The 60,948-nt window shown below is 55.0% G+C and overlaps 1 protein-coding gene across 1 annotated transcript; it reads left to right on the top strand.

The window, feature by feature from the left end:
• On the top strand, positions 24,691-58,271 carry TGFBI (transforming growth factor beta induced). Its single transcript, XM_021084784.1, is given in 18 exon segments — positions 24,691-24,894; positions 29,409-29,507; positions 39,263-39,297; positions 39,300-39,326; positions 40,689-40,849; positions 41,154-41,318; positions 41,537-41,683; positions 43,560-43,701; positions 46,701-46,913; positions 47,692-47,829; positions 48,413-48,558; positions 49,805-49,941; positions 50,683-50,813; positions 53,142-53,266; positions 55,084-55,186; positions 56,035-56,114; positions 57,157-57,181; positions 57,634-58,271. Coding segments are annotated over 18 exon segments (2,049 nt in total). The 5' UTR covers positions 24,691-24,760; the 3' UTR covers positions 57,675-58,271.

The raw sequence follows: 60,948 nt of genomic DNA on the forward strand, positions 1-60,948 counted from the left end.
AACTTTGATGGATAATGTGAGAAAAAGAATGCGTGTGTGTATATATAATTTTATGGGTGTGTGTGTGAGTGTGTGAGACTGGGTCACTTTGCTGTGTAGCAGAAATTGACAGAACAGTGAACATCAACTATAATAGAAAATATAAAAATCTTAAAAAACAAACTTTGAGGTTATAAACCTGATTGCCTTTTTTCAGATGTCCCATGATTCTTTTCTTTTGACTTAATTATTATTATTTTTTTAATCAATGCAGAAGTTCATGGCTTTTTGGTGCCGATTTTTTTTTCCACGGTTCTTTTCTAGTGGTTTTTCCCCCTGTGCGCCTCCTGCAGCTGTTGGAAGATCTCTCTAGATCCGTTCATTTCCAGTAGATGGGTTGTGGGGGCTCATGCTTGTTGCTGCCTTTGTTGTCAGGGGTTTCTGTTAAAAGCCCTGCTCAGCAGTTGAGTCATAGATTGTGGTGCAATTTTCTGGCCTTGTTCCTGGTGACCAGCAGGTTTTTATTTACTGAACATCTGGTAGCTGAAATCCTCCTTCTTCTACACCAGTGTGTAGCCACATGAAAGCAATGGAGAACGTAGAAAGAGCGGTGCCCCAGTGTGGCTGCCTGCAGGCTATGGTGCCACGTGTGTGAAGACCCCCCTCCTGGGCCACTGTGGAGCCAGGGTGTGAGGAGAGGGAACCCTTGGAGGCACAATGTTCTGGACAGCATCCTGGTGTTGTGGATTGCTGGCCTTCCCGTTCCTGCTTCTCGAGGCTGGCTCCTGACCTCATAATGGGCACTTTTCATCCAGTTTCTTGCCTGGCATTTAGCTGAATATTAATCTCAACTCACAGAATGAGATTTTTTTTTTACTTTTTTCATCGTTGTCTTAGTTACATTCATGCGAAGCTGTGAGCAGCTCAGTAGGGGGCTATTAACCAGGCATTGTCTCGAAAGGATAGTTTTAGGAACGTTCTAATTAAGGGACTGCCAGGGATCCCAAAGAATCAAGCACTCTAAGTACCCAGTGGAGATGAGAATCTCGCTAGGGAACTGGAACAGGTACTTGCCGACACTAATGCACAGTCTCAAGCAGTGTGTTACAGGGGGTGGACGGTAGCAAGCAGTGTATTATAGGGGGTGCGTGGTAATAGCAAGCAGAGTACCACAGCAGGAGCCCTGGGAGCCCATGTGTGGGAGTCAGAAGTTCTGGGTTCTGATTTCTGACTCCATTTGCCGTGTGGCCTCAGACAAGGCAAGACACCCTTCTGGAACTCTCTTGCCTTGTTTACAAATGCGGGGATTGGTCTGGAGAGTTTCCAACATGCCTCTCTCCCCACCATCCCTCAGCATCTTCGACTGGGAATTCGGTAGAAAGGCGGGACCTTCGGACCTTGGGCTGATCCGTCTCCTCCAGGGGCCAAAGAAACAGAAAATACAGATTCCTCCAGTGTCGGGAGGGTCCCTGTGTCCCACCAGGGGTGCCCAGCTCCAGCCTCTGCAGCTCATCTTTGTCTGCTAGATTTTTTTTAAGAAAGGATGGTCTATACAATGTATGAGTTTGCAGTTTTTGCAAAGGTCTTGTCTGTTTGACTCATCCAGCCTGTTTGTAGGTGTGTGTTTAATGTAGCAGAAAATGGATTTCAGGCTTTTTTTTTTTTTTTAAGTGAAAACTCCTTTCAGGACTGATTCATAATTTAACCAAAAGGAGTTGGACTATGCCTCATTTTGACTATGAGCCATGATCCTTTTGTTAGACCAAGTTTAGACAAGAGGTCTAAGCATCGGTGAATAACTTCTGCTCCATTAGGGTGTGCAAAGACCTAGCCTGGAGCCTCCTCTGCCCCAGGCGGATTTGTGTCTCATATTCAGAATTCCATATTCTGAGTGTCTGGGCAGAGGTGAGTCAGCGCCCATGGTGAGGAGCAGGGTGGCTTCCCGATGTCTGATGAGGCTGCCCTTGGCTGTGAACCCTCCTGGAGCAAGGGGCTAGAGACCTGGGACTTCAGGGACTCCTGGGCTTCTTCCTCCCTGCTAGCTGGCTTTCCTCCATAGGCACGAGGTCCTACTACCTCCTGTGACATCTCCGACCGCAAGCCAGGATCCCAAGCCAGGATAGGAGGGGAAGTTATCGAATCTCGAAGATTATAAAACACCGCCAAAACCGGATGTTCAGGTTAATGCAAAATCCACTTGGGAGGCATAAACAATCGAATTGGTGCTTGACATGCAAACAGATACATAATCCCAAGCTCTTTCAAGTGCATGGGGTTCCAGCTCTTCCCACTCTCAGGATGAACGGCTTATACTTGTGCCATATATGCGGATGTGGTACCTTACCTTAGGGAGAGAGATGCTGGGGAGAATTGCCTTTATAGTTCGTTCCCCTCTGTGAGGTGTTGCAAGAGGGGGACATGGATGCAGCCCAGAGGATCTTTCTCTGCGGCTGCCCCACCTTTGCTGCCTGGATGTCTTGTGCAGCAGAAAGATCGAGCCTCTTTCTGCTCTTCGTCTCCCGCAGGGGGTCACAGCATTTTCCACATTGTCTTAGGGTCTGTCTCTCCCACCTGCCTGCACTCCTGGAGGTTAAGAACCACATCCAGTCATCGCCTCAAGGAGCCTCTGCAGGAGGCACCCTTAGCAGTGACTTGTTAAGCCAAATGAATGTCAGCTCTCGACTTCGCCAAGGAACTGGAAGGATGGCATTCCCCAGAAGACAAGTGCGTCTGTCAACCAGAATAGCCTTGTGTATTTTGTTTATGTCATTGATCAATATTTATTAAGCACCTACTATGTACCAGGCATTCTTTTAGATACTGGGGATGGAACAGGGAACAAGACACAGAAGATTCCCCACCCACAATGATTTTAAAGGTCATGGAAAAACAGATAATAGACAACCCACAAATCAAGTAGCAGCACTTGTTAAGGGGACGCAGATATGACGATGGAGAGTAATCAAGGTCAGGGAAGACCTGTCTCCTTTCAAGTGAGATTGGAGACAAGAAGAAGTGAGAGGACAGAGCAGGGAAGAGACAGCTAGTGCAAAGGCTCCGAGGCAGAAATAAATGTGCCTCATTAAAGAAGAAATCTAGACTGGTTGAGGAGCAGCGAGTGGGAGTGGGGAGTGGATGGCATGAAACTGAAGAAGCAGCCAGGCTGGGGCCAGATCACACAGATGACTCCGAATGCATGGTGAGGCCCCGCAGGTGCTTTGCGCTGGTGGAGGTGACAGGGGCATGTCTGTTCCTGGAGGCATCTTGAGAAGCCCTCATCACGAAGGCAGGGTCTCATTCTTCTTTGGGACGACCCTTCATATGTTATGCTGTTTTCTAACCTCACTTTCGCTCTTAACCTCACTTTCGCTTCCATGTTGCTTGCTCAGCCCCTCTGGTGCATGTTCAGACCAGCAGAAGAGAGGGGTGGCCCTGGCCCTGGGACTGGGAGGAAGGGAATGGCTCTTGTGGGCATGGAAACCACAATGGCAGTCTTTTTGTCTTTTTAGGGCCGCACCCATGGCATATGGAGGTTCCTAGGTTAGGGGTCTAATCAGAGCTACAGCTGTCGGTCTACACCACAGCCACAGCAATGCCAGATCCGAGCTGCACCTGCAACCTACACCATAGCTCACAGCAACACTGGATCCTTAATCCACTGAGAGAGGCCAGGGCTCAAACCTGCAACCTCATGGCGGGATTTGTTTCCACTGCATCATCATGGGAACTCCATTTTTTTTTTTTTTTAAGGTCCACACCCACAGCACATGGAGGTTCCCAGGCTAGGGGTCGCATCAGAGCTATAGCTCCCGGCCTATACCACAGCCATAGCAATTCAAGATCCGAGCCACGCACAACTGCACAGCACTCAACACTCTGCATTGTCCGGCACTCCTTGAGTTGCAGTGACAGGGACACCTTGCAGCTGCTGAGGTCAGAGAGAGAATGCATTGGCTGCCAAAACTGGCCGAGGGCTTGAGCTGGCCTCCAGGGCTCACTGTCAGCAGGGCTGGGCCTGTCCTTTCGTTCCCCCCACTCTGTTTCTTTCTCTATATCAGCTTTATTCTCTCGTGCTCTAAAAAATCTTCCTCCCAAATGCTCTCACTTCTACACAGAGTAAGGTCTCTGGCTTGGGCCCCACACTTGGGAGTGACTTCCTTGAAGTAACTTCCTCACTAAGTCCCCTCCCATGCCTGGGGCCGGCTGGAGCCCCCGGTTCCGTCTGTATGAGCTCTGGGCCTCATCTCACCTGTTTAGCTCTTTCAGCCACCTGGGGTAGACCCCGTGCTCTCAGGAACTTTACGACTCCCATTCATGGCATTATCTTGGGGGCCCTGTGGTCAGGCCCCCGTTCCAGGACATGGTTTGGAGAACAGATCATTTCGCAGGGCAGCAGAGTGCTTTTGCATGGAAGGATCGGGCCCCCAGCCTGGTGATAACTTTAGAATTGAGGGTGACTTTTACTCCCATCAGACATGGAATGAGGTCAGCGCTCTGGGCTCTCCTGACTCTTGGGCCCCAACTGCATTTGAAGGCCTGGGTGTCAACCTCTCCTTCATGTCCTAAATGTGGTGCATTTTTTTGTCTACAGCACTCGCAAGCAGTGGGTTGGTGGCAGGCGTCTTTCATCTTATGTCCTGCTTCTGTACTCAGGGTGATCCCTCTAAACTACACCACACGGCAGGGTCTCTGCCACGTGGCCCTGGGATCTCCTCCCAGGGTTTCGAGCTCATTGCTCCATAGCACCACTGGGCTATTCCAGTGGATATCCTCTCTTGCATCTGCTTGATGTGCCAACTCTGTGCCCTCCTGGCTTGGTTGTGACCCATGGCAGATGCGGACAGGTGTGCAGATCAGATAATCCTGTAGCTCTGGCCTCTGCACACAACCACCAGTATCTTTCTCTTGCACATTTTCATTTCTCTCCTCTCTGTTCATGATTGAAGATATAGCCCTTGTAAAGCCAGGGCCAAACGGTCCAGTCTCAAGAAACACAGTCCATCTACCCAAATTAATTTCCCAATAACTCAAATATTTTATTTTTACACTTTGGAGAATCGGAAAGGGATCTCAGTGTTTGCTCCATGGCTATTCTCTACACTTCCCTGGCAGTTCACAACCGTTCGTGTCTCTCTTCAAAATTCTCGCCTTTGCCAAAACTCCTAAAGCCATAGGCTTCAGGGCTTTTCTTCTTTATTTTAATTTATTACCTTGATTTGTACTGTCTCTTATGATAGCCACTAAACATGTGAAGCTAGTAAGCATTTGAAAGGAAGCTGCTATGAAATGAGATGTGCTTTAAGTATAAAATCCACGCAGGACTTTGAAGACAAAAGATCAAGCTCTGTAAAATATCTGATTAATAATTTGTGTATTAGCTACATGTTGGAGTGATAATGTTTTTAAAATACCGCCTTATAAAATTTGAGATTTTGTTTCTTTTTCCTTTTTAACATGGCTGCTAGAAAAATTTAAATGCTATATTAATATGCCTAGTGCATATTTATAAATATAGCTCATGTTAGTGTTTCTTTTGGACAACAATGAGTCAGATCAGTGAAGGCTTCCTAGTTTTCTCCTTTTCCTCCTGCTTCTGTGATTCTTTTTTCCTCTCTCTGTTCTCTTGATTCAAAAGTTCCACTAAGTGGCCTGGCAGAAATGTAACGCTGCTCAGATGGGCAGGACAGGGAGCCAAGGGTCCCAGAGATACAGATAGATTGGTCATCTTTGTCTCATCACACCTATGTTATTAAATAGCATTTGGATCAATATAGACATTTTAGGAAATAACTGACTTCATTGTCGATTGAAATTGCCATCATAAAACTTTGCCCCACAGAAAACAGCATTGCATGGAAGAAAGACACTCGGTTTTTTCCCCTAAAACTCTTCCCCATCCACATTTTACTCTAGAGTTTAAATTATGTCATTAACATGAGAGCCTTCTTTTCTGACATTCTGTTCTTTCCAGGCTCTGCCACCATCCCATACTTCTTAGTTGACACAGCTCAGAGAAGACAATTGGCTCTTTTTCTTTAAAATTGGCAGGCCACATTTTCCTAGTTTGTTTTTCCTCCCTTGGATACAGGTCCAGTTCCCCATCCATCATCACCAGCCACTTCAGACTGCCATTTATTCTTCAGTCCAAGGAGACTGTCCAGAACCATGAAAGCAATGCTGCTGTGACTCACACTTTGCATAAAATATATCTGGGTGTTTGAGAAAACAGCCCAAAGGATGGTTTAATCTAACCCCGTGATAAGAGATACAAAGTCGTTGGGAAGACAGTAAGAGGATCTGCCCTGGGCTTTGAAATATTTTTCATTTGATAATCCTTTTAATCTTTTTCTTTTTAATTGAAAGCTTTGACGTATTTTTTATTTGATCATATTTTCATCGAAAAGCAGTGCAATGACAGTGACAGCTAATGGGAAACTTCCCGTGTCCGAGCGTTCACACATGCGTTAAAAAAAAATGAATGTGAACCGAATAGATGCCTTTGAAACGAAGCATGGCTGATGGGCATTCTCCCTAGGTTCAAAAAGGAGGGAATTACTCTGGGTGGTTGTAGCCACAGATTTAAAAGCTAACTATTGTTATTGGCCTGTGGTTTTGAAAATCAGAAACAAACTTGGAAAAGAGTTTCCTAGAATCTCCAAGAAACTCGGGGAAAGCAAGGGATTGCACCCTTCTTTAGTCTTTTCTTCTTAAAATGCCATACGCTTTTCTTTGCCCATAAAGAGCCCACATATATAATTTTAGGATCTATTAGTCAGCATTTGCTATGGTTTTGTATAGTTAATATGTCAGAGACAATTGCTTGCTCATGTTAGAGCTGAAGAAGAGGAAGTGGCATATTGTGTAATTAAACGGAATCTCGAGAATTAACGCTGATATTTGGTAAGCCATTTCCTCTTCTCACTCTAAGTGTCTAATTCATGCTTTTCCTGATAAACAGCAAAATTGCAGTTCTCATCAGAAACTTTGAACTCAAAATATAAATCTCTGAGGGCCTAGTTAACTCCGAAGTGGCATGTGCTTTAAAAAATTTTTTGGGGGGAAAACCAGGGGCAGTTCAGAACTTAGATTTTTGGTGATTGTGTTTTTCATGAAGAATTCAGTGTCCGGGCACACACACACACACAAACGTTTCTGTGTCTTGCCCAGAAAAAAAAACTCCCTTTTCCCTGCCGTGGGCTGAAGTTTTTGCATAGCGCGGGTGTTAGACAGAGGGCCGGGAACATTTGTGGAGAGACAGGCATTTAAGCAGAAGCTGGAGGACAGCGACTTCACCTGGTTCTGGACGAGGCCAGCAGCACAGGTCACAAGGTCCCAGGGGAGAGGCAGCCTTCAAAGGTCCCTTTCCCCGCCTCCGCTCTCTGTGCTCATCCTCAGCCAAGGGTAACAGGTGGCATGTATGTCCCCATAGATATGCTCGGGACACTGCCTATAGTTTCTGCCACCTGCTCCAAGCGTAACCCTCAGGAGACTCTTAAACATGTAATATAAATGCACCCTGCTCTAACCTGGGGCCCTGGGGCCCAGGGCCAGGGGTTGTGGGGGGCAGGGGTGCTGCCTTAACACCACATGTCTGGGTGAGATGCAGTGAGAGACTGGCTCATTTCAATCTCTGTCAAAATTCTTCCTCTTGAGTAATTGACAGTAGGGAAGCAACTGTTTCTAAAATATCTCTTGAGACCTATGGTTTGGTGCTGAGAAGCTAAGAATGCCAGAAATCGCTGGCTCTTTAGTAAATCCTACCGTAGAGTTGCAACCTTGTCTGTAAAAATTCTGATCGCAGAGAAAAAGGCAACTCTGAACGTGACCCACACTGATATGTCCCAGGACTGTGTCTGAAAAGGGGCCGACAGAACCAAAGGAAGAGTGGGGACCAAACCACTAACTCTGAAACATTATCTGCACCTCCATGTTCATTGCAGCATTATTTACAGTAGCCATGGCATGGAAACAACCTACGTGTCCTCTGATGGATGAAGGGATAAAGAAAAGGTGATAACATACGTTTATATTGTACAGTGGAATATTACTCAGCCATAAAAAAGAAGGATCCTGCCCTTTGTGGAAATGTGCATGGACCTCGAGGGCACTGTGCTAAGTGAAATACGTCAGACAGAGAAAGACAAATACTGTACAATCTTGCTTATGTGTTGAACCTTTAAAAAAAACCTCCTAGAAACAGAGGAGAGAGTGGTGGTTGCCAATCAAGGAGGGAGAGGGTGGAGGTGAAAAGGGTCAAAAGGTACAAACTTCTAGTTAGAAAATAACTACGTCCAGCAGGATGAGAATCGCTAACAATTCTGTGTTGCATATTTGCCAGTTCCCAAGAGAATAGATCTGAAAAGTTCTCATCACAAGAAAAAACATTGTAACTATGCAATGATGGATATTGACTAGACTTCTTGTGATCATTTGCCGATAAGTATCTACTGATGATGCAGCACACCTAAAATTTACACACTGTTATATGTCAATTATGGCTCAAAAAAAAAAAAAAAAAAAAAACAAACATGGAATGGGTGCCTCCGAGGGCCAGGAGGTGAGGGGAAGAAAGCCACCAACAGTAGAGGAGCAGCAGCTGGGATTCCAGATCCCTGGCGAGAAGGGCACTTGGCCAGCCCTGCTCAGAGACCCAGGATGGCAGTGAAGTGAGGTGAGTCCTCTCTGCTGCTGCTGCTAGACATTCAATACCTGGTTCCCTGCCTGAATTTTATAAGAGCAAATTACTAAATGATTCCCATGGCATGAAGGGAAAACAGAAGAGCGGTCCAAGCCCAGACGCTAGGGCAAGTTTCTGCATTGAAAGAGCATTTATTACGGGCTTGAAGTGAGGCCAGGCCCAGGCTGCCAGCATGAGCGGAGGGAGAGCGGGAGAATGTTGCCTTTGAAGGTTGGTAGGTGGTCAGGTTTCTGCTGGCTCTGCTAGTGACCCTATCTTGTCCCGCCAAGGACCGAGACTGGTATTTAGAAGAGAGGGGGCTCCTATTTGAAGTTCTGTATTAGCATTGCTGCAAATGATAGGACACTTATTTCTAGGTGACTGTTAGGTTCCAGGGACCGCAGTCAGTTGCCTCATGTGGGTTTTGCCCACTGCCCTCAGAGTAGTCATTTTAAAAGAGCTTGAATTTAGTGGAACACACTGACACGGCCAAAGAATCCCCAGCGGTAGTCTGCAGAGTTGGTGTGCAGAGTTGCAAGAGCTCTCGGGGCCTGCCTGAATGTTTCAGGCCCTGGCATTGTGCTGGGCCTGCCCTCTGCTTGGGGGAACGGGGCAGGGCGGAGGGTGCAGTTGTGTGTGAGTCGCTCTTGTGTGTCGAGCCGAGAGCCTGGGTGAACAGGCTCAGTCTGCCCTTGAGGCTTTCCGCCTAAGGGGCCGGGTTGGACAGGGCCAAGCTTTCCAGGGAGGGCCGGGAGAAAGGTACCACAGGATGGGAGGTCACCACCAGCCACAGGGGATCAGGTGGAGGAGGCATTTTCAGATGCGCCTCAAAGATGGGCAGGATTTGGGCCAGAGACAGAACGAAGGACGAATCAAAGGTGTGAGTGTCTGGGAACCTTTGGGGTGTTGCTTGGGGAAGAGCGAGTCCTCTGCTTTGGTTGGAAAGTGGGAAAGTATTTGAGCAAGGCCTGGAAAAAGGAGTCAGGCCCAGGTTGGGAGGGTCTGGCTTAGGGAAGGGGCTGGGGGTCCCCACGGTAGCCCCAGGAGAGGAGGTGAGTGGGCAGCTGTGAGGGGTGGTGAAGGCCTGCGCTGCTGCACACGTGCCTGTGACAGTAAGAAACTGGTGCTTGGACCTCAGGACTGGAGCCCTATTTTTTCATTTGTTTTGTTTTAGGGTCTCACCTGCGGCATATGGAGGTTCCCAGGCTAGGGGTTCAATCGGAGCTGTAGCCACCAGCCTATACCAGAGCCACAGCAACGCAGGATCCAAGCCATGTCTGCGACCTACACCACAGCTCACGGCAATGCCGGATCCTTAACCCACTGAGCAAGGCCGGGGATCGAACCTCTGTCCTCACGGATGCCAGTGAAGTTCATTAACCACTGAGCCATGACAGGAACTCCAGGAGCCCTGGTTTAACTGGTCTGAGCTATGGCCCCAGGTGGCAGGATTTGTGAAAAGCTCCCCCGATCAGTGATTCTAAGATGCTGCTCAGGTTAAGCACCTCTGGTTTGTGGCAGATTCTGATTCAGTGGGAGTGGGGCTGATCAGAATCTGAGTAGCAAGGGTGTGTGGGATTTGGCCATGCCACACCAGCAGAGCGCCTTCTGGGAGGAAAAGATGAGAAAACCTTGGGCGTCTTTCACCTGGTTTGCTCTGGGATGCTGGACCCCTGCTGAGGGAGGGCAGCAGCCTTGTTCACTAGGGCTCGCTGACCTTCGGGGCAAATGGGGACTTTAAACCCAAACGCACATACCCTCGAGGCCCCGGGAAGCCCTTTGGGGGATGTGTGGGCATGCAGAGCTTTAAGCAGAATCCTCTTTTTCACAGCAGAGCTGCCTGAGCGCCCTCATCCTCAACACTGTCCCACCGTGCCTCCTCCCCTCCCCCGTGGAAGCGTGTGTGCAAAATACAGTATTTCTGCCTCCCTGGCAGTTATTTAGACGTATGATAAAAGCTTGAAATATCAACTTTTAGATTTGGCTCGGTGACTGCAGTCTTGGCCCAATCCCACCCTTTCTAAGGTTCAGTGCTGCATGCAGCAGGGCTGTTGAAAGATCAAATGAGGGAGCCCAAGTGGCCTGGCCTGCAGCCAGCTCTGGGCGAATGGCGGATACTGTTCACGTGGTTGGCATCTGGAAAACTGTCTCGGCATGTGGTTAGAGCTCCCTGAACATGAACGCCCTCCCCCCTAATGAATGGTTCCCAGATTTTACTCCCAGGGAAGCTCAGACATCTTGTTGGGGGTGGGAACACCATGCAGCCAGCTTCTGTCCTTCCCCAAGAAATGAAGCCTCCTGACAGCGTTTCCCTTCTCCGATCATGGCGCTGGCTCACTCTAGATGCGCCATCAGTATGTCAATTTATCAGTGAACAAATGCTGGGAAAAGGGTCGTGAAGGAAGCAGGCACTCTCCCCTGCTCCCTCCAGACCCAGAGTCTAGATGTCACCAGACAGTTACAACACTGACGGATGCCACAGTTGGGGAAAAACATAGGGGCCTGAGCAAACCCAGAGAAAGGGCATCAAGTCAGGGAGGGCTTCCCGGAGGCAGTGTTGTCTAAACTAAAATCAAACCAGCGAGTGAAAGCCAGGCAGCAGGCTCATCTATGACCTGTGTGTTCATAGGCCTGGAGTAGGAAAGGACCCGCCGGTCTCGGGGGACAAGGAGAGCCTTAGTAGACATGGCTGTGGAGGTGAAGGCTTCCTGGTCTTAAATTTGATTTCATCCCTTCGTTGGCCCTCCTAGATGATGGTAGGCTTGCAAAACAAGGAATCTTCTACCTCTTTTATGTTTATCTCCGTATTTGCTCCACTGCTCCACTGTGCAGCACCCACTACTGACACTCGAGTAAATGCCCACTGAGCATGGAACTTACTAGAAAAGGAGGCCGCCTAGAACTTCTCTGAAGCCCCTGTCACACCTTCCTTGGTCTGGGCCGTGCTGCATGCCACACAGTCGAGTCAGGAGAAGGACTAGCAGAACCCTATCTGCTGGCCCCTGTGGCAGAGGCCATGCTCGGAGGCCCCAGGAAGCCATGCTCTGAGGAGCTTTCCATCTTTAAGGGGTGTGCACCCCCAGTGGCCCTGGGGCTGAAGCCAGGGGCCTGTGCGAGGGCTGAAATGTGTGCCTTGTGTCTGCCTGCCTCTCATACAAAGTATAAACCATCCCTAAAGAAAACCTAGCAGACAGACAGACCAGCTGCAGAGGCTGGAGGAGGGCAGGCCTGCCGGGACCCAGGGCACTTCATGGCACAGAGACCAGGGAAGGGCCGAGAGTCAGCGACAGCGACAGGAGAGCTGGGTGGTCCCTTTGCACTCTGCTCCCATCGCCAGCGGACAGACTCAGCCTGTCTTGTTCCCCCACGGTGGCTCTGGCCAGCCACGCGTCTGCCTCTTCTCCCCACCGCCCCCCACCCCGGGCCTGTCTGTTCAGGTCTGCAGAATTTACTTCTGCCTGTGACTCAGGGGAGCAAGCTCTGGTCACTGACAGTCCAAACCAACGGAGATCAGATCCGTCTCTGGAGGCACGAAAACAGGGATTTGCTGGGATCTTTCCGAGTCTCGGGATTTTCCTGGAAATCCCCAAGTAAGTGCTGCTTGTGGTCTGCAAAGCCAGGAAATTGCTTCTTACGGTTGGCTCCAGGGTGGTCAGGGACCACACAGGCCCGCTTGCGCCCTGTCCACTGAAGAAGGCCGCGTGTGTGTCCAACCAGTTTGTCTGTTTGCAGTTGTGAAAATTCAGAAGTGATTTTCCCTGGTCGGGATGAGCAGGTGGCCCGGCAAGTAACCATCAGCAGAAGGAGGAGACTCTCCCAAAAGGTGGAAGAAGACTGATGCCGAATGCCAGACCCCTGGCTCTGGCGGCCTGGCCCCATCGGCCTCTTGGAGCCTGACGGGTGCCTTGACCACGGTCTGAGGTCCAAGGTGAAGTGCCTGGGCATGGAGACGGGCCACTTGGACTGTGCCAGGACCTGTCATTTTCCAAGAGCACCTTATTCCGCTACTGAAAGCAGGCCCACCTGTCCTTCATGGGTCCTTTAATGTGCGTGCGTAATAGGATGGCCCAGGCGCTCCTGGCTTTGTTTCATGGATGTGTGCCCCCCTCCCCAGACTGTGAGCCCCCTGAAGTCAGGACAGGCCGCCTTCTTGCCTTTGCTCCGTGGCTGTAGAGGAAGCATTTCTTCAGTGCTAAGGGCAGGGTCCTGGGGTAACGACTTTGTGGGTACCGATTCCCTAGCGATGGGATGTTTGCTCCAAAGCCAGCCCCCATCTTTCCGCATCGTCCAGGACCACTGTCCTAAGGATGCCCTGCACTGAGGTTCTTAGGTTTGACTCTCATCAACCCCACGGCCTGTGCCTGCTAAACACGCCACACGGGCCATGCTTCCAGCAAAGCATGTCCTCTGAGATGAAAACACACCCACAGGCCCCTTTGCCGGGACCAGTAGCGGCCTGCTGTTAGCCGGGGAGGAAGGACTTGCATTCGTTGCTGTCACCAAGCTGACACTGTGCCAACCTCCGCATCTGGAAACGGTTATGAAGAAAGAAGAGGCCCGAAAGCCCAGGCCTCATGACCCTGCAGCCTTCCTTTCTGCTGCTCTGTTTATTAATTTACTGGTGTGGAGTGATCTGCTCAGGTCCCCAGTGTAAATTATAGGAACCAAAGTTAAAAAGAGGCCACGGCTGTCACAATAACTCTCTGAAAACAGGCCAAGGTCTTTTTATGGGGTCTTGGATGAACTTTGTGTCTTAAATAAACATGTTTTTTGAAGTTGCGTATTGGGTTGGACTTTAGTCGCCACGCCAAGCCTTTATAAGCTCTGCTCGAGCCCCGTGTCCCTCCCCAGCTCGGCAAAAGTCTGCCACATCTGCTGCAAGGGCTCCGCAGGATGTGCATGCGTGCATTTGGACACGTGCAGTCTGCTGTTTGCACATCACGCCGACACACCGAGGTGCACACTTCTCACCGCACCCCCTGTGCTTCCTTTAAACTGTAAGCATCTAGAGAGCTTGGGAGGAGCCTGAGAGTGTTTGTTTGTCACCAGCACCACGTGCAGCTAGCTGCTGATGGTGCCATGCAGACGAAACACAGCCGGGCAAGGCCGAGGGGCCCACCCGGGAGCTTGCTGGTTTTGGAATACGGAACGTGTTCACCTAGCTCGTTTGGGTCTGTTTTTGAGGAGGACCAAAAAGGAAGCATTAGGATATTTCGTAGATTTCCCAACGGTGGAGAACCCAAAAACCCAGCACAATCTTCAGTGGAATAATCAAGACGGCCTTTTCCTTGGCCCCTAAGCACGGACGCTCAGGAAAGCCGTCCCTTCAGGCTCTTGTGCTTTGAGAACCGTAAAGCCCTAACGAGAAGCAGAAACCCGGGCCCGCAAATATGTCTCTGGAATGAACCCTGTCTCTGGCTTCTGGCGTGATGTGTTGCAGTCTACCTTGCTGACTTGGCTTCCGTCTGTCCTCGACGACGATGATGAATCACCTCTTCTGGGAAACTGGGAAGAAACCCCACTCCCTGCGGCCCCCTCCCCCCCTCCGCTGCCCTCCCCATCCCCCACCGAGCTGTGTGGTCGGCAACTTCCCTTTGAAGGTCCTTTCCTAGCAAGCCGTGTATCAGGCACTTACTTCATTGTATGTGAGCCCGGCTCCCCAGATCCGACAGAGCGGCTCGTGTTTGGAGAAGGACTGACTCATCCGTGCTGGGCTTGCAGTATTGAGTTCAGGGAGTGTTTGTAGAATCCGTCCAGAACCACTCTGCAGAGCCAGCTGGTTGTCCATACATTACCAACAGGAGTGGTGTTTTTTGTTTTTTTTTTTAAATGATATAGACCAGTGGGACTAACTCAGACTCTAGTTCCACTGTGGCTTCCGAAATGTGCTAATTCAGGTAGGCAGATCTTTTCTATGGCCCCCGGGGGCCATTTTAATTCTTTCGTTGTCCTGAGATTTTCTTGTATTAAATGTTAATTAAAGGGACTGTGCCATTTGTTGGAAGACGTCTCAGGCACAGAGAGTTAATATTTGATCGGTAATTTAAAGAGGAATAAAGGAAAACTTTTTTTTTTTTAAACGTGCCTTGCTCCAGTGTTGTCACCTGTGGGTTTGTGCCAATTACCAAAGAGAATCAACTTTCACTTCTTGTTTTGCATACTTTGATGGTGCTTTAAGAGAAACAGTGACCGCTCGGCGGCGTAGCCCATCCTCCGTGTGAAATACATTAGGAAAGAAAATGGTCTGTCTTGCTGACCAAGGAGTCCGAAGGAAGTGGCTGTGGAGCACAGAAGGCTGAGAGGGTCTAGACCCTCGAGGCGGAATGGTGGCAACTGGCCGGCTTCTGCGGCCGTGCGTTTAAGGATCCCACGTGGGCTGAGACCATAGATTAGCGCCTGGAGCCCGGAGTAGAGCTGAAGGGACGTTGGGCGTGGCTGGGGGGACGGTCCCTATGGCAGGTCCCAGGGTCAGTGCCTCAGGCTCCCTTGGGTGTCCACCCGGACCCTGGGGAAAAGACAGGAAATAATAATAATAATAATTTCCCTCTTGCCCGCACTCGCTGAGGAGCATTTTTATTAGGCAAAAGTCTAGAGACTGCATGATATGGAGGAGCCGCAGCAAGCGTCAGCTGCCCGAGCAGCAGTGGTGTCCCCGCCCCCGTGCCTTGAAAGCCCTGGCTGCCTGGACCAGTGATGGAGCAGAGATACAGATCACTCTTTTTGCAGCCTGGGAGCCGCCTGGCCCCGGCAAGGTTGTTAAGGAGTGCTCAATGCTCTAAGAGCTGACCTGCTCCGAGGAGTATTGATTTCTGGTGAAAATAAATATCTCCGCTCACACCTCTGTTCCCCTGCCTGTCTGGGGTGGGAGGGGAGTGACTGCCCGCTGCTTTCCTCAGCAAGACCGCCCCATCTCCAGAGTGGCTCCAGGGGACTTGCCGGGGTTTGCTCCGTGGACATCCTGTGCAAGGGAGAGAAGGTTCCAGGGCTTTCTAGAAATGGGCAACTACACTACCTGGAGAGGGACCTAGAACCGGGACAGAGGCAGGGGAGCTGCTGGGAGCTGGGCTGTTTCCATTCAGATGCTGAGTCGTGCTTACTAGCTTCATCATTCTGCCGGTTGCTTTGCTTCTCCCAGCCCTGCCTCCCTGTCCGTAAAACAGGACGAATAACAATACCCATCCCATAGGATTATTTTTAGGATGGAACGACTCGATGCGTGGATATTACTTAGAATAGCCCTGCCATTGGGAGGCTAGAGAGTCCTTTACTGGGCTAGCATTGCGTGTGTGCGGGCCCGCACACATCCGCCCTCCTCCGTCGGGCCTCCCTGTGTCATTCTCTGCTCACAGCTTTTCCTAGACGCAGCCTCACCTGGGGGCACCCTGGGGGCTCCCGCCTGCTTCTGCTGTCTTCAGATGTAGCCATCCAGGCCCTTGAATGTGCCTGCTCTTCTCACAGCATTTACCCCACTCATGTCCGGTGAAATATCAGGAGCCCTCTGAATGAAAGAATGAGGAGGAAAATGCCAGAAGAGGCTGGGGCAGGGATGCGGCAGCCGATGCACACAGGGATGCCCTTGAACCTGTCCCGTTGGAGGGGCCCAGCGCCTGACTGCGGGGGGGAGGGGAAGGGGGTGCAGAGGAATTGGGGTGGGTTTCGTGAAGCCCTCGCTCGGGTTTAATTTTGTCCTTCCGTGCCGGGGTCAAGGAGAATGAGTTTGTTCCAACATGTTAAAACCAGCAGGCAAAATGGTGTGAGTCTTAACCCACACACTCTGCAGCCTGCGCCAATGGCCTTCTCCACCGTGGATCCCGACGTCCAGGGGTGCGGTGGGGGAGGCAGGGTAGTGTCAGGTTAAGAGCAGTTTCTTAGGCACTTTTTTTAAAAAAATAATAATGTTAGAGTTCCCTTCGTGGCTCAGTGGTTAAGGAATCTGACTAGGAACCATGAGGTTGCAGGTTCGATCCCTGACCTTGCTCAGTGGGTTAAGGATCCGGCCTTGCCGTGAGCTTTGGTGTGGGCTGCAGACGCGGCTCGGGTCCCGCGTTGCTGTGGCTCTGGTGTAGGCAGGCAGCTACAGCCCCGATTAGACCCATAGCCTGGGAAGCTCCATATGCCACAGGAGCAGCCCCAGAAAAAGACAAAAAAACAAAAAATAAATAAATGAAATAAGAATGTTTATTTTTTCCATTATAGCTGGTTTACAGTGTTCTGTCCATGTTCTCCTGTACAGCAAGCTGACCCAGTTACACATATGTGTATACATTCTTTTTTCTCACATTATCAGGCTCCATCGTAAGTGACCAGACATAGTTCCCAGGGCTACACAGCAGGATGTCATTGCTCCTCCACTCCAAATGCAGCAGTTTGCCTCTGTTGACCCCCGACTCCTGGGCCATCCCACTCCCTCCCCCTTCCCTTCCCCTTGGCAACCAGGAGTCTGTTCTCCAAGTCCAGGATTTTCTTCTCTGTGGACAGCTTCCTTTGTGCTGTATATTAACATGGATAGAACTAGAGACGCTCGTCCTAAGTGAAGTCAGTCAGAAAGAGAAAGACAAATGCCATGTGATAGCACTTATATCTGGAACCTAACACAGGGCACAAATGAACCTGCGGCAGTTTTAACGTGGTTCTCAGCATGGCTGCCGTAGAGCCAGCGGCTTCCCCTTTCATGTCTCTGGAGCTGAGGACGCGGAGGCTTTCTTTTCACCTAGCACGGGGTGGAGGGGGCAGTGGCGGGCAGGGGGGAACATTCTGGGGCTTGGGAGCACTGGTCCCAGAGACGCTGCCTACTTCCTGCTGGCCCTGAACACCTGGCTGGGGAAGGTGGGGAGGGATCTGCCTGACCCAGAGGGCCACACACGTCCGTCTAGCCCAGGGCGTGGGGTGGAGCAGCCACCCTAAGCAGTGCCAGTCTCTGTCCAGAAGCCACAGGAAGAGGTGTGAATCGTACCAGCAGGGGTCTAGGCTAGACCTTTCCAAACACAGCCAGCCAGTCAATTAATGAATCTGTAAATGTTAACTGGGCCCCTGCTGAGTTATTAGGAGAATATACAAGAAGCACAGGTGTAATATGTGAGCCAGCTGTGATGCCAGACCCAGGGGCTAAAGGCTAGAGCTGGTGGACATGGCAAAGGAGAGTCTCCGTGAAGGGGGAGTCTCCGTGGAAGGGAGACCAGCTGAAAGAACAGGCGCCCAGAAAGGTTAGGGAATTTGCCTGAGGACACACAGCTTCTCGGTAACAAAGCCGGCCTTGAGAGTATTGCAGGGGTACGTGGAGGCAGAGAGGAGCGCAGTGCTCTGCATAGAGGAGGCAAAAGCAGGGCTGGGGGGGCCAGGGCTGGGAGGGGGGCAGAAGCACATCCCCTGCAGGAGCCACAGCTGCCCCGGGACACGTGGGAGAGCAGGCTGGGTGGCGACAAAGAGGAGTGCTAAGGAGGACTTCGAGGCCCCACACATCAGAAGTGTTTTGCTGTAGGGCTCGTAGTGGATCATTTGTATGCTCTAATGTAGTCTTTTCAGGGTGTCCCAACCTTCTATAATGGGTGTGTATTTCTTTCTAAATTCAAGGGAGGAGGAGATGTGCATATAAAAACAAGAAAAAGAACAAAATAGGCAGCGAAGTCTGGATTGTCTTGCCTAAACAAGAGAAGTCGTTGGGAGCATCCTAGGAAAGCAGTGTTTGGGTACAAGTGGTATTTGGGGAAGATAAACAGGCAGTGTTGGGAGAGATGCAAGGCTGGGGGCGAGAGCTGGGGTGGGAGCTGACGCCAAGGAGACGGGCTGGGGGCTGCTGGGGGTCAGAGAGGAGGCTGTGGGGCTCTGGAGCATCTGAATGGGCAACGGGGGGGACGGAACACGCAGGAGCCATTTGGAAGGAACGCTTGTAGGGTCTTGGTGACCGAATGCATGCGGCAGGCTAAGGGGCGTGGGGAGAAGAGAGCTGGAGGCAAGCTTCCCAGCCTTGGGTGGTGCCACTGGCAGGGATTAAGAAATGAAGAGAAGATGGATGAAGGAGCTTGGGCATTACTGGACTGGGAGAGGCCTGGTTTCCAAGGCCTTTGCCTTCCCTGAAAGAAAACTTGAGGGGAGCAGAGGAGAAACACGGGTAAGCTTTGCTTCTCAGGCCAACAACCGTCTGGCCAGTGCCCTACTGTGGGCATCACACCACGAAAGTATTTGAGGTCAGGCAATGGCAGCAACCTCAAAAGCGTCTCTGGATGCTTCTCTTGTAAGCTATTTTATCTGAGCCAAATCAGTGCAGCTCTCTTGTGAGAAATCAGTTTCTCTGGAAAATAAAGCTGGGTTCTAGCCAACAGGTAGCATTTGGCAAGCCCTGATGAAGAAAGCCAGCGTTTAGAGAAGTTGTGAAAATAGCAAGTCATTGAGGAAAGCAAACACCGGGGACCTAATGCCATTTTAGGGCTGTGACAGCTGTTCTGTCTCCATCAGTGGTAGAGCCTGAAACTGCAGGTTTATCATACGGTCCTGCTGGTACAAACCCGTAGGCCACCCACGCCCCCTTTGCAGGCCTTGAAAGGTGAGCAGACTTGAAGGTGACCCAGGCTGAGCACAGCTGCCTTTCCCTTTCCCTCTGCAGTGTGTGGAAGCCACTGAATACCCGACAGCGAGGCCTTGACAAAAAGCCGCTTGTGAGTCAGCCAGGCAGCTTGACTGTCACTCACAGGTGCGCTGGGCTTTCCTGAGAGCAAAGGTTTCCCCTGTGGGCATTTCGTTGGTGTAAATTTTGAGGTGGACTTTCTTTTTTTTTTCTTTTTCCTCAATGGCTATATTTCTTGAAAAGTGGTACATAAATTGAATCCTATTTCAAAGCCATCTGAGCTTCAGCTATTTAACAGCAACCTAAAGGCCTGCGCTTCTCAAATTTCGAGGTGTACACAAGTGATCGGGCAGCCTCCAGGCTCCAGGTTACTGCTGCCGCTGTTGCTGTTTGCAGATCCCATTGTGGGGGGCAAGGTTGAGGAAAATCCTTGAAAAACCAAATCTCTACCCTTTAAATGGCACTCTAATCACCCCGTAGTTTTAGTAAATGGGGATGCTTCTTGCATTTGTGGATGGAATCAATTGCAGTGTGTAAGGTACCATTCTATTCTAAGGGCTGTGTGTGGTAGGAGGAATGGAAAATTTCCCCAACATTTGATTCATTTACTCTTAAAAATTGGGTATCTTGTGGCCAAACCCACCCTTCTTTCTCCCTGGCAGGTGAGAGGGACCTGGTCTGTAAGAGCTCTCGGATTTGCTGCAATGGGGGGAAGGTGAGAAAGGCTGAGTGCCCTCTGGAAATTATTTTGACCGTGTCCTCTTCCTCCGCTGAAGCCCGGCAGCACCCGGAGGTTTGGGGAGGGCAGCAAAAGGGAGGCCCGACGTCGGTCAGGCTGCACATGCCAGCTCTCCCGTCGACAGACCCAGAACCAGCTTCTCCCGTGGTTTCCTTTGCAGAGAACTTGTTGGGACTGCTCACTCATCGTGCTGTTTAAGCCCTGTTGTCAAGCACAACAGAGTTCTTTGCCAACACGACATTATTTTTGGTGATCTCGCCTGAGCCACGAAACGGGAAAGTAGTCATTTTTATGCCGTGTCTGAAAAAGCCTCGTAATTGCTGTTCCAAACAAGGCTGTCTTTCTCTTTAGCGGGTCTGACATGGAAAGGAAAAGGAAATGTTTCCAAATGAAAGCGAGCGATGCTTGGCGGCAGGACATTGCGGGTGGAGGACCCCCTGTTCTTTCTCCGGCAGCATCTTTGCTTGTGGACACCCCCCGCCCCCGCTCCCCAAGCAGCAGGCTCTGGTGGAATGTGTTTACATTCACGGCGTCCTGCAGTTTCTGCCTTTGGAGGGGGGTGAGCGGTGGGCCACGGAGGTGGAAATTTTTTTAACATCTCAGCAGTCAGTGAGGTATTACTGTAATCGCGCTCCTGAGCTCATGGAAAAACTCAAGTCATCGAATGTTCATTTTATAGACGAGGGAAGTCTTACAGCGAGATTACCTGACTTGCCCCAAAGCCTGTAAATCTTTCAAGAGGGAGAGTTGGGCTGGGAAGGCAGAGCTCCAGAGCCCTTACACACAAGGGGCATCTCCCCTAAACTGGGACGCAGCCGGTGCTCCAGCCGCAGGCAGACATCAAGCCTGAGCTTGAAAGTCTGAGCACTTCCCCGTGGGCTATGCCAAGCAGTCATGTTCAGACAGAGTCATGTTTTGCTTCCAATCAATTAAATGGTTATTTTCAGGTGAGGAGTTCTATTGTTGCTAAACTATCCCCTCTGTTCAGTGAGCTCTATTCTCTGGTGCAATTACCGGGGAAGAGGGAAAGTGACTGGAATCTGTTAAATTCTATCTTGCAATCTACCCTGGAGTCCAGTGAGGTAGGTTTTGCTATTAACACTAGGAGAAAAGCAGCGGTGGAGGCTCAGAGGGGTTGAACAACTTGCCCAAGGCCACACAGCTTGTCAGTAGCAGGACTGGGATTTGAACCCAGGTCCCCTGCCTCCAGAGGCGGTACTCAGCAGCTTTGTTTTACCAATGCCATCACTCGGGCAGGGCTGGCAACCTACTTGATGGATCCTGGCTTGGGGCCCCAAGCTTTAAACCTGAAGCCATCAAGCAAAATTGTCCAAGGCTGCCTCCTTCCCCTCTCAGCGGGTATCCTTCCCAGAAATTTCCTTTCATTCCTTACCCTACCCTTCTGGTCAGGACAACCTCGATCTTATAAAAAGGTTCTTTTACAGCAACTCTGACTAGACAGCCCATGGAGACTGCTGTGTTCTCAGACCTCAGCCCAGCTTCCCAGCTCATATTTTAGCAGCTGTCCCACCTTGACTCACTGAGCCGTCATTGCCAGAGACACCTCTGTCTGCACGATCCCTGTCTGAGCCCAGAGTCAGCAGGTAGGATTTTTTCAAAATAGGAAACCATCTCAAGAGTTCTTCCTATCCTCTGGATTTCCTTCCAGAGGCTCCAGGGGGAAAAAAAAAAAAGATATTAAACACCATAACGAGGAAAAGGGCTTACAGATAAAGAGGAGCTAAATTGCAGGCTCCTGGATGCAGAACTTAAGCTGCAGGAGAGGCATCTTCCTCTCCCAGACCGTTGTTTTCAGGAGAGTCCACTTGTTCCAGACTGAAGGATGTGCTCAACAGTTCTCACCAAGCAGCAGAATGAGCCCCATCTGAACAGAGACAGGCAAAGGACACATCTCCCCAAAAGTGGCAGAAGTGCCCGCCCTGGGATCGGCCCCACGGGTAGCCAGGGCAGGCAGTGTCCCAGCACCCCCTCCTGGGGAGAGGGAGGGGGGTGGAGGCAGGAAGGGCAACAGGGAAGGACCTAGCTCTCCCCAAGGTCAAAACCACCCCGGAACATCCCCTAGCCTCAACGAGGAAGATGCTAGCTGGGCTTAGAATGTTCCAGAAGACATTCCATAGTCTTGTGGTCTTTGGTATCCTGAGCGCCAGCCATGGTCCAGGGACCACTCAGTGGGAGGGTCCAGCTTGGACTCTCTGCCCACCTGGCAGTGATGGTGACTCTCTGAAATCGTCCTCTTCCGTGGCCTCTCAGCATCTCCCGGGGCCTCTTTGCTTGCAGGGTCGCTGCTCTGTTTCCCCTCAGCCTCCCAGAGGAGTGCTCCCGGGGCTCTGGCCTGCCACCTCCTCCTCCTCCTCTGCTCAGACACACGCGCACAGGGAGCCTGCCCGAGTCCAGGGCTTTGACCACCACCTGCCAGCGTGCTGACACTGCACTACACATCTCCCCTGAGCGCCAGACCTTCCAAGGCTGCTTCCTCCTGCACGTGTCCTCCCGGAAATGCAGGTGGCTTGTCACTTGCAATGTGAACATGCCTGGAGTCGCTCCTTGTTCCCCGCAGGCAGCGTCAGGTGCACCTTCACCAGTGTGCCCATCACGCATCCCGTCATCCCACCTGGAGGCCTCGCAGTTGTCCCTGACTCCCCGCCACCCCCGCCATGACCACGGAGTGTCCCAGTCTAGTCAGTGCTACCACTGCAATCTCCCTGAACCCTGTCCCCTCCTCTCCCTCCCCTCTGCCACTTCCCGAAGTCAGGCTGTCCGTAGCTCGTCCTCCCTGGGTGCTCTGCCCCACCACCTGCCCCAGACGGCTCTGCCCCACGCCTCTCCCTGCTTCCTTTGCCCTCCCTCCGATTATCCACCTTCTCCCATGGCCTTGACCGCCTCCTTCCGCCCTCCTTTCCATCAGCATCCCAGCGTGTCCAAGCCTCTGTGGACGGTGTCCCCCAGCTTCCACCCTGACTCTCCCCTTCCTTCCTCAGACAATCCTCTTGGAAGAATCATCCACACTCCCCACGGCCCCATCACTCCATCTACCCACCGTCACCTGGCTCCTGCCCTCTGCTCGGCACAGCCACAGCCACAGCCATGTCCCCAGTGCCTCTGTTTTCCCCACAGCCCCTCCTTCTGGGGCTCCCCGCGTCCTCCTGTGCTGTCAGCACTGCCTCACCTCCCTGCTGGCTGCTTTCCACCCCGTCTCCTCTCCATCACCCGTCAGCACCCACCTCTTGCTCCCCACCTGCCCACCCAGAGATTCCATGCACTCCCATGACCTCAGCTGCCGACAGCTCAGGATGACTCCCACGCCTGGGTCTCCACCCCAGGATCCTTGCTCGAGCCCCAGAACTCTGTGTCCAACGGCCCTCAAGACACCTGGATGAATCACAAGCACTTCAACCTCAGGGTGTCCAAAAGCCCTTCGTGTGTCCTGGCAAATCCGTACCTCCCTCCATATCCCTTACTCTCAGAATGGAACCACCATCCACCAGGATGCCCTCCACTAGCACCTCCGTCATCCCGATGTCCCACGCTCCCTAGGTGCCGTCTCCAAGTTCTGCGACGTCTCTTACCTGCTAGACACCCCTCCGTGTGCCACCCTTCTCTCTGTGCCCACCGCCGCTACCATTGAGCAAGCTCTCACCTGGTCTCCTCCTGGTCCCCGACCTTCCTGCCTCCAGTCTTGCCTTATTTTGCATTATCCTCTTCTAGCCTGCTGCTGACACTGACCTGCTTCTCCAGCACCTGCAGGCTTCTTAGCTTGGATCTGGGCCCCGTGGCATGCCTTCCCTTCTCTGTCGTCTACCTCCCCAGGCTTCGGCCAGCTGGACACCTTGAGATCCCACAAGGTCCCCATTTTGCCTGGCTAACTCCTTCTCACACTTCCAGCCCAGAGCAGGTGTCACCTGTCCGGGCCCAGTGCCTCCTGCAGGCTCCCAAGGCCCCAGCTGCCCCTCTCCATAGCACTTCGGTGACTGGCTTACAGGGAGGTCTCTGACGGTGCACTTTTTCAGAGAGAGCCTGGATCTCATTCATTCATCCACCTGGGTCTCCTCAGGCCAGTATTGCCAGGTAATTGGTGGGTGATTAATAGGTGCTCTGGTGGATACCTCCCTCCCTCTCTGGTGACTCTTTGTTTACTTGCCCTGAGATCCTCCAGGGCAGGAATCTTGCCTTTTCTACCTCTTGGTAGCATCTCTCCGGCATGCAGTGCTGCACAGGTGGTTACTGAAGGGAACAGTGAGTGTGTACCAAGATGATGACGGGACCCATCCTGGTTTCCAAGAATCGTTTGGAGCTTAACACAGCCTGCCCCACATGTGTTTGGTTTGGGGCTTGCGTCGATCATCAGAAGACGTGCTCCTTATCTATGGAAATGTTAGCACGCCCGAGGGAGGAGAGGGCGCGCTGCAATGCCGCGGCCAGTGCTGCGCTGGGGAGAGTGTTGTGGGACTCAGCCTAGGACCGGGGAGAGAGCTTCAGGCTCAGGACCCTGCAGACCTCCAGCTCGACGGTGGACGCCGGGAAGGAGGGGCGAAGGGCCGGCGGTGAAGGATCCCGCGGGAGGCGGGAGAGCGGGCGGCCGGGGGCGGGGGACGGGGTGGGGGGGGAGCGGGAGGGGCGGCCGGGAGGCGGGGGCGCGGGCAGCCCGCCCTCGGCCGCTTCCCCGTCCCGCCCCTCGGGCGGCTCCCTGCGCTCCGCGTACTTAACCTGCCGCGCGACGCCGGCGCTCGCACTGCCCCCGCCGCTCGCTCGCCCGCCGTGTCCGGTCCGCGCGGCTTCTCGCTCCATGGCGCTCCTCGGGCGGCTGCTGCCCCTCGCCTTGGCGCTGGCCCTGGGCCCCGCCGCCACCCACGCGGGCCCCGCCAAGTCGCCCTACCAGCTGGTGCTGCAGCACAGCCGCCTCCGGGGTCGGCAGCACGGGTAAGCGGGCGACCCGCCGGGGCGGCCAGGGGACCGTCGGGGCGGGCGGGCTGGCGGCGCCTGGGACAAAGCCCCAACCCAGAGCAGGCGGCGTGGGGCCCCGGGAGGGACCAGCCCTGCAGGAGGTGGAGGGAGGGAGGTGGGGGCGATGGAGGGCAAGTCCGCAGCCAGCACCGTGTAGAGGAAGCGCCTGGGAGAGCTGACCCGCGACCCCGACTCAGGCCAAGAGCGTGGGAGCGATCCCCGGCTTTCAGCCGCTCCCAGAACATGGGAGTGGGCAGCTCTCTGCTCAGAATCACCCTGGGTTGGTGGCCAGGGCAGAGGGGGAGCCCACCCAGGGTGCAGGGCACGTATTCCAGTCCAACCAGGTCCTTGTCCAGTGCCTGCGGATGTGACACTGGGGCCGCACAAGCAGGCAGCGTCCAAGGCCCCCAGGCTGCTGTCCACTTGGCGGGGCCCTGCACCCACCACCTGGGCCCAGACAGTGCTCTCCAAGCCCAGCCAGGGCAGTGCTGCATCTGTCATCCCCCTGTCCCCAGAGCAGGAGGAGGTGCTGGGCCTCAAGCATGTTATGCAAGTGGGGAAACTGAGTCCCTGCACTCCTGCAGAGTGTACTGGAGCTGGATCGGAACTTCTCTTAAAACACCAGCGGGTTTGTAAATTTGGGACATTATCATTGCAGATAATCCTTTGAGACACTGAAGGTGTGTTGGTTTTAGGGGGCAAACCCAGGTAGAAGGTCTGACCAGTAAAGGCCTTGGTCCAGACCAGGCAGACAGAGGTGGACTCTGTCACTACATCAAAAACTAGGCCATCCTGCTTCACACACAGCCAGGCTTTGCCTGGGCACCCAACCTGTATGGTGCACCAACTCCTTTTTTACAACCAGGTAAAACTATGTGTAGATAGTCATGGAGCAGCCCAGATGCCCCGGGGTCTGGCATTTGCACCCACGCGGTGCGCAGGTCACCATGTATGTAACTGAGCAGATGGGTACTCAGATCCAAACTCACCATTGGAAGTGATCAGAAGTCACCTCTGATTGACTAGGGCTTTGCAAAGCCTCGATTCCCCACTCCTTGTTGGGAGGAGTCATTTTTCTCCCCTCTGCCTGTGTGTGGCTTGATGGTCTTACTTGGCCTTTTGGGAGCCCAGGGCTGTGGGGGAGGAGAGGTCTGATGGGCACGAGGCTGGCTCCTCTGCAGAGTGAAAGCCATCCAGGTCACGCTGCTGTCGCAGCCCCTTGCAGGAGAGAGAGAGTGTGGGGCACGTCCCTGGGAATTTAGAGAAGTGAAGACTCGCCTTTGACTTAGGCTGTGCACAGAGGGTGAGGGGGCCAGGCGGAAAGATGAGGCCTCAAGTCAAAATGCGAGCAACTGGCATTTCCATCGTCTGCCCAGCTCACCCTTGTCCCTCCGCCTTTCGTACCAAGGAAGCATGGCATATTTGGCTGCTGCCATGCACCTGGGATGTTTCTGTTCCCTCTGTCTCTTGGCCGCTAAGGCAGGAGAAGGCCTTCAAACCATGCCCTGCAGCACTGTCACCCGTGCATGGCTCTGTGCACTCGCAGTGAGGCTCCCCCAAAGGTGTGACGGGGTTCCAGGAGGAACCATCTCTATGGCAAACCTCCATCCCTTTGAGCCCAGAAGAGTCACAGACCAGCTGAAAATAGGGTTTTTAAAAAACAAAAACCAAAACAAAAAAATGCAAAACTCCTTATTATAAACTTCGGGTGTTAGACACCTTCCTTTCTCCCTCCCCGCTCGATTAGCTGCTTGCAGTGCAGCTGGAAAGGCCTGCAGTGCTCTTGGAGTGGGGGATGGCCCCAGCCGTCCCAGGTGTGCACCCTCCCCCAGAAAAGGCTGGGCATAGGCAGGTGACCTGTGACCAACCCTTGCAGATGCAGTTATGTTGATTCCCATCCATCTGTCCCCGGAACCCTTGCAGGGCTGCCTGGCTTTGCCTATGGTGGTGGTGGGGGGGCACCCTGTGCAAAATGGGTAACGTGGTCGTGCAGACTCCAGCCCGTCCTTCAGAGCTGGTGGGAAGGGAAGTGAGAGCGCTCTGCCGTTTTGGGGAAGCGCAGCCTGTGTGCTCCACGAAGTGACGAGAAACATAACCAGTGGCCCTGCTCGCCCTTTACTGCCGTCACCGTCTTTGCTGTCATCTTCATCACAGCCCAGTGAGCTGTGTTGTGTGTCTTCCCGTGTTTCAGTTGCAGCCACTGCAGCTTGGTGAGGTGGAGGGACTCGGGCCAAACACAGAAAGCTGTTGGGGAAGCAGCGATCTGATGTGGTCTCTTGACTCCCGGCTGTGTCTGTGTTGCTATAGGGAAGGGAAAAAAAACAATGCGGAACGAGAAGTAAAAATGCAGTTACACGTCCAAATATCAACAACCAAAACTGGACTGAATTTTCTGAAGCAGTTGCTTTTCACGTCCAAGTTGAACAGCGGAGCTGTTGTTCTTGAGGCAGGAGGCCCAGAAATGGCATCTCATTTCCATTAAACTTCAGCATGCATTTCCTATGCCTACCCCCCCTACCCTGATGTGAGAGTGTGGGGGTCACAGGGGACCACCCCCCCCGGCCCCTGCTCCTGCCTCAAAGGGCAGCGGCAGTGGAAACTCACTCCGCAGAGGAATGTTGGAGCCACATCTGCAAGAGACCCTGAGGATTCGCCAAACGCCTACGGGACGTTGCAGGCCATTCATCGACAGTAATGGTTTCCTGCTTGGTCAGATAGAAGAAGTTCTGGAATTGTACAGCAATAAACAGCACCTACGGCCTGGAGTGTGGCCAGCACGGCCTCTCTAGGGTTATTTGGGGACCGCTGTAATTTATGAATTCCAGACAGCAAACAGAGAAGCAAGGTGGCTTCTGTAAAAACCCTCTGGAGGCTGCAGGCATTTGGTCAGACCCAGCCAGGAGTGAGGGGCGGGGGCCCTTCTCCCTGCCAGCTGGTGGCTTCCTCTCCAGCCTCAGCTGCTCCCTCCTATGTGCTGGGCCTCCTTGGCCCACTCACTTCTGCCTGCTGATACCCAAACGTAGGCCAAAAGGTGATATCCACATGGCAGAAGAGACAGGGCAGAGAAATGAAGGGTCTGTGTGCTCCCCCCCGAGGCTGTATGTGACTGAGGTTTGAGAATCGACCAGGTTCCTGTAGCCGATAGGACAGGATGGCAGGTGCTGCGCTCAGTACAGTATCCGTGTCTTCCTGAAAAATACCGTGCGTCTCAAATGATGGCGATTGGGCATGTTTGTGCGGTATCAGAGGAAGTGATGTTTAGAACGGCTACCTGGCGCTCTCAGGGCAGAGAGGTTTTGTGAAAACTCTTAGTCTTTTCGCTTTGCTTGCCTGCCTCTGGCTCAGGAAGACCCCCTCCCACTTGTCACCAGATAATCACAGCTGCCGTCTTCCCCGGGGTTCCCACGAAGGTCCTGCCACCAGATGGCCTGAGCAAGGTTTGGGCCAGAACCCGGGACACCAGGTAAAATGTACAAAAACTAAAGCCCACAGCAGTGGGGAAGCAGCCTCCTCAGCAGAACCCTGGGCGTTGGCACGGATGTCCTGCGGATGCTTTTGAGCTGGATGGTTGTGGAAGCCGTATTTTCAACAAGGTCATTCCAAGTTCATCTGCACCCAGCCAGGTGCTCGGCCCCATCTAGAGCTTAAAGAGGAGAACAAGGCAGAACACCTGCCCTCGGGATTCATGGGAAGGTCACCGAAGAGAAGACACGCATGCCTTGATCAGTTTGGGGTTCAGTTTCGTGCCCAGCGTCAGACAAGCGCTGTTTCTCTGGTCAGAGGTGGACAGAAGAGTGTCCCCTGGAGCCTTGGAGGAGGGCCTTCCTGGGGGCGGGTGTGGGGGACTCAAGCCAGGACCTAAGTAGTAACAACTGGGGTCCGGTGAGTGAGGTCTCCTGACAGCACCAGCTGGACTCCCTGGTTTCCAGGGTGGGCGCTCCCCGCAGGCCACGTTGGGAGCCAGAGGCGCCTGGCAGGTGCTGGGCCTGGACCTCATGACCATAGGACTGGCGGTGCCCCCTGGGAGGCCAAGTTCAAGCCTGTGGACATTTGGGCTCCGTGTGGAGTGGGGGTGCCGAGCAAGGCTGGGGGCTTCTCTTAGAGCTGCTGTTCTTAGCAAGCACGCCACTTTTATCTGGCTGCTCTGCTCAATCAATAGCATCAGCCTAAACATTTTAAGATGTTTTTATTTACACCGACCAAGTGTCTGTGTCAAGGAAGAATGGCTAAATGCAGTCACATCACTGTCTGAGATGGTCTTTGATGGTTGTGAAATTTGGGGGAGTGTTTTCGGGCGGCTGATGGAAATCTAGGTCCCAAGGGCCAAAGGGTACCCCCAAGCCAGCCCCGGGTACCAGGACTGAAATGACTGTATTTTCTCCCTACCTGGAACATTCTGGTGATGCTGGGGGGCCCACATGGTGGGAAGGACATGGTCGTGGGCCGACCTGGTGCCCATCCTGCTAACATGGCACCTTTTTTTTTTTAAGCCCCAATGTGTGCGCCGTGCAGAAGCTTATTGGCACCAACAAGAAGTACTTCACCAACTGCAAGCAGTGGTACCAGCGGAAGATCTGCGGCAAATCAACGTGAGTACCTGTAACCACCCAAGACCACCAGCCACCGAGGGGGTCACGCTGGGTGTGCTTGGGCTACAGGTGCCGCGGACATGGGCCAGCCTGCTGGAAGGTTGGACTGCCCAAGGAGCCATGCAGCTGCGTGTACAAGCATGTCAGGGAACTGTGTGCTTGGGAGTGGCATGTTTAGTAAGCTGGCCAATTTTGTTTTGGCTTTTTAAGGCCCCCGACAAGTCTTGGATACATTTTTCAGGGCTGATTTGGGATCACAGGAAGCATGAAACATCATGTATGCGCGCCCACGCGAGTGCGTTCATGCTTCTTAATCCCCACTAAATGATACAAATAGTCAGTGGAGAAGCCAGCAGCTTCTGACTCAGGGAAAGAAAGCCCATTGGTGAACTTATTATACACGGTTTGCAATCCAAAGTCAACATCCCTGGGAGTTCCCGTCACGGCTCAGTGGTTAAGGAATCCTACTAGGAACCATGAGGTTGCGGGTTTGATCCCTGCCCTTGCTCGGTGGGTTAAGGATCCAGCGTTGCCATGAGCTGTGGTGTAGGTCGCAGACACGGCTCGGATCCCACATTTCTGTGGCTTTGGTATAGGCCGGCGGCTACAGCTCCGATTGGACCTCTAGCCTGGCAACCTCCATATGCCGCGGGAGCAGCCCAAGAAATGGCAAAAAGACAAAATAAACAAACAAAAAAACAAAGTAAACATCCCCAAAGACCTAGAGTACATGGAAATATGCAGTAACAACGGGACAGTGTAGCATGTGAAAGAACATAGGGTCAGACGCCCTGATTCAAAGGCTGGCTCTGCCACTCACCTGGGCACGTAGTGAGTGGCTGGGCTCTGCCTCTCACCTGGGCAACTTTGGAACTGTCAATGGCCTCATCTATAAATGCAAACAACAGTAGGACTACTTTATGGACTTGCTGTGAAGATTGAATGAAATAATGCGCAGAAGGGCCTAAATACAAGGTCTGGCACATAGTAGGTGCTCAGTAAATGCTACCTGCTGTTAATTGCAGATGGCAGGCACACAGACAGAAGGGAGAGTGCCAGGGGGTGTGGACCAGGGTGGTTACAGCAGGGCCTGTTGATGCCTTTATCGGCATGGAGCAAGGAGGCATTCACCCCAGCTGCCCTGCTGCCTGCTTGTTCTGACAGACTTCCCAGGGAAACCTAATCTGGTTTGGCACCAGCCATCCAAAGATCTCAAAGCTGGTTCTCCCTTCCAGATGGGAAGATGTGCTCTGCAGAATTCCCTGAGCCACGTGTGAAGGCCTGAGCGTCCTCTTATCTGCATGAAAAGAGGGTTAAGGGATGCGAAGCCGCTATCTTGAACCCTTCCCATGTTAGGGATTTTTAAATGCATTGCTTCTGATTTGCTTTTCAGCAGATGTCTCCTCTAAATGAAGGAAGGGGAAACCCGCTTTCCTTAAAATGTACGTGGACGTAAATAGCCCAGCTTGTGACCTGGACTGTGTCCTAGCAGTTCTCCATCAGGAAATTGTGGGTCAGAGCAGAGGTGGGACGAGACCTGCAGCTCCCTGGGAGCCTGTTGAGGGCAGGGCCAGGACAGCTGGTTCCTTCCCACTTGACTGAGTCCAGACTCAAAGCCAAGAGGTGAGGGGTCTGGGAGGACCCACCTCCCAGGTTCAGGGAACAGACACTCAGCCAGAATTCCTGCTGCTGTGGACCAAAAGATTATGCAAATTCTATGCCACATGTCCTTCTTTGGTGTCCAAGCTGGAAAAAAAAGAAAAGAAAAGGATTCCTCTGATACTCTTTGACTTTTCCCATGTATGTATGTTGTCTACTAAAATAAACAGTTAATTACTTAATTTAACACAAAGCCAGGCCCCATATAATTTCTTCTTCTTGGAAGGTGACCAAAGCCCTTTCCCCAAGCATCTGCTCTTTCATATCTCAGAGCCCTGGGTTTCAAGAGGCCATTTTTTTTGTTAGTTCTGGTTTCCCTAAAAATGGGACCCACATTGGATGTCAGTGGTATTTTGGGGTGGCCCTGTGTTGAAGCCTTTGCCTGGCTGGTTAATAGCAGCTTAGGGATGTTCCCCAGCAGTTCCCAGGCTGACCCTGCTGTGGGTCATGTGTCGCCTTGGCTTGTGGGCTCTTGGTACCCATGCCTTTCTCCGCTGGTGGGCCAGGTTGGGAACAGCTGTATGTTGGCCAGATGTTCTTGATGATGGGTCCTCAAGACGCGGTGCTGCAGCACCAGTGAGCACATGGGAGCCCAGACACCGGGCAGAGGAATGGGCGGACTGGCATGGGCGAGGGAACCAAGGTGTGAAGCGGAGCCAAGCAGCGCCCAGGGCCCAACCTCAGCCACTGAGCTGGACTTACAAAGCCAGAAGGGCCTGATCTGCCCCTCTGGCTCTTCTGCATGCACTTGCTTTGGGGCAGCTTCAAAAAGAGGAAATAGGGATAGGAAATCATGAGTTGGTTTAAAACTTTGTGATCCGGGATAGGAAGGTCCCTTCCTGGCACATCACGTGCAGCGTCAGGAAGGTGAAGCTGACTTGGAAGCAGCCCAGGGAACTGAGGGAGCAGAAGGGGAAGTGACAGGACTCATCTCCGTCTCTCAGCCGCAGAGCTGAGACCCAGCAGCCCCGCCGTTCGCTTGTGCCGGGGACTGAGTTCCAGGAAGGAGCTGCCCTCTGAGCCCCAGGAGATCAGTGCCCTGGCTGGTCAGAAGGGGAGCGGAGAGGCTGAGCTGGCTGGAGTTCAGGTCTCCCCTGGTGCATGGACTTGGGGGAGACCTTCCTGGGAAGCGGAGCGTGGGGGTGCTTGGACCGAAGAGAGCCGTCTTGGGATGGGGTCAGGGGTCAGCCTGGGCAGTGGGAACTGCCTCCGCCCGGCCCCAGGGAAGAGGCTGGAGCAAGAGATGTGTGCTGGGATGAAAGGGAGCACAGTGTCGCAGGGAAAGAGGTGGCATGGGTCACCAAGGGCCCAAGACCTGCAGGACAGTTTGAACTCCAAAGCAGATAAGTAGCACTAAGTATGGGGCCAAGAGATCAGGACTTGGCTGCCTCAGGTCACAGGGAGACCCGGGAGCCTGGAGCCGATGTCTGCTGCTGGGAGTTCCTGACTCCACCCCCATCGATGGAGGGAGGGGACAGGCCACTCTGGGCACCCAGCACTCCTGTCAGGCCACTGCATCCATCTCTTCAGACAATAGCTTTTCTGCGTGTTCATGGGGTCTTGGTGTTATACGTAGATTTTGTGGCAGCAACTTTAATGACTGTTATTACTTGGAAATTTGCGTGAGCTTCTATTTCAGATGCTAAAGCGAACCCCAGTGATAGAGCAGCTCATCACCAAAGAGGGCTGTGGGGAGACCGCTTGGGGATTTGGGGCATCCGTCTGCTCTGAACCGTAAGGTTTTTCACTCCCAGCCTCGGAAGCAGGGGTGCAAGGACTGCAGTCGGCAAGCCTGCGGCCTCTGACAAGCCTCCTTTGTATGAGCCCTGGCAAGAGGGGGAGGCCTGTGGAACAGCCAGGTCGGAGCTGACATCACGGGGTGTAATAATCACACAGGCGTTTGGGCATCCTAAACGTGGCACAGGGAGGGCCCCGCAGGAGCTGGCAGGTAGAGTGGCAGCTGATGGTTCCAGACAGCGACATCAGAAGCAGCACCTTCCCAAGCGCAGTAGCCTTTCGCTGGAGCCCAGATGAGCTGGCAGGCCACGCCCCTTTCTTGAGCCCCAGGCATCGCTTTGCCTGAAGGCTGGAGTATTAATGCTTCAGCACTGTGTTCACGCTTAGACCTTTCACGTCTGCCCAAGCCAGCTGGTATATGGTCCAGCTTTCCATCAGCTGGCAAAGCAATTTCTAATAGCTCTTTTGTCGTTATTGTCTTTTTAGGGCTGCACCTACAGTATGTGGAGGTTCCTAGGCTACGGGTCCAATTGGAGCTGTAGCCAGTGGCCTACGCCACAGCCACAGCAATGCTGGATCTGAGCTGTGTCTGTGATGTACGCCACAGCTCATGGCTACACTGGATCCTTAACCCCCTGAGTGAGGCCAGGAATCAAACCCGCATTCTCATGGATGCTAGACAGGTTCATTAACCTCTGAGCCATGAGAGAACTCCATATTTCCGGTAGATCTTATTCAGCCCAGGCACCCAGGGGCACCTGCAGAGACCCCGAGAGCCTGCCTTTCCTGTATCCCACAATCTTGTTTACAAGAGGAAAGAGAAGAAGATGGCAAGAAGCCATCTGGCGATGCCAAGGTGTCCCCAGACCCACGCCACCCCTCCTTCCCTGTTTCATAGTCCCTGTGCAGCCCCCTGGGACCCCATGGATAACCTGCTCTGAAATAACAGATGTCACATACACCAAACACCTCTCTTGTGCAGGGCTTCCTGCAGGTTCTGTCCCATTCTGTAAAGTGCTGGGAGGCAGCTTAGCTGACAGGGAATCTTGTTGGTTGAGTATTTTCGTGAATCCATATACCCTTGGTGGCCGGGCCCTCTGGGAGGGAGAATAAGACCCCTAGAGATGTTCACATCCTCACTCCAGCCTGTGAATATCTTACCTTAAGGGGAAAAGGGATTTTGCAGGTATAATTACGTGAAGGATCTTGGGGAGTTGTTGGTGGTGGGGGGGGCTCTGTCCTGAATTATCAGATGCGTCCATCTCAGTCATAAGCATCCTTATAGGAGACAGGCAGGAGGGTCAGAGTCAGAGAAGGAGATAGGACAGTGGCACCTTGGAGTGGGAGTAGTGTGCCCACGAGCCAAGAAATGCGGGTGGCCTCTTGAGCAGGAGGAGACAAGGAACAGCTTCTCCCCTGGAGCCTCTGGAAGGAGCGCTGCCTTTGACCTGAGCCTTGGAAGGCCACCGTGTACCTCCAACATCCAGAGTTGTAAGGAAGTTAATTTGTGTGATTTTTAAGTCACCAAGTTAGCCGTCATTTGCTCCAGCCACAGTGGCCCCATCTAGCAGGTTCTGGAGCTGTGTGGTGGGGGTTTTCCGTCTCACCGTGTGGTGCGATCAGGCGTCTCAGGCAGGGTGTTGCTTTCAGTGGGGTTATTCACCTCGCTTCGCTTTTCAAGCCCAGACCTGGAGTTTTTTAAGAAGAAGCTCCGCAACCGGGAGTAGAATAAACAGCTTTTCCTGGGTTAGCTTTTCCTGGGTTAGCTTGCTTCCGTCTCACAGTCACCCTTTTGGGTCAGTGTGATCCTCAGCCCATTTCCAGAGGGGAAGCCTGAGGCTCGGGAAGCCTGAGCAGCCTGCTCTGAGTCCTGTGCGGGTGAGCTGGCGAGGTCCAGTTACTCTTCATGCTGCTCCCGGCAAGAACCAAGCTGAGCAGCTCCTGCTGGTGACGGGGGGAGAGCCACAGGTCAGCAGCCCTAGAGTGCCTGGGTCACCTGCTCCCATCGCTCTCTTCAGCCCCCAAACCTGTGACCTTGGGTCCTAGGGACAAGGCCTCCTCAGGTAGGGGCTCGTAGCAGAGGCCCTTTGGCCCAGAGCCACCCACCTTCTGGCTGTCTACTCCCAGCCTGGTGGTCATTCTGAACCCCGGCTGCAAGGGGGCTCTCCCCCCAGGCAGATGGAGGGCGTGGGAACTGAGGAGGCACAGTCAGCCTCCAGGAGCCCCCCCCAAAACCCTCACACACCGCATGCACCCTGACTGTCACCAAAACGACGTATCTTCCAAAGGCTCCGTCTCATCCCTCAGCAAGCAGGACCCTGGTGAAGGAGATAGTGGGGGGGGTCTTTGGTGGTAGACAGCAGGTTAAAACAAGCCCCTTTTTGAAAGCAGGGCGCTCAAGATTTTGATTTTCTCCTGGGAGGCTCAAGGGAGCCCAACTGAGCTCAGAAAACGAACCCGTCCGGGCAGGCGGCGTGGGGGCAGGGCGAGTGTCTAGACGACACCCATCTGTTTGCTCTGTGATTCCTTGGAGATCCTGACACGCTGGATGGTTTCCCTTCGGTCACAGGGAACTGGCTCTCAGGCTCCATTCCTTACTCTGCTGCTTCAGAGTCTAGGTCATTCCTAGGCGTTGGCAGCCCTCACAGCTGCCAAAACCATGAAGCGCACTTGGAAGAGAGCGATTGTTGGAACTCATTATATTAAACCAGTGCTCCCGTCTTTGCGCGGTCACGAGTTCAAATGTTGGAGGGGAACGGAGAGGAGCTTTCCAAGCGCTTTCTGTTCTCAGATCTTGCGCTGACACTGCCTCTGTGCCACCTCCTCCAAAGCCTGCCTCTTTCAAATGCCCTCCTAGATCGGGCACCTTCTCTGACTTACTTCTTGACGTTGCTCTTCTGGCCTGGCAAACGGAACAACAAAGTCAGCGTCTCATTGCCCTAGGGGAGAGGCTTCTTTCTGAGGTTTTTACTTAATGGACTGTGTCCGGCCAAGGAGCAGCCGGGAGCCTTTCATCAGAGCGGCTTTTGCTGATCAGATTCGATTCAGACACCAGCACGTTGGTTCTCCCTGTGCAGGGGAGCCAAGGACCTGGGCAGACACAGGTGGAGGCTCCCTGTGGTTTCTGCCCTTTCCTGCGTTCATCCTAGAGAGAGGGTCTCAGAACCACGCCTCTGAGATTGCCCCAGCTCCGTCCCCACAGCCTGTGTGTTCACCCCAGGGGCAGAGCCCAGGGAAGGTGGCACAGACTTGGGAGATGGGCATGCGAGTCCAGAAATGTTTGGTCTGGATCACCTCCAGGGGCTGTCTTCTCGGTCTGCAGATTGCAGCTGCCCCCCGCTTCTCTGGGGCCGTGCAGGCTGCTTCTGAGAAGAGCTGGTCTTGTCGGGACCCCTGGGCAGGGAAACTGCCAGCTGTGGAAGCAGTTCCATTCCTTAGGCTGAGAGTGAGACGCCTGGCTCACCTCTGGCACCTGGGAGAAGGTAGCAGAAGGCGGAAAGGGGCAGCTGCGCATCAAAATTAGGTGAAGGCTTCCTGGCAGGGAGCCCCCTGGGCTAACCAGGAAAAAGCCTTTGGCTGGGGGCTGAGCCCTTGCGAGGGTGGTGTGCCCCCTCCCCCAGCCTCTGCAGGACACGGGTACAGAAGACGCCGGGAGAGCAGAGGCCGTGAGCGCGGGCAGGGCTCAGCTCTGGTCACGTCAGAGGGACCACCTGCATCCTCTCCACGTGAGACTTTCCAAAGCAGTCTCTCCTTCCCCCAGATCTGTGCATTGTCAAGAGTGGTCTGGACTCGGTGGAATGTGAGAAGCATCCCGGGCCTGCCCCTCCCCAGCTGCCGTCAGGAACCACCCCCCCTCCCCCGCCCCACACCCCAGAGCTCTTGCTCTGTGCTTCCACCCTGAGTTTCCCTCTCCACACGAAGACATCCCGGCTTTTATCTGTCCCTGCTCCCCCACCCACCCGGTAGCCCCAGTTCCTCCTGTCCCTGCCCCCCACCCCACCCCCGCCTCCCGGTCCCCCCACGTGGCCACAGGAAGCAGTACATCACCCTCGGGGAGCAGGCATTCTGTGCACCTCAGTGAAATCCTGGTGAGGCCCCGGGGCTGTTGAGCTCTCTTGTGGCTTTTTGGGCTGACACCTTGGAAGAAGAGGTTTTGGACCTGGAGTGTGCAGCCCTGTGGGCATGGGGGACGCCAGAGATGAGAAGGGCATTGAGGACAAAACCCCTCCTCCCACGGTGCTTCTCCAGCTCCAGGGAAGTGTCACCCAGACATTTTTAGAAAGAAGCTAAGCTTTGGGGGATTGGACCAAATCCCACTTCCTCAACCCCAGCCACAGAGCTCTGGTATTTATCAGAGAAAGCCCCGGATTCCATGGATCACGTTCCCCCGTCCTGCAGGCTCAAGGCTCGCGGCGCTCTCGAGGTTTAGCTACTACAAGAAGCTGGCAGACTCTTCTGCTTTGAAAGAGTGCTTCTCTGCCCCCTCCTGCCTCAAAATAACCACTGGCTGGGATCGGGGGTGTGAGACTGGAAGGTGCCTTAGAGCTCCTCTAGTTTAACTTGACCTCGTTGTACAGATTGGGAAACAGAGACCCAGAGAGAGAAAGGGGCTTTCAGGGCCACCCTGCCAGTTCCTGATGGGTGACAAGCCTCGTCTCCTGATTCCAGCACTGTTTAGTGACACGGTGCTGCCTTCAAAAGGCGGTGAAGCAGTCGAGTCTCACTTTGGTTGCAGAAGATGCCTGATTTCCAAAGTTAAAACCGGGGGTCCGTCAGGGTCAGTCCTGAGGCCACCGGCCCATGTGTGGCCCTTTAAAGTAGGGTCGAAGCGTCAGAAAGGAATGAGATTGGAAGAGGATGGAAAAGGAGGCAGAGGGGGCCAGGAGGATGGAGAGGGCTGGGCAGCGAGGGATGTGTGTGTGGCTCTTACTCCTCAGTCATTTTCCTGGGGGTTCTCTTCTGGCAAAGTGGCACTCTTAGCTCCCTGGCAGCCCGGGAATCCTAATTAATCTGTCTCTGAACCACCCCCCTGGGGAAAGAGTGAACCAGGTTCCATCTTCGTACGACTCTCCAGGGCTTTCCTGAGACGGCGCCGACGGAATCAGTAAAAGCAGAACGTCCCGGGCTCCTTGAGCGCGCCCTGCCCTCCCCGCCTCCAAGCCCCCGCTCCTGCCCCATCCGCCTGTCCTGAAACCTCCGGGAGAGGCTGTGTGAGCGGTTCTGCGGTCTCTCCCCTGCAGTGCAAGGCTGACTTCTTTCCTAGGGGCAGGACATGGCTCTTGGTGTCTGGTTCCAGGGCTGCAGGGGTGCTGGGCTCACACCAAAGCTGCAGGGGTGGTTTCAGCAGGACGTGAGGATTTGATACGAAGCAGGTCTTCTTGGAACACTGACTTTCTTGTGATGGCCTTTGCGCGTTTCTGTCCCTGGGTTTCCCCCAAATGCTGGGTTTGCTGAAGCTTCGTGTCGCAGACTCCAGAAGGTGGTACATGTTCCACGGTGGACTCCTCTGAGTTAGGAAAAGGGACATTTTTAAGTCTTCCTTCCAAATGACTTCAAAGTTTAAAACCACACGCTGCCGGTCTGGTTCATCCAAATTCTAAAAATCTTGCAAACTGGCAACAACCGTTGCCTCCTGAAGGATGGTGAGATGGTTGAGGAGTGTATATATTTACTATATAATCCTTTGTATATTTGCAATTTGAAACCCTGTAAATGCTTTCATTGGTTAAAATGTTTGTTTTTAAAGCAACAGAATAACAAGTGTCTTGCTAAGAAGAGCTTTGTTTTTATATTAAAGTTTGGTTGCGAAGACTGAGAAAAACCTGACATCATATATAGGCCACCCTTCTTGGTTACTAAGTCTGAGGGCTAGAAGACCGTGGGAAATGTAATCCAGTGACCGTCGCACAATACATGTGTGCGTTTTACGGATGAGGACACTGAGACGCAGAGAGGAGGCAGGACTGGCTGGACGGGTCCCAGTTAGTTCACAGCAGACTCGGAGCCAGAAAGATCCAGGGCTCCGTCTCCTCTCTGTGCCTCGTGAGACGCTACCCACCGGGTTCCCCGTGAATTTCGCAGGAGGTAAATTTCAGTGGGAATGTTTTCTGCTCCCACTGTGAATATGCTGCACGGTCTTCTGACTGTATCCTGTGTGCATTGTGGTAAGTGACAGGGACCACTGGGCACTTGCACAAAGCTGAGGAGGCATGGCAAGCGCCCTGCCGATGAAGGCGCTGAGCCTGTGATCTCGCCTGAGAGCTGGCTGTGTCCCCCATCATGCCCCTTTCTGGAGAGAGGACTGATGCCAGGGAGGAGGAGGGAAGCCCTGCCTAATACACGCGTGTGTCTCGTTGCAGAGTCATCAGCTACGAGTGCTGTCCAGGATATGAGAAGGTCCCGGAGAGAAGGGCTGCCCGGCAGGTGACTGAGTCTGACCCGTGGGCGGGAACGGAGGGGAAGGAGGGAGGGAGGCATGCCCACGTCAAGGGCAGCAGAGTCTGCCCGGGGTCCCAGGGAAGAGGCGCCATGCCAGGGCCAGAGGATGGAGGCTGGAAACAGCAAATTTCCTACGCGGTGCCTTCCTTGTCGCCGGTACAAGTAGCCCTGAGCACACTGGCCACTCAGACGCCTATCCTGACCTGCCTGTACCTCTGCACCAGGCGCAGGCTGCCGGCCTTGTCCTCCAGCCGGGCTGATTGTCCGCACATCAGCGTTTCTGCTCAGCCCTGCTGGAGGCGGATGGGGTGTGGGAACACTGAGCCACCCCGCCTCACTGTTGGGACCTGACTCCCTGGGACGCATAGGGGCGGGTGCGACAGGCCGGCTGGGCTTCCCCAAAGTCCGCCAAGGGCCCCACAGATGGCCAGGCGGGCCCTCAGACAGCGTGGCACCTATGAATTTACCAGATCCTTCCTTTAATCCCTCGCACCCCTGGGGACAGTGCAGAGGAGGGTTTGTTGTGCCCTTGAAATCCTGGCTGCTTCATGAGTCGAGAATGTGAGACTGAGCCGGAAAGGAAGGGGCAGTTCGGTGGGTGCCGAGGGCACGAGGGAGGTGTGGTTGGGACAGGAGGGCAGCGGCAGGACAGGAGGAAATGTGCAGATGGGAAAAGAGGTGACCCGAAGGGGGAGCCCAGCCTCTGGGTCTTAACTTCACGCCCTTTGCAAGGAACCCAAGGTCCCCATGGGAGAGGACGGTCCTCCTGAGCGTCAGGCTATTTTCAGGAATTAACGTATTTCTTGTAAATAACACGAAGTGCCTCCAAGATCTGTTTCGTTCTAGCGCAGGCCCTGAGGGAATCAGGTTCAGGAAGCCTGGATAAATCTGCAAGGCTAGCTTGTGATTCGGCTATCTATTTCTGCTACACACTCCCACCTGTATTATCTAAATGTGTATGACCAAAAGCTCTGCTCTGCTGTGGTCCGAAATGATTAAAAATGACCAATTAGGAGAGTTCCAGTAGGGAGCCATTTGGCCGATGGAGTTTTTTTTTTAAGAAGCACACAACTGGAGTTCCCTGGTGGCCTAGTTGTTAAAGATCCAGTGTTGTTACTGCTGCATGCAGGTTGGATCCCTGGCCTGGGAACTTCCATGGGCTGTGAGTGTGGCCGGAAAAGGGAAAAAAAGCACGTGACCAGCCTTCAGGGCTCCCCGACACCAGGCCACCTCCTGCCTTCTCCCACAGTGTGCATCCCCCTCAGACAAGGGTGTGGTCTGGTCCCCGGGGCGGGGGCGGAGGGGGGGGTCCCCATGGCCATCGCGCTCTGTCCTCTGCCCCTGCAGCCCTGCCACTCTCGAACCTGTACGAGACCCTGGGAGTCGTGGGATCAACCACCACTCAGCTGTACACGGACCGCACGGAGAAGCTGAGGCCCGAGATGGAAGGGCCCGGCAGCTTCACCATCTTCGCCCCCAGCAACGAGGCCTGGGCTTCCTTGCCAGCGGTGAGATGACCTCCCACCCAGGGGACCCGCACGGGGGACTCGCTTAGGCTCTAGTGATTCTCGCCGTCTCAGGAAATGCTTCCTAAGCCCCATGGCCCTTGGGCTAAAAGATACCTCCCTGGGCTCCTCCCAAGGCCCCTTCCATTCCAGCGGACAGACAGGCCTCCGTGCTCTCGGAGGAGGGGTCCTTGACAGCCTGGGGGTCCCCGGGGCTTCAGAGGCGCTTCCCCCAGGATGGTGAGGACCTGCCTCTTGCACGTGGGGTCTGCAGCCCCCTCACGGCCCCGCCGACCTCCCCCTGCAGGAAGTGCTGGACTCCCTGGTGAGCAATGTCAACATCGAGCTGCTCAACGCCCTCCGCTACCACATGGTGGACAGACGGGTCCTGACGGACGAGCTCAAACACGGCATGGCCCTCACCTCCATGTACCAGAATTCCAACATCCAGATCCACCACTATCCCAACGGGGTAGGCCGTCCCACTTCCGCGGCCCTGCCCGGGGCCCACCCTGAGCCCACGCCCGGGCCACGTGCGGGGCGGGCTTCCGGGCCGGGGTCCCGCAGGTGAGGTCAGCTGCGGACAGTCCTCTGCCTCCGGCCCTGCTTCTCCATGGCTCGCGCAGCCCACGCGCCGTGCTGGGCTCTCCCCTCCCCGGAGGCTCACGCCGGCTCCGTCTCTCCGGGCAGATCGTGACTGTCAACTGTGCTCGGCTGCTGAAAGCCGACCACCACGCGACCAACGGCGTGGTGCACCTCATCGATAAGGTCATCTCCACCGTCACCAACAACATCCAGCAGATCATCGAGATCGAGGACACCTTCGAGACCCTTCGGGTGAGCGGCAGCCCCGGGGGACGCCTGGCCTGGGGACCCACCGCCGGCCGCCCAGGAGGGCCTTCTCTGGGGGAGGGGAGGATAGCTCCGTGTTGCGGGCGTCTAGGGGCGAGGAAGAAAGGTCTTCCAAGAGCCCATGAGCATGGCACATCCACTCATCAGACAGTCCGCTGGACCCCAAGGAGACCTCCTCCTCCTCCTCCGCTGGAGAATGCCCTTTGCCCATCTTCTCAGTGTAAACGTGCCTCTCTGTGACGCCCCTGGAAAGCTTGGTGGTTTGTGGCTGCAGCAGGATGGCTGCCTGGGCACGTACTGCGGGTTCCAGAGGTGGGAGGGCCCGTCCTCACATGTGGGACTAAATAGATGGCCTTTCAGGATCTTCTGGACCACATGTCCCCACCCTGGGACCCCTGTGCCAGCCAGACCCCTGTTGCCTTAGAGACCCTGGGGTTTGACTTCCGGCCTGGCTTCTGATTGCTCCGGGGCCGCCCCCTGCCCCCCAGGCATTTGTCTTACCACTGGGGTGGCAAGCGGGCGTGCCTCTTGGCAACAGCTGCTCAGAGGAAGTGAACACAGGCTGCCCTGTCAGGGTTTTTGCCCCGATTCAAGGAGAACTTCCCGACCACAAAGGATGCCAAGTGGGAGTGGGGTGGTTCCTCCCCTGGAGATCGCCAACACAGAGGGCCAAACACCCCCTCCGGGCCGGGCTGGCTCTCTAGTGGCCTCGGGAAGTGGCTCTGGAGGGCCCTGGGGACCCTACGGTCTACGCTCCTCCCCTGCTTTCCTGCTGGGTCACTCAGAGGCGTGGTCTTCCCACAGAGTTGGTGGCACGTCTTTTGATTAATAGCAGCCGATCCCTACTGAGTAACCTGCCCATGCCATCCAGGTTTGGCACAGATTCCCTCCTCCCTTCTTCCGGCCCATCTTGCCTCCCACTAACACACACATGTTCAGCAGCTGCTGCTTCCCGGGTGCCTCCTTGTGCCGGAGGAAGAGAGGAGAACAAGACAAAGCTCCAGCCTCCCGGCACTCATGTCCTCCCTGGGGACACAGACCAGAGCCCACAGGTCATGCTGAGCCAGTGGGGAGCAGAGGAGGCCCTTAGGGACGGGCTGGTCCTCGAGGGTCTGCCTGGAGCAGATGACTTGGGGGCTGAGGCCTGAAAGTTGGAAATGGCCCGTTACACAAAACGCAGGGGCGAGAGCAAAGCAGGTGGGAGGGAGATGAGCATAAAGCCTCAGAAGCAGGACACGCAAGAAGGAGGCCTGCGGGGTGGGGAACAGGTGAGGTGGGAGTGGCCGGGGCGGGGCTTGCAGACCGGGCAAGGGGTGTGACTTCCCCCTGAGAGCAGTCGGATGTGTTTAAAAGGTCCTTCTGGCTGCCCTAGAGAGGAGGGCTTGTGCCATCCTTAGGCTCACGGAACTCACATAAATAATCATTGCCAGTAACGATGCCATTGCCAACAAGAGGAGAGCCCGCTGTTCAAGTGTGTCGAACAGTCAGACTCATTTTTGTCTGGGGGTGAGGGTTGGGGGCCGCGCCAAGTTGGCTGCGTAGAGAAGTGACGTTTTAGTCAAGGCCCAAAGGAGAAGTGGGAGTTAGAGAAGCAAAGGAAGGGCCGGAGGTGGGAAGGAGAAAGGCCAGGGCATGGCAGTGCTGAGAGATGGCCAGAGCGGGCAGAGCTCAGGCCAGCAGGGCCTTGGAAGGGCCACAGGCTGGCGCTGGCGGGAGATGGGCTTTGGTTCAGCTTGTCTTTTCATCTGGGGCTTCTTCGAAGCCTGGAGCCCTCTAGAAGGGAGCTGGCGAGACAGCGTGTGCCTCCAGTCCGCAGAGAGCCCCAGAACCCTCAGGAAACGCTCTGCCTTCCTCCTCACAGGCTGCCGTGGCTGCATCTGGGCTCAACACCCTGCTCGAAGGGGACGGCCAGTACACACTCTTGGCCCCGACCAATGAGGCCTTCGAGAAGATCCCTGCTGAGACCTTGAACCGGATCCTGGGTGACCCAGAGGCCCTGAGAGGTGAGCACCCCTGGGCTTCTGCTGCTGCCTCAGTGGAGTGGCCAGACTAAGCCGAAGACCTGCTCGCTTCTAAGATAGACACACCACCTGCTGTCCTGTCCCGCTGTCCCAGCCAGCCCTGTCCCTGCGGAGGCCAGAGTGGGACCGTGGTCAGAGAGGCGAGTAAGGTGTCCAGCAGCCTTTGTCGAGGGCCAAAGCTGGGCTGAGGGGACAGATAGAGCTGGAGGTGCACAGCAGGCTCTGGCCAGAGTCGGGAGCATTAAAGGCCCACTGGCCAAAGCCAGAGCAGGCAGCAGCATGGAGGTGTGGGGCCAGTTGGCAGGTCCTGGCATCCTGGAAGTGCACTCATCATGCTGACCCTCGGACTCTGGCCGTATCTGGCCAGGGGTCTCCTGGATCATCCAGAATGACAGTTGAAAACCCGTAAGAGTGAATTCTTGTGTGTGTGTGTGTGTGTGTGTGTGTGTGTGTGTGTGTGTGTGTGTGTCTTTGCCGTTTCTTGGGCCGCTCCCGCGGCATATGGAGGTTCCCAGGCTAATCAGAGCTGTAGCCACCGGCCTACGCCTGAGCCACAGCAACGCGGGATCCGAGCCATGTCTGCGACCTACAGCGCAGCTCACGGCAATGCTGGATCCTTAACCCATTGAGCAAGGCCAGGGATCGAACCCACAACCTCATGGTTCCTAGTCAGATTCGTTAACCACTGAGCCACGACGGGAACTCCCAAGAGTCAATTTTTGACTCTTCATTGCTTGACTCTTCATTCCTCACCTCCTCAATGAGCTGCTGAGTGGGGACATGGATGATTGCCTGAGGAGAGGGCGTGGCTAAGCAGGTCGGGGAGATGAGGCGTGGGGCCAGGCCCTGCCCCTGTCATACCCCTGCAACTCCAGGACCACTGGGCTGCTGCCTGGGGGTCCCTGAGTCCTCTGCAAAGGGAGTGTGGGCCCCAGGTCCCCTGTGCCCTCTGCCCTGATCTGATCCAGGGGTGACTTCATTTCTCTTGACTCTGTTTAAACCCACCTTTGAAATGCACTATATAAAATGCCTAATGCATTTCAGATGCCCCATAAATGTGAAATGTTCTCCTTGCAGCTATGCAGGGCTAAGAAAGGGCCCGTTTCTGAAAGCACAGATGGAGACCTGTTGTGTCCAGATATTGTGGTGGCTCCGTGTGCCTGGCCTGGGCTAGGACCCCAGGCTGCAAAAGTGAATGAAGCCCAGTCAAGGCGTTTAAGCCCAGTGGGGTGACAGGCTCAAACACAGGACATTGGGCTCTGACGTGGTGGGGGCAATGGCAGAGAACCTCCCAGGGTCACGGGGACGCGGGCAGGGGTGGGCCCCCACAGCCAGAGGGGCCTGAAGGCTTCCGAAGAGATGAGACTTGGGTGCCTTGAAGCATTTGAGCTTTTCCTTTTAGAGCTGGTTCCCCCTAAACAGGTTTTGCACAGAGCACGTTTTTATCTTTGGAGGGATCAGAACACCTTATCATATAGTGAAAAAAGGCACGATATCACTTATCATATAGTGAAAGGTCGGCACGGAGAGAAGCCTCTGTGCCATCAAGGGTGTCCAGCTGCTCCTTTCTCCATCTGGTTCTGGCAGCTCCAGCCCCGCAGCACAGAGCAGAAAGGTTCCCTGCTCCCCCCACCGCTGTGTGGGTCTAGTGGATGTTTTATCCCTTTGGCACATGCGTCTCTTCCCTGCTCAGGCAGCTGTTGGCTCAGAGCAGGGCCCTCAGCGTGGGGCTGCAGCTGCAGAGTGGAAGCAGGTGCCATGGTCCACGTGACAGTCGCCCGGTTACCACCAGGCGGGCGGGCAGGCGAGAAGCGGCCCTGGGCTGGTGTGCCTGTGCCCACTGCCTTCCAGCCCTGGCCTGCCTCACCCTCCAAGTGGCCCTGGCAGGCTGCCCCCCACTCCACCCTGGCCATCAGCATCCTTGCCTGAGAAACTAACCCCCCAAGGCCTCATGCTGTCCTTGGTGTTCCCCGCCGGCTGAATCGGGGCAGTACTGACTGGCCTTCGGGGCCCTCGGCGCTTCTGCAAAAGCAGGGCCTCAGAGCTTCCTCCCGCCCGTGACAGTGCGGTTTTGGTTCCCACACTCACGACACACTGAAACTCGCCTCCGTGGCAAGAACACATGACAGCAGGTGCGCGCGGGCCGGGAGCCAGCTCCGCCTGGCTGGGCTGGGGCGCATCCCCACACTCTGCTCCTTGCACCTGCGCCAGCGCCCCCAGCCCCTGCCTTGTCCCTGAAGCGGCTCTTGAACAAGTAATTACACGACTATTTCTGATTGGGTTCCCCGGGGCGGCAGAGACCACGTCTTGCTGATGCTCATGTCCAACCTCGAACACACACGCATCCTGGCAACGAAGTAGACCCTTGGCTCAAATGAACAGGAACGATTAAAACGTGCACCTCATTCAGAACTTGCCTGTGCTACAGTTTTCAGCTTTCCTGACCACACGTTACATTTTTGTAAAAGTCAGCAGATTAAAAAAAATCCCCAGGTGAAGTCCTGTGAGTTTTTCCCCTATCACCGAAGTTCAGGCACTAATAAGAGAATTTACCCTGAAGTTCAGATCCTAAGACGCTAATTACTAGCATCCGTTGGACATGTTTTGTGCGGTCGGATGCTGGGCTGGGCGCTGACATTCCGAGTTGCGTGTCATCCTCCCCGCAGCCCTGGGAGACATGCTCTGCTTATCCCCACTTGACTGATGAGGAAGTTGAGACTCAGAGAGGCTTACATGACAGCTGCTAAGGGCTGGCCGAGCTGGGAGTCAAACTCAGGCTGTCTGACCTCAGAGCCCCGGCTACGCCGGCCAGAGGGGAGCTGGCAGGAGGAGAGGGGGATCTGGGCCGGGTGCTGCCCCAGCCTCATCTGAGGGTCAGCCTCGGAGAGCGTGGCCTCTCCCGCCCGTGGGCAGGTGGCAGGCTGGCGCCGGAGGTCGGCCTGGCTCGCGTTGACGTGACCCACGTTCCATTCGGCCCCCAGACCTCTTAAACAACCACATCTTGAAGTCGGCCATGTGTGCAGAAGCCATCGTGGCGGGGCTGTCCCTAGAGACCCTGGAGGGCACCACGCTGGAGGTGGGCTGCAGCGGGGACATGCTCACCATCAACGGCAAGCCCATCATCTCCAACAAGGACGTCCTGGCCACCAACGGCGTGATCCACTTCATTGACGAGCTGCTCATCCCGGACTCAGGTGAGCCAGGCCCGTGTCCCCTGTGCCGTCCCTGGTGGCACAGCGGGGGGAATTCAGGGATTTTAGGAGTCGCCTCCTGCCAGCACCCAGCTCGCAGCCTCTCAGGAGAGCCAGCCTGGGTGGCTTGCGGAGACTGTGAAGAGGCTTAAGCTGCAGGCCTGAGAGTCCAGGTGGTGTTTGCGGCAGCGCAGGTGTCTGGGAGGGAGCCATCCCGTCCCAGGAGCCTTTCCAAAGGTCTGCCTGCCTGGGCTGAGCACGAGGGCCCTTTGCTGGCCTCAGAGCATTTGCTGTCTCGGTGGTGCCCGAGCATCCTGGGGTCCGTGGCCCAGGGAGGAATGGACGTTGGCCTGGCTTCCCTTTCAGCACCCTTGCCCTGTCCTGGATTGCCAGGGAGGCCTGCTGCCCATGAGTGAGGCAACCTCACAGGAAAAGCCCCCTCGGGAGAAAGCCCTGTGGGTGTGGTCCCTGGCCTCAGCGACTCTTCGAAGCGGTGACACAGATGGTACCTTCTTCCGGCCCCGTGATGGCCGGGCCTCTGACCCAGCGCCGGGACAGAGACCCTCTACCCAGCCGAGCCTCCCTCACGTCCCTGACCACTGAGGTTTTCTGGGTGACTGGGCCCCCCATGACACAGACCCACTGCACCCCAGCAGCGTTTCCAGGGGTTGTTGACTCAAGGGACGACATTCCTGCCGATGTGTGTCATGCTCTGGGGTGGACGAATGAAAAGTGAAAACAGCACTCTTAACTTTTGAACCCACTTTCTCCTCCCTTGCAGCCAAGACGCTATTTGAGTTGGCTGCCGAGTCGGATGTTTCCACAGCCGTTGACCTTTTCAGACAAGCTGGCCTCGGCTCTCATCTCTCCGGAAATGAGCGGTTGACTCTCCTGGCCCCCATGAATTCCGTCTTCAAAGGTAACGTGGGGGAGGCCTCCCCGCGCATCTGCCCCTGGGGACCGCTGCCCCAGCGCTGCCACCTCCACCGCTCGCCCCGATGTACCGCTCCCCGTGGACGCTTAGCGCCACCCCCCAGCTCATCCGAAAGCAGATGTGATGGCCCCAGAAAGGAACAGGCTCCGAGGTGTCATTTGGCAGAGCAGGCACTGCTGGAGGGGTGTGTTCCTCGCACGTCCAGAGTTTGCATGTATCGGGAGAGCAGCGCACCCTCTGTCATTTTATCTGGGAGGTCCAGTCCCTTGCCTGCGTGGTGGGCAGAAAGAAGATCAGAGTGAGGCTGTGGCTGAGCCATGGCCCCAGGGAGGACAGAGAGGGGCCGAGGGTATCTGTGCCCCCCCCCCTTGGGGTCAAGTTCCAAACACCTTTGTTATCTAGACACTTTTTTTGTTTTTTTTAATTTGCAGAAGATGCCAGATGTTAAGGAATACTGGCAGCCTCACTTGATTTCTCCATCTCCCTCTCCAAACGCAAGGCAGGGCAGGGCTTTCCACTGAGGCGTCTCTTCGTCCCTGGGCCTGACCACGCCCTCCTTCTCTTGCAGACGGAACCCCTCGGATTGACGCCCGGACGAAGAATTTGCTTCTGAACCACATGATTAAAGATCAGCTGGCCTCCAAGTACCTGTACCATGGACAGACCCTGGACACTCTGGGTGGCAAAAAACTGAGAGTTTTTGTTTATCGGAATGTAAGTTCTGGGTCCTAAATCACACTCACCCTCCTGTGCTCTTCCATCCATCCATCCTGCTTCCTCTCTCCATCCCTCGCTCCCTCCCTTCCTGCCATCCCTGCGGCATGCAGAAGTCCCTGGCCCAGGGATCAAACCCAAGCCATGACAGTGACAACACCAAGTCCGTAACCACTAGGCCACCAGGGAACTCCCAGTCACGCTCTTTCTTTGTCTCGGCTCCAAGAAATGCAAGCTGTATTCATGGGTTTTAAAAAAAGGCTTAATAAGCAAGAGCTTGCCGGAGAACTGGTTTCTAATAAGGAAGGAAGGACTTTTAGGAAGAATATCTGATATCAAAGGATGGAAGTGGGGTCCTGCTAGAGGAGTCAGATCTCCTTTTTGGAGGCTTTTGGGAATAAACCGCACACTTGTCTGGCCTGGCTGGGGGGGCCCAGCGTGAAGAACAGGGGCGAGGAGGGGTGGGGGCCTTGCATCCTTCTTAGCTTCCAGGAAGAGAAGCTGCCTGAACTGACACACAACCCTCCTTGGCCTCAAAGCTTCTCTTCCCTCTCTTCAAACCCAGCAGTTACCCTGGAATGTCAAACGGGAAGCACCAGCCAACATTGCCCTTGTTTGGGACCAGCCAGCACCACTTGGCTAAAGATGGTTGTCATTTGTCAAGTAAATTAATCAATAGGCTCCATCTCTTAATTTGACCATTGTCGATGGCCTGCTTATGTCACGTGATAATCTCATTACAGGCCCTCTTTCTAACTTTACTGGGGCCTCTAGGACCCTTCTTTTCTTAAGGAACACCATTTGTATTTTTTTTTTTTTTTTTGTGGAGAAAACACACCCTTTTATCCTAGTCTTTTTTTTTTTTTTTTTTAGGACCACACCCACAGCATATGGAGGTTCCCAGGCTAGAAGTCGAATCAGAGCTGTAGCCGCCATCCTACACCACAACCACAGCAACGCAGGATCCGAGCCACATCCGTGACCTGCACCACAGCTCACAGCCGTGCCGGATCCTCAACCCACTGAGCGAGGCCAGGGGTCGAACCTGAGTCATCATGGGTACTCGTCGGGTTCATTTCTGCTGCGCCACAACGGGAACTCCTTGTCCTAGTCTTAAAGACACACCCCTGTATCTATTCACTCATCTCTCGGGCTGAAGCTGCCAGAATGTGCCCTGAACATTTCGGGAGGCCCCTCCTCTGGCTTGGGGGGTAAGCGGGCCTTTCTCTGCCCATCTTTTGCACAGAGCCTGTGCATCGAGAACAGCTGCATCGCCGCCCATGACAAGAGGGGGCGATACGGGACCCTGTTCACCATGGACCGGATGCTCACCCCCCCGATGGGCACTGTCATGGACGTCCTGAAGGGGGACAATCGCTTCAGGTAATTGCGCCCCCCCCCCGGGGGGGGACTTCTGCTGGGGCAGAACGCAGGGCCTCAGCCACCTGCCACGCTGCCCACTTGCCCAGGGCTTCCGTGAACACAAGCTGCGCCCCGTGTGACCTCCCAGGCCTGGGATTCAGATGTGTGAGGAAATCCCGCTCTCCTGTAACGTCCAGGGAAGCTGAGCGCACCTGGCTCTGCACCCGCGACACATCCCTGCCTCCCGTCTGGGCGCCGTCTGCTTGCTGGCCCTGCACATTCCTGCTGCTCCTTCCCAGGCTCCCAGTAGCCCTTGGTCTTCTGGCCCTGCTCTCCCCGTTCCTGCTCCCTCACCCCTGGGTGCTGGGATGCTGAGCCCTTCCTGTCCCTGAGTTCAGCCACCGGCTCACCAGCTTGGGAGACCACCCCCTCTGTCCCCCTCCCCCACCCCTCAGACTCACATTGCCCCCCTCCGGGCCCTGTGGCTCCGTCAGCCTTGCCACTGACCTCCCCCCTCTCCTTCCTCCTCTGGCTTCTGACTTCTGGCTTGTCACTGAGCTTAGCATTTGCGGAGGGAAGACGCAGAGTGGAACCATTCCCAGTTTGTGTGGGGGAGTGGGGGAAAACCAGTGGGGGGGAGTGAATACGAGGGCTGTGGGCTCCCCCTACCCATGGTGGTGCGGTCTTTGGGCAAATGACACCCCCCCCCCCCGCCACCCTCCACTGCCAGGCGGGTGATATTTTCCGTGTGTGTATCCGCAGCATGCTGGTAGCCGCCATCCAGTCTGCAGGGCTGACCGAGACCCTGAACCGGGAAGGGGTCTACACCGTCTTTGCACCTACCAATGAAGCCTTCCAGGCCCTGCCCCTGGGAGAACGGAACAAACTCTTGGGTAAAGAACCAACCTAAGTACCTTTTGCAGCTTTTCGGAAGCAGCTGGATCGGTCAGGGTTCCAGCAGGAAACAGTTGGCATATGACAAAGGGTTGGACCGAGAGGAATTTCCTGTCAAGACTTTTTGCGGGCGTAGGTGGGATTGAGGATTAAGGAAGCAGCAAAGGGCAACGATACCCAGTGTTTAACACCCCCTGCCTGGAGGTGCCGGGGGAAGGGGATGATGCAGGGGTAGGGCAGGGCCAGGAGATTCAGAGCCAAGGAGGGGGCACAGGTCAGTGGCTAGAGCCACATGCGGCCGGTGCCAGAACTGTGGCCAGGGGGCCACTAGGCGCCTTGGCCTCCCTCTGCTGCCTCACGCCCATGGCCTGCCGGGCCTCCTGGCAGGTGCTTACGGCAGGGGAGGGAGCCTGGCTGATGCACTGCTGGCAGTCCGCCTCCCCAGGCCCTGAACAAGACAGAGCAGAGTAGAAAGGAACTGAGGGTAGGCGACAACCCACCTGGTCCCCAAGGCATGTCTTCCACGGAGGCCCTGGGAGGACCTGACAGAGCCGTTTACCTGCAGCACATGCCCCTCGGGACGAAGCTTTCCTGGGAAGCCAGGCGTGGCCCTGAGAAACTGAGTTGCGGATGTTGGAGACGCTCTAGGGGTTAAGAGCTCGGGCTCTGGGGTTGCTGAGAGCAGGTCAAGCCCTGGCTGTGGCATTTCCCAGCTGAGTGACCTCCAGCAAGTTGCTTAGCCCCTCTGAGCCTCAGTTTTCCTGGCCCCAGTGCCTTGCCAGAGGGTTGCGGGGATGAAGGAACGTTGGCGACAGTGCCGGGCACATGTCCCCCATCAGTCACCGGCTACGGCTGTGATACGGGCGGCACGTGATGGGCTGGCGGCGTTTACTCTGACGTGAGCCTGTGAACAACACCTCCGTCACGGAAACGTGACCCTGAGGAGGGGGAGAAGGAAACAGTGGCCAAGGCCCAGGGCCACATCGTCTACCCGCCCCAGAGCACAGAATAGAAAACTCGGGCGGCTGTGAACTGAATCCGGGTCCTGTCGAATGTTCTTTGTTGCTGAGTGTCTGTGATGCTCACACCTGTTCCCAAGGAGCAGGGGGAGTCTGTCCTGCATGTAAACCTCCGTTTTCTCTCTGTTGAGCAGGAATGGAATAGTCCCCAGGTGGCCCGAGCCTGCTGGCCTGCCTTTCATTTGCTGGTGTGCGGGAGCGGAGGGAGGGCTCGGCCAGACCCCCCGCCCAACCTCCCCCAGGTCTGCAGGCGGAATCAGACCCCAGCCCTCTGGGGGATGGGGCCCGTCGAGGTATTAGCGGTCTCAGAAGAGGAGACCCCTTGCATCCTGGGGGCTGGCCTGGCTCAGCACCTCCAGGCCGTATTTTTGTGGAAGGGGCCCTCTTGTCAGCGTCAGGATGTGAATGGTTGGGAATCACTTGGTGCCTGGGGGCTCCATCCCACGCCACTCATGTGGAATCGTCCGTAACCAAGTGAACGCCCCCAAATGCTCTCAAGCTCCCCTCTGCAAGATGCTGGAAATAGCTGTCCATAAGCCCTGGGGCTCGCCAGCCATTTGGCCGGTCAGATGAGCATCGGGGGCGGCCTTGATGGAGATGAGAGAGCAGCTGGCACCTTTAAGCATTGCCTCCCGCACTTAATTTGGGAAATGCCGGTGCACCTTTAGGAGCCATTGGCTGCTTCCCCAGTTGGTGGGGAGGCTGGCGGGGGCTGGGAGGAATGCTGAGACGTGAGGAGGAGGCTGCTGCGGAGGGAATACCCCCCTCGGCCCTGACCTCATCGGCTCCGTCGCTGCTCCAGATTTTGCAGCTGTTGACTCTTTTTAAGTTCTCCCTTCGGGAAACCGCCGTCTCAGAATATGCATTTGAGGGCAGAATGTGTAAATATTTCACTACTGTGTTATAACCATCGGGAGCCATGCTGATGAGGAAATGTCTCAGATGCCGGTGCTAGAAAGGCCCCTGGCTTTCCAAGCAAGGATTTAGTCATGGAAACATGAGTCACCCTCCCAGCGGAGTATGGATTAACTCCTTCTGAGCGTCACAGAAACATGCACTTGGCTTAGCTGCCCACCGACTGCAGAGGCAGATCCCTGGCCCAGGTCTTCTGCCTTGTTCTCCTGACCGTGACGGGATGGTGGGTGGGAGGGCTGAGCACACAGTAGGTGCTCCATGAGTGCTCGTTACCTGGGCAGGGGGTTCTCTAACTCGCAGGTGACCACTTGCCTCGTCTCCTTTGGGCCCTCCTTGGCTATACCAGTTACCAACCTCGAGACTGACGCTGCTTTTTTTCCCACAAACCCACAGGCAATGCCAAGGAGCTTGCCAACATCCTGAAATACCACGTTGGCGATGAAATCCTGGTGAGTGGGGGCATCGGGGCTCTGGTGCGGCTGAAGTCTCTCCAAGGTGACAAGCTGGAAGTCAGCTCGGTGAGTACATTTAGAAATAAAAAAGCGGGAGTTCCCGTGTGGTGCAGCAATAAATCGACGGGGAACCATGAGGTTGCAGGTTCGATCCCTGGCCTCGCTCAGTGGGTTTAGGATCCGGTGTTGCCGTAAGCTGTGGTGTAGGTCACAGACACGGCTCGGATCTGACATTGCTGTGGCTGTGGTGTAGGCCAGCAGCTGTAGCTCCGATTTGACCCCTAGCCTGGGAACCTCCATATGCTACAGGTGTGGCTCTAAAAAGGAAAAAAGTAAAATAAAATGAAAAGGCTGGCCAGCCCTGCTGCTGGGGTTCCAGGGCACATCTCTTCCCTAGGATGGCATTAGACACAGTGTTTAAGATGCATCTCGAATCCATGAGTGCATTTTGTCAAAAAAAAAAAAAAGGAGGAAAAAAAGATGGAGTTCCCGTTGTGGCTCAGTGGTTAATGAACCTGACTAGGAACCATGAGGTTGCGGGTTCGATCCCTGGCCTTACTCAGTGGGTTAAGGATCCAGCCTTGCCGTGAGCTGTGGTGTAGGTCGCAGACGTGGCTCAGATCCCATGTTGCTGTGGCTCTGGCATAGGCCAGTGGCTACAGCTCCTATTAGATCCCTGGCCTGGGAACCTCCATATGCCATGGGAGTGGCCCTAGAAAAGGCAAAAAAAAAAAAAAAAAAAAAAAGAAGAAGAAGGAGAAAAGAAAGAAAAGAGAAAGGTCTTCACAGAAATCAATAGAGACTGTGGTTAGACGTGAATCAGAACTTCCAGGTTGGCGGGGGAATAAAGCATCTGACTAGCCTCTGAGAGAAGCGATTAGGCCTTCCTTCCCTTGAGGAGACGATAGGCAATTACTTACGCATTTTGAAAGATCAAGTCCAGTTGCCTTCCCACCCCTTTCCGCCCCAGAGCCGGGGCTCACTGAGCTGTGCCATGAACCAGCCCAGCCCAAGGGGCTTTGTCCTCGGAGGCTTGGTCTGTGAGGCTTTGCCGATACCCCCTTGCACTCTGGCGCTGCCTCAGAGGGACCCTGCCTTGGAGAGAGGGATCAGATAGGCAGCCCGGCTCTGTGAAGCTGCCTGTGGCCTCCCTGGCTGTACCAGCCAAGGCCACGGACCCCCCAGGGAAGGACCCTCTCGCAGGCTGTGGCTGGCCCTGCCTCTGCTCCCTGCCTGGCTCTGGCCTCCAGCCTGCCTGCACTCATCAGCTCCTCTCAGGAGCACAGGAAGGAAACAGGATGGCATTGTTTGACTTTGCAGGTCCCCTGAGACTCTCCCAGCTCCTGGCGTGGGGTGCCCGGGTCCTGTTGGTCTCGGGCATCAGTCCCCCCTAACCTCTTGGGTCTGATGCATGGGTCGTTCAGGAAAGCCTGAGACAGACTTAACTTACCCTGCGAGAAAGTCTGAAGCTGAACATGGAGGCAAAGTAGAAAGAGTCCTTCGGCCAGAGCTGGACGCCTGGCTTCTGTCCGCAGCTGTCCTACCTACTCCGCTTACAGAAGTCACTCGGCATCCCTCGAGCTTCCTCTTCCGTCGAGTGGGGTGATAACATCTACCTCCTCACCAGCCACTGCTCCGAGGACTAAATGAGTCACGCAAAAGAGCACTTCGTCAATTGCAGCGTGCCAGCTCCACACAGGGGGTTAGGTTGAATCCACTAGACCAGAGGTCATAGCGGGCACGGGGCTCTTCCAGTATCTCTGGTATCCCCGGCATTTAGCACAGGATCTGGCGTCTGGAGGTGCTCAGTACTCGTTAGGGAGGCTTAAGAATGGGTAAGATAAACATGCTCGGTGTTCCACAGTTATTTCTTTGTCTCCCAGAAAAACAGCCTGGTGACTGTCAATAAGGAACCTGTGGCTGAAGCTGACATCATGGCCACCAACGGCGTGGTCCACACCATCAACACTGTCCTGCGGCCTCCAGGTAAGGCCCTAAAGGACCACATCCCCACTCAGCCTGTGGCTGGCCCTTCTCGACACACAGCAGGTGGTGTTCCACAGACACACTGCTCTAAGCAAAGATGAGAATTACGCGGGACATGCTGGCTGAGCCTCTGTGGACAGCATCGCTGAGGCTGGTTGAAAAGTAACCTCGGGGAGTTCCCACTGTGGCTCAGTGGTACTGAACCTGACTCGTATCCATGAGGACGCAGGTTCGATCCCTGGCTTTGTTCAGGGGTTAAGGATCCAGCATTGCCATGAGCTGTGTGTAGGTAGCAGACGAGGCTCGGATGTGGCGTAGCTGTTGCTGTGGCATAGCCCAGCAGCTGCAGCTCCGATTCAACTCCTAGCCTGGGAACTTCCATATCCCACAGGTGTGGCCTTAAAAAGACAAAGAAAGAAAAAGAAAAAACTGTTGGTTCCAATGCACTACACCCAGCAACTCAGGACAGATGTCTCTGCTGAGTGGCCTGGCTGCCCCAGCCGCGTTCTCCCAGAGCCCCGTTCTCCCAGAGCCCCGTTGTTTGTCACATGCGGGTGCTGTGAACACGAATCACAGCACCCCTCCTGGAGCATGCGCCCTGAGCGAGCGCACTGTAGGGATGCACAGAGTTACCCTGGAGCCTGGGTTCTCTCCTGGCTCGTGCATTCACCTTTCCTGCAGCTCTCCCACCTGGGCCAAATTCCACCACAAATTACGGAAAGTTATCAAGGAAACCCCCTCAGAGAATGTGAGCCAGGAAGCCCAGCAGTGCCCCTGGGTCCCCGTGGTGTTGAATGACAGGCTAAGCATCTCTCTCTTATCCACGCGGCCTTTTCTTTCATCTGCAGCCAACAAACCTCAGGAACGAGGGGATGAGCTTGCAGACTCTGCGCTTGAGATCTTCAAACAGGCCTCTGCGTTCTCCAGGGTAAGAGTCTGCTGGGTTGGCCCCTGGCCCACACAACCTTGGGTCCTGGGGGAACTTGGGCCACGGCGGGGACTCTCCCATCTTCCTTGGCTGTCCTCCCAGGGCTCTCCTGTAACTTCTCCCCCTCCTTTGGGGGCATCCTGAGCCCTGGTCTGGGTGGAGTTCAGAGCAAAGAACCCGGGCAGCCCCTGCTTCCCAGGTGGGTGGCAGCCCAGGCCCTCAGTCCCAGGCCTCCGAGCTTCAGTCCATGGGCAAGCCATGCTGGAGGCAGTGGACACAGCTCTGGAATCCAACTGACCCAGAAGGGCAACTCAGCCTGGATTTCCGTTTAGGGGGCTGGCCTGCCCTGAGCCTGGGCCTCCAGATCACTCTTGTCTTTCCCATGACATGGCCGTCATGGCCAATGCGGGTCCCTCCTGGGCGGTGTGTGGATTCTGGATATGAGGCCAGCTGTGTGTGTGGAGTGTCCCTCCTGCCTCCGCCCCGCCACCTCCCTCTCAGAACTTCTCTGACTTTCTGTCCTTCTCTTCCCGCTCCCTGATTTGCTCCGGGCCCAGGGGTCCCACTCGGGCCCTCTTGCTGCTTTGAGTTGGAGGGGGGAGCCCCTCAGGGACACGGGGTTTGTGACAGAGGGTTTGCATTTCAGCAGAAGAGGCTGCAGGAGGCCTGGGGCTGGAACGCATCACTTTAGTTTTGGACAAAGGGGTCTCCTTCATGCCCCTGCAGGAAGTTTCTTGGCTCAGAGTTCCTATTGCCCAGAGCCACTTGCTGTGCGGTCCTAGCTCTCGAAGCTGTAGGCTGTGGTCTGGGGTTGGGTGGCAGTGGCGGGGGAGCCTGGCTTCAGGGCACCTCAGGAATGTCCTTGAGGCAGCCAAGACTAACCAAGGGCCTCCCTGGGGCCCTGCACTTCCACGTTCCCCTTCCTCTTCCTTACCCCCAGGATCTTTTCCTGAGTTAGGGTGACAGTGGGCAAAGCCACTGCCATGAGCAGGTGCAGGTATAATGTCCACCAGAATAATGGACCCCTTGTGTTTTCTTTCAGGCCACCCAGAGCTCTGTGAAACTAGGTAAGTCTGGCCTGGGTCTGAGGTCTTTGTAGACTTGTTTGGGTCTTACCCCCAAGCAGGCCCAAACCTGCGGCCCGCTGTATGGAGATAAGAGCATCTTGGCGCAAGCCTGGTCTTTGGGATCAGACACAGGACACCCAGTTTGCTTCTCTATAAGCTGGAGATACTCTAAGAATACCAGCCTTTCAGGGTTGATGAGGGTTTTTGGCTTTGGCAGTCTGAGAATATTGCCCAGGAGCCCATGGTGAGGACACGGTCCCAAGACGGTAGATGGGGAAAATCCAGTTCAGGACATCCTTCCCATGTCAAGGTTCACAACCCAAAAAGCATCCGCCGTGTGCAGGAGAGGATGGCAGAAGGCCACGCGGCCCTCACGCTCGTGATGCTGACAGGGTCTTAGACAGACATGGGGTGTCTGCGCCTTTTTCACCTGTTGCATGTCTCTCTTTCAGCCCCTGTCTATCAGCGGTTATTAGAGAGGATGAAGCATTAGTGAGAAGGACCACAGGAGGAATGCATTTCAGCAGCTCCCAGCCAACTTCTCCCGGTTCACCAAAGAGACTGTATGTTTTTGAAAGCAGTTATCACACTTCAATGTACATGGGCCACATCATAATGAGATCGGAGCCTCGGGTGGGTGGCGGGGGGGGAGGGAGAGAGAGATGATTTTAACTTTTCCCCCTAATCATGGCTGTTAGGCCACTGCCTGCAGAGACCTAGATGTCCCTGCCTGACATTCGCTTCCAGAAAGGACCTTTCCCAAACGTGGGATTTCGTGCCTATGCCACGTACTCTGGAAAAGGGAACCGAAGGGTCTAAAGCCCACGAAACCTGAATCAAGCAATCCATCATCATGGGAACGTCATGGCACGATTTTTGAAAAGTTCTTTCACAGCTGGAGAAATGGCATCCTTATAAGCTATGAGTTGAGCTGCTCTGTCAAATATTTCTCACGCCTACACGTGGCTTGGACTCTTCCGTGTGACCCTGTCCAGGTAGAAAGAGAGGTAGGCAGAGCACACAGAGCTCAGGATTCCCCAGGTGTGGCAGAGCCGTGGTGTGTTTGTAATAATAAAACCAAAGAAACAGATGCCTGCGTGGACGGGGTCTGTGTCCTGGCCTGGGTGTTCGCAGGGTTGGGTTCCGCTTCTTGGGCCTGTGATGTGCCTTCCACGGAGATTCCACTGAGAAGAAGCTTGGCAGGCAGACCTGAGGATGGTCTGTGGGAGGTGCCAGCAGCGGGTACCCAGACGGCACGTGGAGGTTGGAAGCTACGTCTTTGTTGACTCGTCGCATTTCAGTCTCCACCAGCCCTGGGCTCTGGAACCCTCCTGTTCCCTCCACCAGCGCTTTATGCCTCTTTTTGGCCTAAATCAGTCATCTTCCTTCCAGGCTTGTGGCCCCGCCTTTGTGTTGGACTTTTGCATCCTTGGCGCCACCCGGTAAAGTGGTTGCCCTCACGGTCCCATGACACAGATGAGGAGACCGAGGTTCAGGACAGGGAGGACCCCTGGTAATGCAGGAAGGGATGGAGCAGAGACTGGACCCCCAAGGCTCCTGCCTCCCAGAGGCCACCACTCAACCAGGGAGGGGGTCCCCGCTTTCCAGGCTCATCCCCACTGGACGGAGCCACATCCCTTCCTCTGCTCCTTTAAGTTCTCCGTCTTAGAACAGCCTCGGCACCGAGAGGCGAGTGTGACCATGATGTCGTTGCTCCCCACTGCGTGGCCTCGGGTCTGTCGCTTTATCTCTCAGCACCTCTGTTTCCTCCTCTGTAATCGGAATGACCTCAGCGTCTACGTCACGGGTCCATCGTGAAGAGAAAGGGACACAGTTCTTGTAAGATATTTGGCACAGCATGAGGAAGCCTTATTCTTACCATGCTGCCTGGAACCCCTCCGGATCGGTGTCGCTGGGAGCTTTTTTTGCGGTGTCTTCCCCAAAGGGAGCCCCCTGTCCTGGAGAACTGGGCAGCGCTGCCCGCCCGCGCTCCACTCTGCCAAGGCTGCTTAGAGCTCCTTTCACCACGGCCCAGAGATGGTGCTGCCAGGAACCGCACCGTGGACGAGCAGACCCAGCCCCTCCCCCGGGCAGCGTCGGGTCTGGGGAAAGAGCCCCTACACGTCATCCAGTCATTCCTCAGAGATGAGTGTTAGGCCCAGGGGGCAGACTGTGCTGGGGGAGCCTCCCTTCTCATGGGGACGGTCATTGATCAGCTAATTAACGGCACTGCTGCCGGCCCATCCACGTGGACTCTGATGGAGAGTGCTGAGCTTCTATGACAGGCAGGAGGGAATCTGAGCTAGTGGGGGCCAGGGGTAGGGACACTCGGGAACTTCTGGAAGGGGGAGGAGAGGAGTTGAAAGGGCTGATCTGGGGCAGGCAGGGGGTGGTGGTGGAGGTCAGGCTGCAGGGAGCTCCAGAGGGGTCCTGCAAGGTGAGGTTTAGCCCTCTGCATGCACGTGGTCTGGCTGCTTTCCCCCAGCTCGGCCCCACTCAGCACCCCTCTCCCAGGACTTCGCACAGGCTTGGGCTGCTGTGAGGCCCCACTCATGCTGGGGGTGCAGAAGCTATGTTTCTCTCTGAGCACCCAAAACACACACACCCGGCCTTTACATGACACCAGCAGAACTCAAATAGGTGGTTCACAGAAATTTTCAAGATCCTTTCCTTTGAACAAAAATCACCACACAAATCCTTTAAAATGCCACATCTGTCCCTGTGTCCCCAGCCCTGCTCCTATCCTGGCCTCCCCAGTATGGGAGGGTGAGGTGGGGGGCTCCGTCCTTTCTTTCAGCCAGAGAGCCCTCCTGGTGACCGAGAATCTTGCACAGCCGAAGCCTCACCTCCCCTTCTCAGCCAAGGAGGACTGAGTTCCCTTTTGGGGGCCCAAACACCCCCACTTCTGTTTTTCTGGAGGCCCAGGCTAAGCCCTCGGTGCTGCCATCTGAGGATGGTTCCAGGGAGGGGTGTCGCTGGAGGGGGATGCGTGGGGCCCTGTGCCCCCGATGTCAGAAGGCCAGCAAGCAGCCCAAGCCGGGAGGTTGTCCAGGCCTCTCTGAGCCCTGCCTGCTGAGCCCTGACCAGGAGGAGGAGGGCGAGGGAGAAGGGAACAGGGCTCTGCTCGGCTCCCTTCCCTCCCTGCTGTCACTCGGGGGCTCCCGGGCCAACTGCAGAGACCCTCAGCACAGGGGGCCCCAGGGCCATCCAGGCTGGGGTGTGCCTTCCCGCACGGAGGCCAGCTCAGCCACGGGGCCAGGGAGGGGTCGCTGTGTTGGGCTGGGCTCCTAAATGCATCCTCTCCCCTCCTCCTGCTCAGTCCCCCGTCAAGTGGGTAAGTACTCGTAGAATGTCTGTTTCACTGCTGTGGAAATGGGAGCTTAAAGGGACAAGGTCCTTTGCCAGGCCACAGAATGGGAGGAGGCCACAGAATGGCTCTTAACCATTCTGCCCGGTGCCCCACGCATCCCAGGGGCCACCGACAGCCGTGTCCCGGCAGCCCCGGCCAGGAGGACACAGGAGCCAGGGTGGCCTCCTGAGAAGCCTCGGCAGGCCTGGGCTCTCTGCTCGCACAGCCTAGACCTGAACTTAAGTGTAGGCAGCTGCGGGGCACCGGGGCGGGGGTGCCCCCAGCCCTGGCCAGCCCGGCCACGTGGGTGTCAGCAAAGAAGAGAGAGGAGCGGGGTTTCTCAGGCAGCGGAAAATACTCCTGTGCTTATTAACATCATGATTCAATGTCATGGCCTGAAAGGCGCTGCCCGGAATAT

Source organism: Sus scrofa, chromosome 2, assembly GCF_000003025.6.
Source record: "Sus scrofa isolate TJ Tabasco breed Duroc chromosome 2, Sscrofa11.1, whole genome shotgun sequence".
Classification (NCBI taxonomy): Eukaryota; Metazoa; Chordata; class Mammalia; order Artiodactyla; family Suidae; genus Sus; species Sus scrofa.